Source organism: Eretmochelys imbricata, chromosome 2, assembly GCF_965152235.1.
Source record: "Eretmochelys imbricata isolate rEreImb1 chromosome 2, rEreImb1.hap1, whole genome shotgun sequence".
Classification (NCBI taxonomy): domain Eukaryota; kingdom Metazoa; phylum Chordata; order Testudines; family Cheloniidae; genus Eretmochelys; species Eretmochelys imbricata.
Genome location: NC_135573.1, coordinates 43,221,811 through 43,282,758, shown reverse-complemented (window position 1 = coordinate 43,282,758; position 60,948 = coordinate 43,221,811). Strand labels below are relative to the sequence as shown.

The 60,948-nt window shown below is 43.6% G+C and overlaps 1 protein-coding gene across 1 annotated transcript; it reads left to right on the top strand.

Moving 5' to 3' along the window:
- The first annotated feature begins 1,310 nt into the window (after positions 1-1,310).
- ESRP1 (epithelial splicing regulatory protein 1) lies at positions 1,311-56,973 on the top strand. Its single transcript, XM_077808927.1, has 14 exons — positions 1,311-1,442; positions 1,896-2,024; positions 5,645-5,758; positions 10,267-10,381; positions 18,667-18,765; positions 18,853-18,907; positions 22,530-22,640; positions 22,755-22,887; positions 23,007-23,049; positions 25,432-25,733; positions 27,993-28,211; positions 33,343-33,541; positions 37,168-37,333; positions 56,883-56,973. Exons 1-14 carry the CDS (start codon positions 1,311-1,313, stop codon positions 56,971-56,973), a joined length of 1,908 nt encoding a protein of 635 aa, XP_077665053.1.
- Positions 56,974-60,948: the final 3,975 nt, after the last annotated feature.

The window sequence follows — 60,948 nt, the reverse complement described above, 5'->3', positions numbered from 1 at the left end:
GGGTGGATTTGCCGCGCGCTGGAGTTTCTTCTCCCTCCAGTGGGGTGGGCAGGCGAGCGTGATGTCCCCTGACCCACCCCCTGCAGGACAAATCAGGACAGCCTCCTTTCTCCTCTCGCAGAGCCCCAGGGGAGAGCGGCATTGGGACTCTCGTGATCACCAAGCGGCGTCATCGCTGTTCACCCTTCTTTGGTTTTACACATCACCCGCAGGGAGGGGAAAGGGCCGTTGCAATGACCCTGCAGGGCGAGCGAGGGGCTGGAGGCAACCAGGTCTCAGCTGAGCTCCCTCCTTTGGGCAGGTTCCAGAGTAACAGCCGTGTTAGTCTGTATTCGCAAAAAGAAAAGGAGGACTTGTGGCACCTTAGAGACTAACAAATTGATTTGAGCATAAGCTTTCCTGAGCTACAGCTCACTTCCTCGGATGCATTCAGTGGAAAATAAAAGCTCAGGAAAGCTTATGCTCAAATCAATTTGTTAGTCTCTAAGGTGCCACAAGTCCTCCTTTTCTCCTTTGGGCACTAGGAGACGCACGTGTTGATCTCATAGAGGCAACTGTGTCATTCGCTAGGAAGTGCCTTCCCCTCCTGCCCCATAACCTTCGGGCTGCGGCTGCCTCTTCTCCGAGCTATTGGCTCCCCTGTCTCCTACTGCCTCTCACCCTCGTATCCCCCAGTTTTTGCTACTCCTTCCATCGCCTCCTCTTTCTCCTGGGCCCCCTCTGCTTTTCATCCTTCCTGCCGCTGCCCCCTCAACCCCGGGTTGGTATTCCCGCCTCTTTATCCCCCCCACCCCTTCCTGCTCCTGCCGTTTCACCCTTTTGCTGTTGCTTCCTCCCACTCTGCTAATTGCTACCCCTGCCATCACCTCCCGCTGCTGCGGCTACTACCTACCCCTGGCCGTTGTCTCCTCCCCTCCTGCTGCCACGTCCTTGTTTGAAGGAGCCAATGGGCGGGTTGAGTCAGGTGTCTCTTACCTGCACCACGTGGGGAGGGAGGGTGAGCAGGTAGAGCCACATCCCAAAATAGAGACGCTCGCAGCCATTGCGTGCCTCCTAGGGGCGCAGCCCTCGTTTGTCTTTGAATAGGTTCCCAAGCAGTCAGCTACAAAAGGGGGACGCTGCACGCGCCTCCCTTCCTGAGCAGGTCTCCGGGTAGTGGTGGTGGGTGGGGGAGAGCTAAGTGGCTGCAGGTGTGTGCTGGGGGGGCGGGTTTCTTCCTTTACACTCCAGGGGTGGTGTGTGTGTGTGGCAGGTCTTCTCGGTAAAATTGGGGCAGGAATCTAGTTTCTTGCCCTCCCCCGGCGATCATCATGACTGCGTCTCTTGACTACCTGGTGATCTTGTTCGGGACGACTGCAGGTGCGCAGGGGGCTAAACTGGGATCCGATGAGAAAGAGCTGGTCCAGCTGCTGTGGAAAGTGGTGGATCTGGCCCGCAAGAAGGTATTTCTCGGAGCAGGCCCCCAAAGAGGAGAGGGGAGGGGAGGCTGCTGGCAGGGATTGCCCTTGCGCGTGCAGCTGGGGGCTCCCTGCGCGGGGATTTAACCAGCTGCCAAGTTGGGGCTGGTGTTTGCCAGCGATGAGAAGGCGCCGAGCGGGCTAGGAGAGCAGACGGAGTTAGGCAACAGCCCAGACCACCCCCCCTGTGACAGGGGTTGTGTTCAATCAAACAGCGTCCACCAAGCCCTATGGCGCGCCGGCCCACACAGGCTTTTCCCCCGGGCCTCCAGCTCGCGGGGCAGCCGCCCTACACGCCAAGGGGCGCTGGGCGGGGTAGGTGGGATGCAAAGCCCGGCTTTCCACGAGTCCTGCAGGGGGTTTCTCCCTGGGCGCTGGCTGGGCTTCCTGGGCGCCAAGGCGGGAGCAGAGAGCGCTGACTTCTTTCTCCCTCGGGAGGCGGGGAGCCTGCATGAAGTGCTGGTCAGACCGGAGCACTTGGACCTGACAGAGGAATGCAAAGAAACAACGAAGCTGGAGGTGGAGAGCCTGGCGCGAGCCCCGCAGCTGGAACAAGCCCTGCAACAGGTGAACTCCACCTCTGCTTTCCATGGGGCTTTTCACTCCCCTCTCCAGGGAGTCGAGCCTCCCAGAGAGACACTTCCGACTGCAGGGGGTGTGCGAATAGCCCGCCGGATCCCCGCTCCCCCGGGACAGACAAACTCCTTGGGGGGAGCGGGTAGGATCGGTTGACCAGATTGCAAGAGTAAAATATCAGGACACATGGGGGGCGGGGGCAGGCCCACAGCCTCCACCAGAGCCATGGGAGGGGGGGCACAGCGCCCAGCTCTAGCCCCTGTCCCAAGCTGTGGGGCAGGAGTGCACTACCCTGGCTCCAGCCCCTGCCCCCCATGGGGTCCACCCCTGCTTCATGGGCTCCAGTTCCCCCCACCTCCATGGGCTCTGTCCCTCCTGTGCAGTGCTCCCTATGGGCCCCCTGTTTTCACAGTCTCCAGACCTCTTCATTTATGGACTCCAGTGGCCTCCCCACAGAGCTCCCCCCTTCCTGGGCTCCATTTCCCCCTTGCTGGGCCCCTGGGGATCCCTGCCCTGGTTCAGGGGCTCTCTGCTTTTCACAGGGTCCCCTCTTGGAGCTCTCTTCCCACCCCACCCCACCCCCTTTATTCCTCTTCAATCTATTTCTTCCTTTGGACATAGGCTGGTGTCATTGTGAGGCCAGTGGAGCAGGCTGGGGCTCCCTCCAGGAGCTGTCCATCCTTCCCAGCATGTCAGGGAGAGTGTGTGTGTGTGAGGCAATCAGGTGTGGTGGTCGCTGTGTATACCTCCAGAGAGGTGGTGAATCCGGACCCATACAGAACAGCCTGCCTCCTGCATGGCATGCAGTGAGTGGTGGTTTTGTTTGGTTCCTCTCCGCCCCCTGCCGTGGCCACCCTCCAGTGTAGCTCCAGCTCCGGAAGGTCTCCGATGCCCACCATCTGCGTGGCCCAACCTGCCTCCCCAGAGCCAAACTGCCTGGGACCTGTGCAGAAGTGGGGCAGTCTCCACCAGTGTGGGGGGCTTGGTTGGGCCCTTCCAGGCAACTGGGTCCTGAGGGAGCCTGTCCGGGGCGGACACAGGCTCTGGCCTAGCTGATCGCGCTGCTCCCAAGGGTAGGGTTGCCATTTTTCTAATCCCACAAAACTGAACATTCTAGCCCTGCCTCTTCCCTGAGGCCCCACCCCCCACTTACTATATTCCCCCTCCCTCAGTGGCTCACTCTTCCCCCCCCCCCACACACACACAAACACAAACTCACTTGCCCTGGGCTGGGGCAAGGGGTTGTGGTGTGGGAGGAGGTGAGGGCTCTAACTGGGGTGTGGGCTCCGGGATGGGGCCATGAATAAGGGGTTCAAGGTGCAGGAGGGGGTTCTGGGCTAGGGCAGGGAGTTGGGGTGTGGGAGGGGGTGCAGGCTTTGGAGTGGGGCTGGGGATGAACGGTTCAGGGTGCAGGAGGGGGCCCCGGGCTGGGATTGAGGGGTTCGGCAGGCAGGAGGGGGATCAGGTCTGGAGCAGGGGTTGGGGAGGGGGTGAGGGCTCTGGCTGGGGGTGCAGGCTCTGGAATGGTGCCGTGGATGAGAGGTTCAGGGTGTGGGAGGGGGCTGCCCTGAGGCAGGTGGTATGGGCTCTGGGCTGGGGGGGTGCAGGCTCTGGGGCTGGGCTGGGGATGAGGGGTTTGGGGTGCAGGAGGCTTCTCTGGGCAGGGAGTTAGGACTCGGGGTTGGAGTGTGGGCTTACCTTGGGCGGCTCCCGGTCAGCGGCGCAGTGGGGCTAAGGCAGGGTCCCTGCCTGTTCTGGCTCCACACTGTGCCCTGGAATCGGCCAGCAGGTCCGGCTACTAGGCAAGGGGACCAAGAGGCTCTGCACCCTGCTCTCACCCGCAGGCACAGCCCCCATTGGCTATGGTTCCTGGCCAATGGGAGTGCGGCACCAGTGCTCAGGACGGGGACAGTGTGGAGCCCTGTGGCGGACCCCCACACCTAGGAGCCAGATCTGCTGGTCACTGGGGCACAGCACAGTAGCAGGACAGATAGGGACTAGTCTGCCTTAGTCCTGCAGCACCAGACTGGACTTTTAACGGCCCGGTCAGCAGTGCTGACCGGAGCCGCTAGGGTCACTTTTCAACCAGGCATTCTGGTCGAAAACAAGACACCTGGCAACCTTACCCAAGGGCCTAGAGTGATGCCATGCTGCTGGCTCAGCCCAGCAAACAGACACCTCACCTCCGAGCAGGGCTGGTGAGTGGTGTGGCATGGACTCTTCCCCATCGGGAAGGGTCATGTTGGCAGTACAGAGTCAGGGGGACCAATATGCGTCTGGCCATGCAATGTATGCCACATTACCTCTGGCCAACCCCCAGCCGCTCGCCTCCTCACCTGAGGGCTGGGTCAGGGGGAAGGGGTCCGGGCAGCGTTTACCTCAGGCGACTCCCGGAAAGCAGCCTACAAGTCCCTCTGGCTCCTAGGGTCAGGGGCGGCCAGTGTGCTCTGCCCCCCCTCCCCCAGACTCTATCCCTGCAGCTCCCCTTGGCCACAGTTCCTGGCCAATGGGAGTTGCGGAGCTGGTGCTTATGGTGGGCGCAGCATGCGGAGAGATACCCCACCCCGGCCACCCCTCCACCTAGGGGCCTACGGGTCCCGCCGGTCGCTTCCCAGAGCCAGGTAGGGAGCCTGCCAGCTAGGTTGATCAGTCCAGCCCTACGCCAAATATCGGGACAAGTGGCGTCCTGATTTTATTGGGACGTCTAGTCACCCTAGGGTGGGATACTTGAACCTCTCTTTCTGGGGGGATAGGGAGGGCTTCTCTCTCTATGGGTCTATTGCAGATGGTCTAGATAGGAAGACAAACGTGCAAAGAGGAGCTGGGCTGGTGCGCAGGGTGGCCCTAGCAAGGCCAGCGGCGGCTGAGCACATTGGGAGAGACCAGCACCTCTAGGGGCCTCCTGGGATTCCCTGAACCTGCTGTATTCTCCTCCCCTTTCAGATTATGGTAGCAGAAGGTTAAGTTCAGAATGACCCAGCCATTGCTCTCTCAGGGCCCTTTCATTGAAGGTGTTTGGGTTTTAGTTCTCTCCTTGAATTTCTTTATTAAACTTACTGAAACTTTATTTCTTCTCTGCATGTGAGCCAGGGTAGAGACAGGCTCCAGCACGACAAAGCACAGGGTTGCTCTCTCCTCTTTCCTAATAACCAGGAGGTCCCATAACTCATTGCTGCAATGTTGCTCACCGTACAGTGAAGAGCTGCAGCTCATTAACTTCCCCCAACTCTCGGCAGCTGCCAGGAGCTTCAGTCTAAAGAGTTTAGTGGAAATTTTCAAACTAGGATGCTTAAAGCTAGGCTTGTGATGCCCTGTTGAAGCACCTAAATGCTCTGGGATGACTCTCAAGAGTGTTGGGCATGTGTAAACCCCGTTAACTCTAGTAGGATTTATGATGGCTCAGCAGCTTTGACTTTTAGCCCAAAGTATTTAGGCACCTAAATAAAGCATGGGAATGTGCCCTGGGTCTTATTAAGAGCCTTATATAGAACTGAATATTTCCCTTTTCATGTTCAACAAGTTGTAATGATCTGAAAATTACACTGAACCTTTCATAACAAAGTGTAGCAGTTCATAAATGTGTACTATGTCTATTTTTTTTCAACTTTCAGTTTAACCAGTCTGTGAGCAATGAACTGAATATTGGTGTAGGTACTTCCTTCTGTCTCTGCACTGATGGACAGCTGCACGTCAGACAGCTTCTGCATCCTGAAGCTTCCAAAAAGGTAAGGTGGCTGCACGCATCAGACATTCCTTAAGACTGATCTACTGTGGTGGTGGTTGGGTTTTAATGTAGAATTGATCAGCTTCTTTTTGCTTTATGATGCCCGATAAGAGTCTATTTCAGCATATTCATAACAGAAAAATCTCTCATCCATCAATAAGCTTTTTAGATTCTTGAGGCTTGGCTACACAGGAGAACTTTCCAGTTAAAATGATATAGTTAAACTGCTGTGGTTATACCAGTACAACTCTTCATTATTATGTCAGTTTAATAAGGCCTTTTTCTGGTTTAGTTTATGCAGCTTTGGAAGTGGCTTAAGCTAAAACAGAAAAAGGACCCTTGTACTGGAATAAGTATGTCCACGTCGGTAGTTATATCGGTTTAACTACAGCAGTTTAAATTCACACTCTACCCTATAGTGGTATTTTTCATGTACACAAACCCGTAGGTTGCTATAATGGGTTAATACAGGAATTGATTTGTAGGACTTGTGAAAAATTTACAATTTTAACATTATTGTTGTACATGCTGTTTTGAAACTTTGAAAGTTGACAGATCTAAATATGAGCGTTCAGTCTTTACCGAATATTCAGCTTGCACTCGGATAGTAGTACTTGCCTGTATTTGTAAAGAACCAAACACTGGTCTGATAACATGTCTTTATAGAAAATTTGAGGCAGATGATGAATAATTTGATGTATTTCCAAAATTACCAATCACTAATAGACTTGCAAGTCCCTATCTGACTTCTCTATTGCCAGTAGAATTGCAGTGGTGTAGATGGACCTCAGTTATAACATGGTTGTCCTTGCACAGTTCTGTGTTTCAGTACCATTAGGAGCGAACAATGTTTTAAGAATCATGCTACAGATTTATTCCAGTCTTTTGTTTTCACTGATGGTTTTTGAACCATGCATTTCATTCTTTTCTGTATCTTGTTTCTTTAAATGGTTGAAAGCATGATGCTAGTAAAACAGTAAATCTTACTGCTAATATCAGACTGTGATATCAGATTATTTGTTAATGTAATACTTACTGCTACTATTTCGATTTATCACTCCAAAAAAGTCAGTTTAACAAACAGAGAAAGCTCCTGTATTATGAATCACTTCATACTATCTGATGTGTTCTAAACATGAAAAAATAAACCATATTTTAATAACTCTACTTTTCTCTCCATATGACAGTTATTTCTCTAACTGCTGTACAATTTACCTATTTTATGCGGTTCATCCTCCATGCAATTAGATTAAGTACACAGTGTAAAAAAAAAAAAAAAAGAAAAGAAAAAAAACAAACCCAGAATCTTTGAAAGTTGATTTTCTGTCATCTTAGTTTGTAAGATTTGGGGGGGGCAGCACGAGGGATTGCCTCTTTTCTATGTATTTGTGCAGTGTCTAGAACAATAGACATTCAGCGTTGGCTAGGGTCTTCAGTTGCTATTTCAATACAAATAGCTGGTAATTTGAAATCTGCTCTGTGCTGATTATAGATTAAACCAAACAAACAAGCCTGTGACATTGTGTAGTTTTCTTGTGGATAACAAAATGTTGAGATTAAACCCTAAGTGTAAACTAAAACCAAGACTTGAAAAATCATTAGTGTTTTTGAGGGCCTCAGTTTTGGGTGTCCAATATGAGCTACTTCCAGGCCCTGACTTTGAGTCGTTGTTATGACATAGGCAGGTAAGGTTTACACTAAATGATTAAGAACAGAGGTTGAGGGGACGGGGGACTGAAGTGTCATGAAACCACAACTGGGAAATACCAAAGTTGGACTATCTGCATAAGAATTTGTGGGGGTGGGATGACACTTATGAAATAAAAGTTCAGTTTTTACATTTTAAAATAAGAGAGCCAGAGTAGCAGAAAAGAACCTGCAGTTCGGAACTTCTGTAATAGAGAAAAATGCAGCTACTCTGGCTGTAGAGCTGGGGCTAGGTTTAAGCACACTAAGCAATTGCTTAGGGCCCCGAGCAGCTCAAGGGGGGCCCACTATTCACTTTTTATTATGCATTTTGAGGGGGGTGGAGGGACAGAATATTCCTGCTTAGGGCCCCAGTGGGCTAGTACACACTTTGTCTGGCTGTAGCAGTCAAGTACACATAGAGCAGTGGTTCCCAAACTTGTTCCGCTGCACGTGCAGGGAAAGCCCCTGGCGGGCTGGACTGGTTCGTTTACCTGCTGCTTCCGCAGGTTCGGCTGATCACGGCTCCCAGTGGCCGCGGTTTGCTGCTCCAGGCCAATGGGAGCCGCTGGAAGCGGAGTGGGCCGAGGGACATACTGGCAGCCGCTTCAAGCAGCTCCATTGGCCTGGAGCAGCGAACCGCGGCCACTGGGAGCCGCGATCAGCCGAATCTGCGGACGTGGCAGGTAAACAAACCGGCTCGGCCCGCCAGGGGTTTTCACCACACAAGCGGCAGAACAAGTTTGGGAACCACTGCCATAGATAATAAAAATCATTGATGTGTGGGGCTCTTCCTGCCCTCCCCTGCTGGTGGGGTTGGTACAAGAAAATAACATTCTAACATCTGTGCTGATCTTGCACTTAAATGCAAAATTTCTGAAAATAGATGCAATTTGCATCACTAACATAATACCTATCAATATTCCAAAGCCAAACCCCAACTTCTTAGTGTCTAAAATCCTTCCAACAGCACCTCCCCCCCTGCACACACACATACACCCTCTCATCCCAAAACACAATACCCCAAGACACAAATTGGCCACTAAATTGTGGATGCAAGGATCTTGTTTTGCTGACTTTTGAAAAAGAAACATTATCTCATGAACAGCTGAACTAGACATGGAAGCTTATGACTGTAGGAAATACTGACTTTTCAGCCGGATACAAATAAGGACTTTTACGTGTGGACACCATTCCATACTAATTAACTCAAGACATTTCCTGTTCCAAAACTTAATAGCTTTCAATGAACTTTAAAAAATATATATATATATATATATTTCTTACAAGGAAGTTCCTAAATATCCATCGTCCTCCACAACTCAGACTCTTCACTTCTGTACTTCTGCCAAACACCATATCCATGCAATCACAATCCTCTAGATACATTTGATTTCAGTTAAACTGTAGCAGAGTTAATTTTGTCAGATTTGCAAACAATACCTTGGAACTTTGAATGAATCAAACATCATAGATACATCTTTAGAAAAGCTACTCCTTTATTATCGGATAGTTGTATTGTTTTTTTAAAAAAAGATCACTGCCATTGCACCCCATTCTCTTATTCAGTCTCTCATGTGTTATAGTTTAAATATGTAATTGGTGATGCTATCCACACAATAGTCTTTATCATGTACATGTGACAACCTACTTTTGTTCTGCCTGTTACTAATCAGTCTCCTCTAGGATGACTTCAAACTTTCCAAACCTCTAAGAAAGCTGCCTTTTTTAATCAACCCAATGTATTTTTTTTTTAAAAAAAAAAAGAAAAGCTTCCTCTTTCCCCCAAATGTGAAATTTCTCCATACACAAAAAAAATAAAATAAAATTTGTCTGAAGTAAAAAGAGTAGCAATAATCAGTAATGCACCAGTGACAGGCTTCAGGAATCTGACTTCCCCTTCCCAGGCCACCCCCGTTGCTAACCTTAATAGAATCACACAATTAGGAAAAAGGGTTAGAGTGGAATATACAGCATATACTTCTATTCCTGGAAGATTATGAGATGTTAAACTTTAAAACATGACACTGCTATGTATTAAAAATACATTGTAGGTTATTTTTAGAGGTTATCCCTCATTCATTTTCTTTCCCTTTGTGCAGTTTGGTGCCTGCCTTTACACCTTGTACGACAGGATGAAGAATTAAACAAAACTATTTAAGAGTTTGACTATGTGGCATACGTAGTGTTAGGGTATAATGGCTTTTATTGGCACTTACGTGAGATTAGCTGTATACACTCTTGGCTTTGCTACTCATTAGTAATGCATCCATCACAAGCACATGCTGACAAAACCTTTACACCACATCACACTACACGTTGTCTGTATTACAAAATAGCCAAAACAACTATTTGAAGTGTGATTATACTTTGCAAATAGAATCTGTGACTTCCCTTCATTGAATATGCTGTCTATAAAATTAAAATGTCTTCTGCAAGTTTGTTTGGACTCTGTAAATCGAGCCGTGACCCCTCTGGTTCAATAGGTATAGTGTTGTAATAGTATCCATTTGCTCTCCCACAGTTGTATTGAATCCATAGTATTAGTAGTAATAATAAAAAGCAGCAATAACCTTCCCTTTTGGCAGTAAAGGAAGCAAATATTCTTGACTATACCAAGGGAACAGACTTACTGAGTAAGAAAGATTCATAACAACATTTAAGTCACTGAAAGAAGAGCCTTGTAAAAATATGTGCTATGATATACTCAGGTGAGTGTGGCTATTTTTTACTTGAAAACTGTTTGGTTGCAAAGTATGAAAACTCAAGAGAACATAGACTGGATTCACCTTAGTTTACAGTCACTACTATGTCCTCTTACAGAATATCTTATTGCCTGAATGCTTCTACTCCTTTTTTGACTTGCGGAAAGAGTTCAAGAAATGTTTCCCTGACTCCTCTGATGTTGACAAACTGGACGCTGCTGCCATGACAGAATGTATCCTTTTTTTAAAATCATAACTTGAATTATAATAGCAGACTAGTACTTCTAGAAACACAGCCCAGGAGCATAGGAGTGTTCATAATGCTTGTTTAGAAATATTATAATTTAGTAAATATTATTGAGTCATTAATGGGTTTCCTACTAATGCTTCTGTCTCTGGTAGCTATGCAAAAATTTGTGGGACCTTGCAAAAGCTTTGAACAGTCTATAGAAGATTTTGAAACTGAAGTTTGTCCTTTCTCTCTTCTTTACCTCTGAATTTTGCCATATTAACAATCACTGCCTTAGTTTCTTATTTAATGTCAAGTTTTGGTAAACCTTGACTCCTAGTTACTAAAACACTTGAAGGGAAACACTGAGATAAAATTTGCATGTTGATAGCGTGCATTTAAAATGCTTCCAATTTTCATAGCATTTTTTCAGCCTTGTTTGGCAGATATTAGATCATGGATGTTGTGGGAGCTCAGTTTTAATTTCTGGAACATTTATTTCTGAAGCTATTATGGTATTCAACCTTTGAATAGTACATGGGGTTGCTTTCAATACCTGAGGTATCCAAACACATGATGATGCTTCATGTAAACTCTGCACAGAAAACCTTCTAACATGCAACTAGACTAGGAATCCTGTCTCTTCACTGTATTCTCTCCTTCTCTAGTATGGAGAGGGCATCCAATGGCTAAAAAAGCTTTTCAGAAACTGTTCTCAAGTAGTCAGTAACCCAGTTAAATATGGCTCTTAAAAAAATCTTTGCTGCGTTATTCTCAGTCTGCACTGGAGACAATCCATAGCAACTGAAACTCACCTCCAAAAATGTCTGCTGGCTAGACTCTTCCTCCCGCCTCCCTGATGGCTAGTGTCTTGCCTCTTAGGTCTGCACACATCCCTGTTTTGTAACTCAGAAGTAGAAAACCCTTGACTTCTCAAATGACACCACCAAAGGGAGCCTGCAAAGGCTGGCTGGCCAGGAGGGATATGAATTTAAAATACTCTTCTCAGTTTTCAAAGCTAAAATAAATATTGGTGAGAAACAGTTGGACTGGGTTACACTCCATATGTAAACACCTGTTGTACATGTACAGTGATTACCATTAAAGCTGGCATCTGCCACACAGTGACATCTGAGATAGTAAAGCCTAAATAAAAATAGTAAATAACTGCAGTTTTTTGCATGTGACTATGTAGCAACAGTGCATAAAATAGTTGTTGTGTCAATGTTTTAACAGTGGAATCCAAAGCTTGAAAGTAGCTTCAGATGTCAGAGCAGTGTAACTCCCTTTTCCACTCAGGGAGATGTGCCTTTTTTATCTCACTACCCTAAAATACGTGTGTGTAGATTTGTTAATATAAGGTATCTCTGCCATTTATTAGGCTCTTCTACACAGTCCAGGAGGGGGTAATGGTGTCTTTTTACTACTGTTGTCTGCAAACATGCAATGAACTTCTTAGAAAACATAAGAAAAGTCCCTGCTTCAAAGAGCTTACAGTCTAAAGTTTATCTATCGCAGAATCCCTGAACAATAAACTACTTGTGTTTTGTACAAAGAAATTGAAAGAGACTGCACTGGTGAGAATGTTTTATCCATTCAATGGGAAATGAGGTCTGATGTACCTCTTTCCTCTTATCTCTGGGTAGCAGAGATTCTGACCAACCACAGGAGGGTCAAATGTTCAGTGATTCAAATAGTATAGTACTGACCAATACACAAGGGCATTCTTGGTATTGGGAGGGCAATGATGAATCTTATATTGAGAATTTGACCAGATAATTTCCATGGCCATTGGCCTCTAAATGTCACTTAGACCCACTCTGAGCGGGGTTGGATGGCATGGTGCTTACAACTCCAGTGACTGCCTGAAGCTTAGCTTAGGACTATATGTACCCTACATGCTGTTATGTGCAGATATGTTGCCTGCCCCTTAGCATGGGTATAAATAGCAGTGTAGATGGTAAGGCACTTAAGCAAATAGAGTAAAGAAACATCAGAACCTTAGGGTATATACTCTACATGCCCAAGCAGTGCATCCCCTATCTACACTGCTATTTTTAGCACTGTTGTGTCCCACTGTTGGAGCCTTTCCCTACCACAGTGAAAGGCTCTGGCAGGGGTGAGGCAGTGGGGAAAGGTTCCAGCAATGGGAAGCTGCTGGAGCCTTTCCCTGCTGTCCCCCACCGGAGCCTTTCTCTGGTGCTGCATGTAGCTACGCCACAGTGCAGGTGCAGCCTGCTTTTCACTGCCGCATCTAGTTACACATACCCTACGTGCCACTGCCCGTGTAGACAAGGTCTATATTGTAGCTCCCATTGCTTCTACCACCAATGGCGCTTCAACAAAATACCCTAGTGTAGACCTGAGTTCTGAACTGGATAGACTAGTTAATTGCACACCTCTCTGAAAACATATAATTTTAGTGATTGGTTTTATTTGTGGCTTTTTGTTTTCTTTCTGGTTCCAGATTATTTGACTGATTTGTAGGTCTGTTTACCTTGGTGACTTCTCATTGTAAACCTGTTTGGTTTATGTGAAATGGTTAAAATATTCACTGTCTCTTCTAAGTGTGCTTCATTTGATTGGATAATGGATTTTGTTCTCATGGTGGGTTTTGGTTTGGTTCATGTGGCTTCTTAATTACTGTTACAGCGTGGCTTGTTTCATAGACTGCCAATTTTTGTCAGACTGGGATAGTATTTCTGTATTCTTAAAGTAGTGGTAGAAACTGGTAAAAATGTCAAGCAGATGATCATTTCCTGATGTTGGGTGAAGCACTGTGTAAGTGGCTTGCTTGCTTATGACACCAATATCATTAATTGGTGGTCTGTAACGATGTGCAAAATATTTGCAATAAACTATTAAGCTACTTCTCTGTTCGCATTACCAACTTAAACAGTCCCATTTCACTGGAAAAAAATTACTACATTAGGCACTTTCTTTCAAATATGAGTGAATTTTGTAGTGACGACGGTAGGCAGACTCTGAATGAAAGGTAACTCAAACTTGAAATAGGCATTTAAGGGAAAAGTCAGACCTGCAGAATATGAAGTCACTTGAAAAGAAACTTAAAAATTATTGCATACTCTTGCAGAATTTCAACAGTCCCTCTGCTCTTAAAGCAACTAAGTATCTTCCAAGTCGAGAGGGCACAAGGTCTGAATCTAACGTGAAACAGTGAAACTTCGTGAAAGTCAAATTCTCTGTTGCCTTGTATGCTGACTGCAGAATAGGGAGGCAATATGGCTAATGGATAAACAACTTGCTTGGACTTCAGGAGACCTGGCTTGTATTCCTGGTTCTGCCACTGGCCTGATGGGTGACACTGAGTAAGTCATTTTGCCTTTCTGCACCTCGATTTTCCCATCTGTAAAATGGGGATAATTCTTCTTTGAGAGGAGATTTGACATCTGTGGAAGAAAAAAAAAGTAAGAGTGAAGTAGTATTACTATATAAAATGCTACCAAATCAGAAAGTTAATGTTATGCATTCATTCTCACTAGTGTAAGTGACTGTACAAAGTGCAGGATCATGGACAATCTAGCCGTGTGTGTGTGTGTGTGACCTGTATTGCACATCTGAGCGTGTGTGTGTATTTGTTCTCTTTTCAGCTAACCATAAGTAGCCCCCGGCACAGAATGTTAAATAACAGTATATTATGCTTGATCATGTATTTTGTGCGGGGGGGCAACCTCTTGTAAAAAAGAGTACAGCGTTTTTAAACTGAATTAATAATTGGGTACTTTATTTTGCTTTTAGAGAGGATTTATAACCAATTTCATCAGCTAAAACTACCTCAATCTATGGTAAGAAAGGGATTCTAGTTTCAAGAATTAGTCCATCCTGTCAAAGCACTCTTTCTCCCGCCACTCCTCCAGTGGAAATCATAAGTAGTGTGTTTGGTTTTGTTGTAAAGGCTGCTGGGATGCTAAAGAAGGGAAATAGTGGTCTAAAAGGTGCCACCTCTAATTTAGGGAATTGAGGAAGAACTTATGCTACCTAACTAAGAATCTTCTTTCTGATGAGAGGTCTCCTCTGCTATCTTTGTTATGGAATCAAGCAATTTTCTTTACTGTTTAAGTTTGTGGCAAACCTTGTTTTCTTGGCATGACCTAAGAGTGAAAGTAATGTGAAAGTAACAAGAAAATAATCGCCACAGAAAAGCTACTGGAGAAACAAGTACATTCCTGCTAAGAAAAGAGTTGTGGTTATTCAGGAAATTATGTTCAACTCGTGTGCAAATATACAGAAGGCCAGGGAGTGTTCATTTTGCACCTCTGTACCTCCCTAATTCACAGCACTTCTTGATTTGCAGAGCTTGCTGAGCCAGTTTTCACTGTTGTGAATGCCCTTAGAGTGGAATGAATAAAGCTTGCATGACTATTACTAGATCAGTCTCCAGAAGACTCATCCTCCTTTCCCTCAAGATCAGGCATGCAGAAGCCATTAAATGGAAAGTAAGCAGAGGATATAATTGGAGCAAGAATAGCTGTCTTTCTTCTTTCTGGGCTTAGTCGGAGGAGGACTGTCTTAATGAGGAATATATATTGAAGGGTAAACAGTCTAATACCCTGAAGAAAGTACTCTTGATCTTCTGTTGTTGCTCTGGTGTGTGTGTGTATATACTCCTCCTCCGCCCCCCCCCCCCCATCATGAATTAGAACATGCTGGATAGCAAAATGGCAAAAAATAGTGTCTACCAGGAAGGATGTAAAAAGCATTACACTGAGCACAACTATAACTCAGCACTCAAAGGTTTTCATCTTAACTTAATCCCCTCACCTATGTAAATTATCTATTATTCATATTTATTTTTGTGGTGCCTAGGGATCACCCAAGATTAGGGCCCCATAGTGCTAGTCAGTCTTTTTCATTTGGCTTAAAATGTTAATGTCCACGTCGAGATTGGTGATCCAATTAATTGGTTCAGGTGACATGGAATGGATAGCGGAGACCGTGCCAATTGAAAGAATTTTGGGGTCCTGTGCACTATGGGAATGGAGCTGGGGGCCACCCCCCCACCACCACCCCCTATGATTGGTGGGGCCCCTGGGCTAGTGCCCAGAGAGTACATGTACCTCTGGAAGATGATTGTGTGTGTGACATTGGTAAGTCATTCCATAGTTGGATGTCTGTTTCTGCTGTCACAAATAGTGTCTCAGTCACTGTTCGTGGAGAAGGTCAGTACATCTGCCATGTGATATGCGGGAGAGGTTCAAAGTGGACCATGTTTCTGTGGAAGTGAAAAGGGAGGTGTTGGGGGGTGGGGGTTGTTTGTTTTTTGAAACACGGGCATCCTTCTGCCTTGCTTGCCATTAGTTTTTGGGGAAACCCTAAATCTTCAAGCTCTTGCACTGCAAGCCAAAGAAGTTTTCTGGAAGTTAAGTTAGAATCTTGGTATGTTATTTAGGTCTTTGTGCATTGAAAGATCCTTGTTCCCTCAAATGTAATGGCTTTTTTGAAGAACTCTCATGTTGAGACAAATTTGGGGTGGGTGGATATGTGCCAGGATTGAAAGCCATGGGGGATAAGCTAAGGGAGAAGGGGAATGAGAGGAGGGAGGCCATATGTGGCGAGTGTGGAATGAGACTGGGGGTGGTAGGGAAAGAAACTATCTGTACAAATGGGCCTAAGGTAGAATGCTTGAAGTGACTCTCCCTCAAAGCTACAGAAGGAGTTGGTGTTGGAGCTGGGAAGTAAAATTCAGGAGTTCCAGGCTCCCAGTCTTGTACTTACACAATACAACATCTAAGAATATAAATGTACCTATGGTTGGGTTGTAAATAGATCCTATATCTACACAGGTATTGTTTGTAGGATTTAATTATTTTGGACTTCTTTGTGTCCACAGTGAGAAGTCTTAAAACTTTCTTTAAACTTCCTCTTCCTAATCTATTTCCATAGAAGAGAATATTTCTGTATAACAGTCTGAGAGAAACTAGCCAAATTCACAACATGAAATTATACTCTTGACCTATTCATTTTTTTTATTTTATTTTTTTTTAATTACTGTTTACAAAGTCTTCCCCTGAAAACATTAAAAACTTTTTCTAAAGTAAAAGAAAACAATGCTTGGAAATCACTGCTACATGCAAATAGTCATACACGCTTTTCTGGCTACATCTGAATCTGTTTTTATTCAGAGCAGGGTGGGGTTTTTTGTTTTGTTTTGTTTTTTTGTTTTTTTTAGTTTCCAACAGCCTTTTTAATATGTGCACAGTGATCCATTTCTTTCTTACCCAGGCTTGTAAAAAAACTGCTCTCAGGTAAGAAGGAGCAAAAATGAGAGAGATCCCAATTACTCTCTCTAATGTTGACCACATTTTTCTCTCAACTCCTGCTAATACAAATAAAACGCATAATTTAGCTAAACTGATTCCTTGTGTCTCAACACTTGATGACAAAGGCTGTGTTGGCTCTTGGAATATTTCCTAAAACAATGTTTGCTTCAACTAAAAAAGCCACTTTGAATTTTTTGTGGTTTTCTCCCCCCCCCCACACACACACACACACTGGGGGAGAGTAAAAATGTAAGAATGTGTGTGGGGGGAGGTGGAATTGCTTTGTTCACACTCTCTAAGTGGAAAGAATTATTGATCTTTTTTTTTAATTTTTATTATTTCCCCCCTCTCTGTTTGGGGAGGGATGGTAGTCTAGACGGGAAACAATCCTGAAGTTAGGCCTAGTACTACAAGGTAAAGGTACATGGCACAAAATGAGGTGACATGAGGAATTCTAGAATAAAGAAATAAATATTGGAGATAACTCTCTTAAACTGATTTTTTTTTTAAAAAAAAAAAGCCTTTCCCCAAATAATATAACACTTAATAAATAAACTTCTAAATTGGACACTTGGATAGAAAAAAGTCTAGAAAAATATGTTGAATACAGCTAGCTTGGAAAAAGTGAGTGTATTGAATGAGAATATTAATTAAAAATTTAATGAGAAATACTCTTCATGAGTGTGGATTTTTTATTTTTCTATTTTAACAAATTTCAGTTTCTTTCAAGTTGTAGTGGTCAGGGCCTCACTTAATCAAAGCTATAACTTCAACTGATGTGGAGATATTGAAATGTCTTGTATATTGTTGTATCAGTTTGTAAATCAGACTATGGTCAAGCAACAAAAAACACCCTTAATAGAGTTAAGCCCTGGATTGCTGTGCCAGTTCCACAGCACTTCCTAAGGGATTGTCTTCACTGCAGAGTTCACTCAAGTTGTAACCTGAGTGTCCCTTACTCAAATCCCATCTTCACACACAAACCCTTAATGCAAGAGTGGTGATACGTCCGCCAGCCCAAGTTAACAGCACCAGAGGGTGTAAGCTATAGCCTGAGTGAGCACAACTCAATCGCTAACGCAATAGCTCTGCAGCTGAAGTGTTATTTTGCAGGAGACTTTCTGTCTGCGTAGGATCACCACGTTCCCAAACAAAGGTATTGATGCTGACGGAAGCTTTTTTCCATTAATATAGCTGCACCTACGCCTGAGATTATGTCAGCATAGCTATGTCAGTTAGGGGTGTGTTTTACTTTTGTTTTTGTTTCACGTTCCTGACATATGTAAGTACAGACCTACCTGCCTCTTACCTGAGATGAGAGGCATTCACTTGAGTTAATTCTGCAGTGAAGACATACCTAATCCAATTCTGGTACCTCTCTTGAATGTCTGTGCCTTCCTTTAGATCAGTGGCTCTCAACTGTCCAGACTGCTCTACTGAGTTGTATCCAAGCAGGAAGTGATATGCTAGATCCAAGGAGAGGAGCAAATTGTGAGAGATGCCATGTAATCTATATTAGGAAGTACTTAGCAACCTCTTTTTTTAGTTTTTATGAGCATCTAGTCGTTTTAATTTGCCTTTTCCCTTCCCGCAGAAAGAGAGGTTTTAATCCATGTGGAGCATTTCCTGTGGGGATTACAATCGCTATGGTGAGATTTAAGAGGGGACTCCAATCTATTCTGAATGCAAGAAGGTCTTCGACTTTCATTAAATTCTACCAAATAACTTACACTTGTTGTGGGAGCTCTTTTAGCATCTCTGCTGTGCTGTCATCAAATGCTTCCTAAAGTGATCTGGTGTTCTGGGAGGTGACAGTGGTTGGGGAAGGGTGTTTGAACTGTCAAGATAACTAAATCATGAACAAGAACATAAATGTACTATTTTAAGTGTAAATTGACTGCATCAAGGATACCATGAAAGCTTGTTGGCCCATGTGCAGGGTGGGGAATTCTCTGTTCAGTTATAAATTCATTTACTCCATGACTGTTGACTTAACTTCAATTTACAGATTTAAATCTTGAAAAGAGCAGTCCAGCATGGCATTTTGGAGCATCTCAAGTGGAAGATATGGGGAATATTATTTTAACACTAATTTCTGAAGTATACAGTAAGCAATAGTAGTAAACTTGGGTTTGGATTTTTATTTTATTTCTCCAAAATGTTGGAGAGAAATAATTTCTGCCGTGTTTTGTAGATCACAGATTTGCAGATCCAGAAAGAGTGAACTATAAATTTGAAAGTGGTACCTGGTAAGTGAAGTGTGTGTTTGTTTATTTTTAAGTGCTACAGCTAAAGCGTAAGTCCAAAACCTGACCTACACTTAAAATTTCTGTACTTAGCTACACTTGCAAGTGGTCTTTGTATTTTTTTTAATGTCTTCTATTTTGCTGGGAAGTTGCTTTGAAAAAAAATTTAATAGGTTGCTTAACTGATAGGAGGGGTTGTAAAACGGAAGCATATGCTGAGTATCTATCCTATGCTGGACTTGAACGGTATTGGTTAAGAGCTGCTACTATCTCCTGAGTTGTATTAATAATTATCACTGATGATGGTGAACACACTGTCCTATTAAACAAAGATAAATAAGTTCTTGTTAATAACCCTATTGACTTTTGGCTTTGTTTCAAGTGATGATGGGGGAAAAATATTGGCTCAATGTAACAATGGCATGGAAATGTGTCCAAGACCGTACGAAAAGCCATGTAGAATTTTTCTAATAAATTATAAAGAAGTGTCTTTTAAAATATGTTTAGTAATGACAGCACAGTTTATGCAATTGCCGTGGTACCAATTATGATGCAAACTTCTTAATCTCGCTCATCTCTTTTTAGCATATAAGAAGATTCTTCTCAATGGCATTACTAGATGCTTTCTAAGCAGTGCCTGCAACAGAGATTAGTGTCAGAATTGGTCTTATTTAGAATCTTTGTGAATGATCTGGAAGAGGGAGTAAACAGTGTGGTCACAATAATCACAGGTGCTACTGGTATTTGCAGCTCTTTCTAGCTCAGTAAAGCAAGGGAAATACTATGATCTAAAAAGATCATAAATAATGGCAGAAAATAATAAAATTCATCTAGTAAAATCTATTTAATGGGAGGGAGAAATCTGGGAATGACAGCAGGCAGCAAGTTAGATAGGAGTTTGCAATGGAATACAAGAGTAAAAGAGTTAATGCAATGTTGAGCTATCTGCATAGAGGCATATTCTTTGAAGGGTTAAGCATTTTGTATTCTGAAATATCAAACTTTGTGCTCTTCCTGTAGACTCCTGCTCATCTTCTAGTCTGTAAAATGGAACTTCCTCTATGTGCATCAACTTTAAATGAGTCCAGTAAATGGTTGAAATGGACTCCGCAGATCAAAACAGTCTTTTCACAAAATCAAAATTCTACCTATTTTTTTGAGTCTATAAAATGAGTCTGCCTTGATTGCTGCTGTGTAATGTTTGACTCAGATAGGTGCTTGGATGTGATGCACATGAGTGTTAGTGAATAACAGAGCTATTTCTGGGTCCTAGTCACCTGACGTGGGCCAGAGTTTCAAAAAGATTAATTTAATACCCTGTTGCATGATTCAGATCAGTATTCAATAACTCTGTTATCTATTGAGTTAATAGTTAATCATAGAATATTAGGGTCTGAATGGACCTCAGGAGATCTAGTTCAACCCCCTGCTCAAAGCAGGACCAATACCCAACTAAATCATCCCAGCCAGGGCTTTGTCAAGCCTGACCTTAAAACCCTCCAAGGAAGGAGATTACACCTCCTCCCTAGGTAACCCATTCCAGTGTTTCACCACCCTCCTAATGAAAAAGTTTTTCCTAATATCCAGCCTAAACCTCCCCCACTGCAACTTGAGACCATTACTCTTTGTTCTGTCATTTGGTACCACGGAGAACTATCTAGATCCATCCTCTTTGGAACCCCCTTTCAGGTAGTTGAAAGCAGCTATCAAATCCCCCCTCATTCTTCTCTTCTGCAGACTTAAACAATCCCAGTTCCCTCAGCCTCTCCTCATAAGTCATGTGCTCCAGCCCCCAATCGCTTTTGTTGCCCTCTGCTGGACTCTTTCCAATTTTTCCACATCCTTGTTGTAGTGTGGGGTCCAAAATTGGACACAGTACTCCAGATGAGGCCTCACCAATGCTGATTAGAGGGGAATGATCACGTCCCTCGATCTGCTGGCAATGCTCCTACTTATATAGCCCAAAATGCCATTAGCCTTCTTGGCAACCTTCTGACTCATGTCCAGCTTCTTGTCCACTGTAACCCCAGGTCCTTTTCTGCAGAACTGCTGCCTAGCCGCTCTGGGATGCAGGCTTTGGGAGGGAGTTTGGGTGCTGGAGGGGTTCTGAATTGTGGCAGGGGGTTAAGGCGCGAGAGACGGCTCGGGGTGCAGATCAGGGGGAGATAGGGTGAGAGACAGAAGAGTGACCATGTTCAGAGGCTAATTTCCCATAATGAAACATCTCATCCAAAACTAAGCCACATGATGCAATTCTCAAGCCAGCAGCACAACTGTCCATGACTCCTCCAGGAAGCTAAATTATAGCCATGGCAACTGGATTTTTTTTGTCATGTCCAGTCAAATATAGAGGATAATTGGGGGACTTTATACTCTGTAAATTCACTGCTGTAGAATTTGCTGCAAAATCAGCCCTTTGCTGCAGAACTGTGCTCCAGTAAAATAATCTTTTTTTAACTATACTTTCTCGTCGTTTTGATTACGAGCAAAACTTCCCAACATGAACGGCATGTAAACAATGCAGTGCTGCCTGCCTTAAAGGTGAGAGGACAAGTAAATCTCCAGCCTTAATGCAAAAGTAATCTTAAAAAGGTAAAGAAATGGAAGCCAGTTGATAGGGCTAAAAGTCTCTCACTGACTTATTTTCTGAAAGTCACGTTGATCACATATCCTTAGATTGGCTTTTGCATCTTGTTTTGTGTGGGGCCTTTGGAGGAAGAAGATGACAAATTTATAGCCCTTGACCAATTTATAGCTTCCCTGGGTGTTGCAGACTCCCTGCTGATTACTATCCAGCTGTGTGGGGCTGAGTTAGTCCTGTGCTGAGCCACCATTGTGACCTCTAGCCACAACATGGGTGGTGGCTGAACGACATGTGAGGTAGCATGATAGTGGCCTGAGCAAGGGACTTGAATTCTAAGCTCTTTGGGCAGGAACTGTCTTTGTTCAGTTTGTACAGTGCTGAGCTCAGTGGGGTCCTCTTGGCTCATGACAAGGGTCCCCAGGAGTGACCACAATATAAATAATAATCCCTGTGCAGATACTAACTTCCTCTGTGGTCCTGGACAAGTGGGATATCCTGTTTTTTTTAATTTTCTCATCTGAAAAAATGGGAATAGTACTTCCGCACTGGATGGTGCAATTTAATTTTGTTTGCTCTAGTAGAGAACTGCATAAAAGCAAAGCATTGGGATGGGGTGGAGAGCACCTGGAAAAGACACATACAACTATAATGGAGATGAGACACTGGGGAGCAAAAGAGACAGACCAAGAGAGGGGGAAGTGGGAAAGAGACTGCTTAATTAATCCATGCGTTCTGTGTTTCTGCCAACAAAGAATAGGTGTAAAGGTGAAAGAATGAGAGGAAAAGGGAGGGGGAGTAGAGAATAGTAAACAGAAATAAGGGAAAATGACACTGGGATGGATGGAATGAGCCAGATAAAGGAAAACACGCTTATGACTCTTATATTTGCAATCTTCCCACTTGAGTGAACGTCCTCAATCCTTGTCTGACAAACTTGAACATGAGTTTAAGCTTATGAATAAATTACAGTTATGCTTGCTGTCTGTGTGGTAGATATTGAGGATGGGGAAACTTCAGTGTGTGTTTGTGCTTTATCTGAAGCAGTAAGATGGAACTCGTAGATGATAACACCATAATCAGAGCAAGAGGCTTACCATGGCAGTCATCTGACCAGGACATCGCAAGATTCTTCAAAGGCCTTAATATTGCCAAGTTAGTTACCAGCAATATATACATTTATGGCTTTGCAAGACCGGAAACGGTGCGTGCTCTCCTTCAGTGATTCACTCTTGTACCTCCTTTTTCCTTGTCTTGACTCTTTTTAAGGGGAGGTGCTGCACTTTGTCTCAATGCACAAGGAAGGAGGAATGGGGAAGCTCTCATCAGGTTTGTAAGTGAAGAACATAGGGATTTAGCACTACAAAGACACAAGCACCACATGGGGAATCGGTACATTGAGGTATGCCGTAGCAATGGTTGTTTTTCGTTTTTTTAATCTCTTTGATAGGACTACCATGCCACATATAACTGTGTTCTGTTTTTTTTGTTTTGTTTTGTTTTTCCCCCTTCTTTCCCTAGGTGTACAAGGCAACAGGTGAAGATTTCCTTAAAATTGCAGGAGGTAATCCACTTTTTCTTTTGTGGGTGGAGATGGGATTCTGTTCCAATAAACACCTGTAACTTAGTTTCAAATTACAAAGTGTTTCTATTGAACATGATCTCTGAATTGGCTCATAGAATGCGTAGGTAATGGATGTGCTGAGATTGCTACCTACTCTGCTGATCATTACTGTCTTACAGTTTACGTTCTTCTTTCCTTCACCCCCACCTTTATGCATATCGATGAATTGCAATAAAAACAGTAAGGTCTCTGGTACAGGGACTGTCTTCATTCTGTGTATACAGTGCTTGGCAATGGGGCTCTGATCCCTGAGGAGCTACTGTGACATAAATTCAATGTTCTCTTCCTTACAAGGAGTCAGTCAGTTAAGGATCTTACCAGACTTGTTCCTGAATTTCATTTGGTACATATTTTTTTCTGGGGGCAATGGCTTCCATGTAATCAATTACTGAAAAACATAACTTGAATTCTTTCAGAACAGTGATATAAATCTGTTCTACTTGTTCTCTGTTGTATACAAATCTCTGTGTGAAAGCAAATGAGTTTCAAAATATAAATTGTAATTATTAGGGATGAAACTGGTTTTTATTAAACAACTTAAACTTTTCCTGTATCCTAAAATGATCTTCCTTCCAAGGGAAAGTTGATCACCAAATACTGGAAGGGTGCAAAAGTGTTTTGTAAACCCTCACACCATCTTCTCTCTCAACTCCTCTCTCGCCCACCTGGTCTTAACCGACGGGGTTGGATAAGGCCCAGCAAGCTGCCACCCACATCTGCATTGTTGGGTCTCGTTCTCAGGGGCCAGACAAGCTTGGTATAGGAGTGACCTGCTTCTCTGTTCCCTGCAGGCTTCAGTAACCTAGTACTTAGAAGCAGCAGATACCAATACTCTGAAACTTTAAAGGCGACCTAGAAGGGGAGCGTGTGGCTGAGAGGGTTGGTGATGGAATGTAGTGGTGCCTTTGACTTCTAGGAGTATGGCTAAACTAGAAGAGGTATGGGTGATTGGCATGTGTGTGTCTTCTAAAGTTTGGCTTTAAACATCTTTGTCCTCCCTCCCCACTTTTTTAATCCTGGTCTAAACATAAAGTAGGTCACTAGATGGACCCGATTTACAATCTGTTTCTTGATTGACTCTACTGTCCATTTTCCAGAAAACCACCACTGTGGGCAACTCCAGTAGAGACAAAGGACAGAGTAGGCATGAAAACTGACTCACCTGAACCTTGGTGAGGGTCCCTGGGAGGCAGTGCAGATACACTTGTGCTTATGCTTGCACTTCACTTCTATGGCTATTGAGCTAGGTTGAACTTGGGTCTACATGATGGTCAGTCTGGCATATCTTAAACACACAGGCACACCCATCCCTAAAATTGGATATGTCAGTGGTTTGCTCAGTGGCCCTCTTCTCCCCAGTCCTAGCAGTAGAGGATGGGATTTTCAAAAGTACCTAAATGCATGGGCTGTCAGTGGGGCTTGTGATCCTTAGTCACTTAGGTACTTATGAAAACTCCACCCACAAGGTGTTTGGTTTTTTTTAATAATATTGACAAGCAATGGCAAACAGATGGATCTTGCATTTCACCCTGTGAAAGTGATAAGATTTGTGGCTATCTGTATGTGCAGCAAAGTATTGTACTAGCTGTTCTGAGGTTGACTGGGGGGATATTGCACAATCTATGACTTGATTATTTCATAGCTCACTCTGGAGAGCTGACGTGTCTTGGGAAGAGAGAACCAAGTTTTGGGTTAAGAATACAAATTGACACCCTTCCAACTGGCTGTAGATAGGATGCCTTTGATCACTGTACTGATTTTACTCTGGTATTACATTGGAAACCTAAGCAGTGCTGATAGACTCCCATCTAGTTACTGAAGGCAAAACTGGCAAGCTTCTAAAGGTGACAATTGTATCAAAGTGGAACAGAAATCCTGAACCTTCCTAAATGCACTTTTTTGCTGGTAGTTCCCAGGCCATTGTCTGGGAGAATTGGTGTCTGAAACAACATTTCAGAAATATGTATTTAAAAGTAAGGCTTGGAATGCACCAGAGAAGTCATTCCAGGAGCATCTGTGCTACCATGTGAGAGACTAGTGCTTGCTAACTGGGCATAGACTCAATGTTGTAAATGCAGCCTTCTTTTCCCCTTGGGTGAGGGTGCATCTCTCATTTAAGCAATCAAAGGAGCGGCATTCTAGGCTTCAAAGGGAGGAGTGTCCCATATAATGACATTTCTGGCTTTCCAGGTGGCTTTTGGGTGGGGAGAAGCCATGTGAATTTCAATTCTGCACCCTAGGTGCAAACAATCCATACAGGTAGGGGGTTGCTGTCTTACATATCTGTGGTGTCTCGACTTGGATTTTGTGGTTTTGTTAAAGGTACTTCCAATGAAGCAGCTCAGTTTTTATCGAAAGAAAATCAGGTGATTGTCCGGATGCGAGGTCTTCCTTTCAATGCAACGACAGAAGAAGTGCTGGCATTTTTTGGCCAGCACTGCCCTGTAACAGGAGGAAAGGAAGGAATCCTGTTTGTCACATACCCTGACAACAGGCCAACAGGAGATGCCTTTGTGTTGTTTGCTTGTGAGGAATATGCACAAAATGCACTAAAAAAACATAAGGACTTGCTGGGTAAAAGGTACATTGAACTCTTCAGGAGCACGGCAGCAGAGGTTCAGCAGGTAGAGTGAAAACTTCCAAATGTCTTGGGCTCTTCTAATCAAAAAACCAGTCAGGAGGACACTGGTTGGGGTGTGGTTGGGGTCTTGAGGAATTGCTTTGTATCTTGTCGTGGGAGGAGAGGAGTTTGACCTCTAAGAGTGGTCAAGGTCAGAAAATGTTCCTTGTGAAGCCTTTCATAATCAAGAGTTCTGATCCCTGTTTATATGCATGGTCAATCTGCTCACTCTAGCGACTGTATTTTTATTTAAACTGCTTTTTTTCCTCCTGCTAGCTATGCAGGCAGCATAATTAAAGAATATCAACAGGACCACTTACTAAGTTCTGACCAGTCATACCTGGGCAAGCCTATTGCACATGCAGGGTTTGCACAGGCCCAGTGGAAGGCCTCATTTGGCTTGCAGAACCTCTGCTGGAGGTGATGCAGATGGCGGCGCTCAGGCTGATTTCAGGGGGTTGGCAATTACAATAAGAACATCTAAATTGAGTACACTTGATCTGGAATCACTGGGACACACAAGTAGAGCTTCACAATCCCGCTTCTCATCTTTTGAGTTGACCTGCATTTGAAGATTGTCTCACGAACCGCTAGGTATCTAACAAATCATGTAAAGTATCATCAGAAGGCTGAGATCTTCTGCTTTCCAGTGCTATATAACATTAATTGGTAGTCCTGGTAAATTTAATCTGGAGTTGACTAAATTCTGGAAAACAAACCACCAACAACCAGTAAAACCCCTTGTTTTCTGAGAGTTCAAATTTTCCATCTTAATTGCTTAACATTAGCTTCTGTCTAACGATGACTAACTTGTTAGAGGCCAGGTCACTGTAACTTATTGCAAGTTGCATGGTTCATTTTGGCTTCATAGCAGCATGTCTGTGTCAGCTGCTACCATGCTGCCTAATCATGTTGGTATTAGTACATTCTAGGAAAATCTAGACAACTGTCCTTGGCAGAGCAATCCTTAAAGTAGAGGAAAGAATATTGTGCTTTCTGTTTCCAAAAGTGGTAGAGATTCAGCTCTCCCTCCTGTCCCTGGCTGGGGTAAAAGTAGTTCCACACTGCTCTCCCTCTTTATCTTATACTGTGAGAGCTCCCCCTCTGTTTCAGTCTGCTTTAATCTCTGCAGCGAGACACAGATTGTGAGGACAGCAGTAGAAGGGGGCAATGTACTCTGGGATATCTTGTCACATAAAGACTTGCAAGGAAATAGGACCAGCCAAACCAGTTACAGAAACTGAGAGTCCTCTCCATGCTGCAAACAGTATGTTGAACTGGCTACCAGCAGTCAATCATGTGCCAGTCTTGGTCACAGAGACTTGTTACACTGGACAAATGATGAGGAAACTTTCCACCACTGCACGAATACACATGCTGCTCAGCTGATTGGTACTAACAGTGGAAATGCTAGTATAGCCTGACCCTTTGTCATTTCTGCCCTCTTGTCTCACGCACAAGTTTTGAGCAAACTTGGATTTTTCATAGATCTGGAGTTTGACTCTTTCTATAGAGCCTTGTCAGTGCAAACAGATGAAAACATGCGTAATACTGCTATATGCATAGATGATTTACACAGATGTGATCAAAGGAAATGATTGAATATTCACATGACTCTGGTAGGCAGGGTTCTTACTGTTTAAACTAGAAACAATAAATCTTAAGTGTAACATGATCTTTTTGGCCAAATATAATTACTTTTAGCTGACAGATGGTGTTGCTGCATGGGCTACTTCTGTCATTAAAATAATTAAATAATGGCTTACACTGTACCATAGCATGTGAAACAAAAATCTTCTAGTTTCAGGACTATTCTCTTCCTCCTCCTTGACAGTGTAGTCTTGTGTCTTGGTTAACAGCAGCTGCTTTTGTCATCTAGGCTGGATGCATTTTATTGGAAACAACTCTTCTATGACCATATAAAGTGCTTTGGGATCCTACAGGATGAAAAGCATTATAGAAATGTAACTTACATAATAAGTAAGTTGCTGCTTTGATACATCTCCTGGTACAGAGCACTGCAACTTGCAGTCTGGTCAAAAACAAACCAAGATGACATTTTCAAATAAAGCCACCGAAAGACTTCAGACTTATTCAGAACTTATAAATTCAAGCTGTATTTTATCCTTGATTAAAATCTAGTGCCTAGATGACTTACCTTCTAAGTATTGCACAAGTTGACTATAATTTACAAAAATTCCATCTACATTCAGTTCAGTAGAACAAGCTTGAGGTCTCACCATTTCTTTTTGTTTTTGTGCAGGTGCTGAACAGGTACTCTTCTACACCTCTCGTTCCCCTTGCAGCTCCCCCTATCCTTCCTGTGTTACCTCAGCAATTCATGCCTCCGACCAATGTCAGAGACTGCATACGTCTGCGTGGTCTTCCCTATGCTGCCACTATAGAAGACATTTTGGAATTCTTGGGGGAGTTTTCTGCAGATATTCGGACCCATGGGGTTCACATGGTATTAAATCATCAGGTAGGTAGACAACAGGAGAATACAAGTCATGGTTGCCAGTGTGCTACTCACCACATATATAAACATGATCCCCTGCAGGGTTGATTGCTAGTGGAAAAGCAGGGAAGCAGCCTTGATAAAGCCCCTAAATGCACAAAAGTGAGACTGCTACTGATTCTGTCCTCCAAGAGTGTAATGAAAATAATCAATAGTTTTTCACAGAACCTAGCTGCTTCAAGGCATTATATTTTTTTAATACTGGACCCAGTGTAGCCAACCAATTGCTAACAGGATCAACCAAAAACTTGGTATGGTTATCCGTAAATGTATGTAGAATTATTTCCATTGTCTGTGAATAGGTAATGTTGCACATGGGGTTTTGAAAGCAGGATGTGTTGGGCTGTATATGGTGAAACACACAACACCACCCTAAAAAGATTAAAAACATTTCAGCTCTTTTCCTTGATGATTGTAGGTGAGATAGTGGGGGTGAGGAATCTTTTTGTGGGGTTGTGATTAAAAAACAAACAAATACATTAATGTAGTGTCTCTATCTTGTGGACATAAACACATTATTAAAATATTTAGAATTTACTTGCCGTTTTCTGCATCACATTCAAATAACTAAGTATTTGAAATTTAATCTCTCACAACCTACCAAAATCTCATTTAAAATTATTATAAAGGCAAGTTCATATTTGTAACTTGGTTAAAAAGCATAACTGTCACACGCTCATGTAACATCTTTTAATGGGGCACACGCAAAGGGACAAGCATGTGTGTTGCTATTTATTTGGTGATTCTATTAGGGTATCACATTGTGTACCCTATATATAGGCTTGGCAGAATTCATTTGTTTTTTTAATTTAGATGGATAATATCAATATTAATTTTTAAGCATTATGTCTATCTATTTAAATTTTCACAGTTGTGGGAAATTATGGGTGGTGTCAAAAGTTCAGAGGGTGTCAGATAATTAATGATAGTCGATATTGAGATTCAAAAAGTTAGAGCTTTATAACTGCTAAAACACAATTATCAATGTCATATGTCAAAACATATCAAGTAAATATCCCTAAATCAAATGTTAAATTCTCAAGCAGCATTTTTCTTAATTTGGCGGTCTATAAATTTCTATTGTAATGATGGAAATATTTTTTTTTGGTCTGTTTGTATGTGTATGGTGAAATAAACACTTACCAATAAAAATCTAATACTTCCAAGCCTACAGATATAATTAGAAATCTGCAAAAAATATTTCCTCTCTTCCATGGGATTACAGATTAAACTGTTCCATTTACCCAACCAAAATATACAAATTGATACTTAATTCCGTACTCGTACTTCACAAATCTTTAAACTCGTATCAAAATCCTTAGAAACCTGATAACTGACCACTCTGAACTAGCGATTTTAATCTATCAATTGTTCCCATTCTCCCATGGCTTTTGATATGGGTATGGTTAAAATTTTGTCATGATTGCTTTTAGTAAAAGTCACAAATGCATTGTGGACAATAAACGAAAATTCATGGAAGCCCAAGACCTGTCTAACTTTTACTAAAAATAATGAGGGGGGACTGATTGCAGGGGAGGGAGGGGGAATGACTGAAGCCAGAGGGGAGGGGAGGATATGAACCTGGGCCCTGCTGAGGAAGGTGGGGAGGGTTCCCACTGCCTCAGCAGCTGACAGCTCTATGGCTCCGGCTTCAGAGTTCCAGGTCTCTCTCTCTCTCCTCCCCCCCGCACCCCCATCACCTGCAGCAGCTTGGCACTTCAGGAGGGGGCCCCAGCCCCACGGCTGAAGTGGAAAATGTCACAGAGGTCTCTGAAAGTCACAGAATCCGTGACCTCCATGACATAATTTTATCCTTTGATATGGGGTTAATGATATGTTTGACTTAATCCATGAAGGCCTGGTCTACTCTAGACAATTAAGTCAATTTAAATCCATACTCTTTGAGCAGCATAGTTAAGCCAACCTAACCCCACCAGTGTTGACAGCCCTAGGTCAACAGAACAATTCTTCTGTTGGCCTACTTACCACTTTTCGGGAAGGTGGATTATCTACACCAATGGGACAACCCCTCCCATTGGTGTAGATAGTGTCTACACTGAAGTGCTGCAACGGCGCAGCTGTGCCATGTAGCATTTAAAGTTCAGACAGTCTCTAAGTAAAAAAGGTGATATTCAACAACATGAGTTTCATCTGAAGCTTGTCCCTTCAATCTGTCTCACGTGTTCAAACTGTGTGTCTGATGTCTTGTAAATTACTCTGGACATGAACCATAATCTGTTATGACGACAACACATACACTATCCATGCTCAAATTATCTTGGACTGGTGTTTTGCCTTGCTTGTCCCATTCTCTTTGGTTTTCTTCCTGGCCTGTGACATTCTTAAAACTCACTACACTGCGTGCTCTACTAACAAGAAGAAGACAGTCATTGCACCAAGACTCTTGCAGTCCACTTCAGACACTGACAGTACAGTCTAGATATGTGAGACACATGTTCCAAACTTGGACCACTTGCTCTATGGTGAGTGGCTGAGAGGTGTCACAAAAGTGTGGGGTTTTTAAGGAAGGAGGCAATTGTGCAAATGCAGCCATTTCTTCAGGGACTTTAAACCTGAGACTTTTATCACTCCAGTACAGACCTCTACCACTTGGGCTCAAGGATTAACTAAATTGGCTGGACTGCCAATTCAAAGACTGATTTTAAATGTCCAGAGACGGTCCAGGAATAAATTAAATGCATAATTTGTCAACACAGCGTGAGTGCCTATGGGGAAAATTTGGTGAAGAGATGTGCTGTCTTGCCATCTGTTGCTCTCCTTGCGTCCAACGCAGCATGTAGTGGTAGACAGGAATCCTGCCACAACTGCAGTGTGGGAGCAGAGCTCCTGCTCCAGTGTAAGGATTTGTCTGTACATTGTCTATTCAGGAATACTCTAGATTTAGACAAGAGCTTGAGTGGGCTTAGCTGCCCTAGTGACCCCTTCTGCAGGGGAAGGAGAAAGTTCTTTATTGCAGTACAGCCTGTGGTTATGACCATGGTTCATCTCCACTCTTCCTACATATCACAGAGATAAGCTCTGCGTAGGGCCTGAATTCCCTCCTGTTCAACCTCCCCAAATCCTAGCCCCTGCATAACTGAGCTGCACCAGTTCATTACATGTTGGGCTCTCTACACCTGGTAGGCAGGGTTGGTATTTTCCTCTTGCAGAACCTTCCAATTGAGGAGTTGAGCTTCACCAATGCTGGTGAATTCAACTGCACAATACCCATGTTCAGGGTTGCTGATCACCCTGATTATACCGATGGGGGTATTGAATGTGACAGAGGAGATTAAACTTCTTTTCCAAAGTCACTGGTAGTGTCCATCTCTTGGTATGCTCATATGTTGTGAAGGTCCATGTCTTGTAAGCTTGGCAATTTGCAATTTAAAAGCAGCAGTAGCTTGCAAAGGCACATATATACTTGCTTCTGCCTCAATAAGTAACAGACACTGGCTATGTTGGGAAAAGCTTTCTATGATTGCAACCTGATGTAGATTAATGGGTTTTTTTGCAGTGTTGTAGCCTTGTTAGTCCCAGGATATTAGAGAGAGAGAAGTTGGTCCAATAAAAGATATTACCTCACCCACCTCGTTTCTCTGATAGATTAAAGGCATCATTCAAAACTGCTGCCACAGTGCACATGAGAGAGGTTAAAGTTTTTTGTTGTGCTTGAATTGTATGGGGGCCTTGTGAAATAATGTTCGCATTTAAATGGTCAAGCTAAGCACTGAAATTAATCAATGCCTCACCAACTTGAATACAATCACACCTTTGCTGTCGTCATTGCTTTTTGTCTCCAGGACACTGTTCGTCTTTATATAGGGAAATGTGCTCTCTGAACAGAGGACTAAAGTTCTTAGGCCTTATCTACTCTGGAAAGGTGGTTTTTTTTATGTGTTTTTTCTTTCAGTGTAACCTAAGACATGCGTTTAAACCAGTAATTCTACAACTATAAACCATCCCATGCTGTACCCTCCTCCCCATTAGGGCACTCTTCTGGTATAAGAGTGGCTTTTTTGGGGTTCAGCTTAGGTCCCTTCCCAAGCAACATAAGCATAAACGGGGAAAAAAAGGTCTTCTAAATTCTTATTTTTACCAAAGCTATACTTGGAGCTAACATGGCATTTTTATTCTCTATTCTGAGCCATAAAAATAGTCAGGCTATACTGTAGATAAGCTTTACCTAAATATTCAAAACAAATAACAGTAGAAGGCTGACAAACATTGATGTAATGGACAATGGGCAGATCAGCATTGAGTCAGCAGTGTGCCCTTGCTGCCAAGAAGGCCAATGGCATTTTGGGATGTATAAGTAGGGGCATAGCGAGCAGATCGAGGGACGTGATCGTTCCCCTCTATTAGACATTGGTGAGGCCTCATCTGGAGTACTGTGTCCAGTTTTGGGCCCCACACTACAAGAAGGATGTGGATAAATTGGAGAGAGTCCAGCGAAGGGCAACAAAAATGATTAGGGGTCTGGAACACATGACTTACGAGGAGAGGATGAGGGAACTGGGATTGTTTAGTCTGCAGAAGAGAAGAATGAGGGGGGATTTGATAGCTGCTTTCAACTGCCTGAGAGGTGGTTCCAGAGAGGATGGTTCTAGACTATTCTCAGTGGTAGAAGATGACAGGACAAGGAGTAATGGTCTCAAGTTGCAGTGGGGGAGGTTTAGGTTGGATATTAGGAAAAAACTTTTTCACTAAGAGGGTGGTGAAACGCTGGAATGCGTTACCTAGGGAGGTGGTAGAATCTCCTTCCTTAGAAGTTTTTAAGGTCCAGCTTGACAAAGCCCTGGCTGGGATGATTTAATTGGGGATTGGTCCTGCTTTGAGCAGGGGGTTGGACTAGATGACCTCCTGAGGTCCCTTCCAACCCTGATATTCTATGATTCTATGATCATGGGCCCAGGCAGTAGTGAGAATGTACGTGTATTAGAACCGTTGATTGGTGCAGGAGTTGGGGTGGTAATGGCCAAATAGTCTTTGTAAAAGATGCTGCTAACATTGCAAGTGACTCCTGTTTTGGCACCACATGAGTATTTGTATTGGAACTATAGATTTGCTCTTGTTCCTTTTCTTGGTTTTTCAGGGCCGTCCATCAGGAGATGCCTTTATCCAGATGAAATCTGCAGACCGAGCATTTCTGGCTGCACAGAAGTGTCATAAGAAGACCATGAAGGACAGATACATTGAAGTCTTTCAGTGTTCTGCAGAGGAGATGAACTTTGTATTAATGGGGGGCACTTTAAATCGAAATGGCTTGTCCCCACCACCATGTAAGTTACCATGTAAGTTTTGCATGGTTCGTGGCACTACTCTGCGCTGTGCGCTGGTAGGTGTTGGAGCTTCTCTCTCTCTTCCCAGTTCTTTGTAAGGTATATTAAATGGGGGTGGTAATGCAAGTCTTTTCCATCTGAAATCAGCAGTAGCCTGTGATCGTTTTTCTTTTGGTTGTGGATTACTATGACTGAAGAATTACTTTCAAATTATAGTCTTGCTTTTCCACAGAAGAACTTGTTTTCTGCAACTTAACTTGCTCTGGACAAGCAATGACTCTGAAAAGAAACTTTGCCACCTAGAGCCGAATAAAAAATTAAATATGAATTAGTTTATCACTGTCTGTGGACTCCATGCCCCTCCCTCTCTTTTAAAGGCTAATTCTTGCAACCACTGGTAATGCTTTTTTCTGAGTCTAAACACAAATATTCTACCTGTTGAACAGCTGCTAACCCCTGGACTCTTCCCTGGACATCCAAAATGCACGGTGTTAAGGCTGCTGGTGTGTGAGTGAAATATGTATTTAGACATGCAGCTGAGCTAGCCAAATAGCTTGGTGGATCAGAAAACAGTGCTTTTGCTTCAAGCTGTGCTCCTTACTGGCTATGAGTCATTTGGAAAAATGGGATTTTATCTAATATTTGGGAGAAAACAGTTTAAAGGCGCAGGGGTTGACTTAATCTGTTTAAAGTAAAATGACTTTGAACCCATGGGAAAATAATACTTTGCTTCAAAGATCAGAGATGGCAGGATAATTGAGGTACGATCCTCCTATTTATTCAGAAGAAATGAAATATTCTAAATCCAGCCAGGTTGGTTATGACCAGTGCTGTTTGTTTACCTGTTGGCTCCTTGGTAGCCCATAGAGCAGGGGTCGGCAACCTATGGCACTGTGGGCCAGTGGCCGGGACCCTGGCAGATAGCAACTGGGCCAGTGGCCGGGACCCCGGCAGGCAACAGCGTGCCATTAAAAATCCTGGCAGCCCTGGCCCGCTCTTCTCCGCCCCTCTTCCCCCTCCCCCCACCCTGCCACTGGGGCAGGGTGAAGAAGTTTGGTCTTGCCAGCTGCTGCTGCAGGGCAGGCAAGGTCCCCCCATCTCTTCCGCGGGCGTGCTGGGTTCCTGCCCCTCCTCCTCTCCCTCCCTGCCACCGATCAGCTGATGGCCCTTGCGAGGGAGGGGGAGAAGTGGAGCCGCAGCGCGCTCGCTGCTCCGGGGAGGGGGTAGAGAAGAGGTGGGGATGGGGCCTTGAGAAAGGGGGGGTGGAATAAGGGCATATCCTCTCCAGCCCCCCACTGTGAGCCGCCCTGGACAGGGGGCTGGGAGCAACCCCAGGACCCTAGCCCACACCCCCAGCCCTCTGCCCTGACCCCTGCACACCCCACATTCCAACCCCCTCCATGAGCACCAAATGGGAGCTCCTGTGCGCGCACACTCCCAGCTGCACTCCTTGCATCAAATGGGAGCTGCCCAGGTAAGCGCTCCACACCCAAACCTCCTGCCCCAACCCTGAGCCCCCTCCCTCATTCTAGCTCCTGGCAAGACCCTGCGCCCCAACCCCCAGCCTGATCCTTCACCCCCAGCCTTGTGCTCAGTGCAGAGAGAGGAAGAGAATGGGCTAGAACCAGGGAGAAGGTAGTTACCCACTCTATGCGGGAAGGGCCGGGATCCCAGACCAGCAGCGGGCTGAGTGGGGCTGGCAGCCAGGACCCTGGCTGGCAGGAGCCAGCGGACGGAACCCCAGACCATCAGTGGGCCGGCCCCGCTCAGCCCGCTGCCGGTCTGGGGTCCCGGCCGCCGGCCCCGCTCAGCCCGCTGCCGGTCTGGGGTCCCGGCCGCCGGCCCCGCTCAGCCCGCTGCCGGTCTGGGGTCCCGGCCGCCGGCCCCGCTCAGCCCGCTGCCGGTCTGGGGTCCCGGCCGCCGGCCCCGCTCAGCCCGCTGCCGGTCTGGGGTCCCGGCCGCCGGCCCCGCTCAGCCCGCTGCCGGTCTGGGGTCCCGGCCGCCGGCCCCGCTCAGCCTGCTGCCAGCCTAGGTGAATAGAACCCCAGACTGGCAGTGGGCTGAGCGGGCCAATGGCATAAGATCAGCATTTTAATTTCATTTAAAATTAAGCTTCTTAAACATTTTGAAAACCTTGTTTACTTTACATATGACAATAGTTTAGTTATATAATATATAGACTTATAGAGAGACCTTCTAAAAAACGTTAATGTATTACTGGCACGCAAAACCTTAAATTAAAGTGAATAAATGAAGACTCAGCGCACACTTCTGAAAGGTTGCTGACCCCTGCCATAGAGAGTTGGTCCCAGTCTAGTTTCTAGTGGACAAATACTTGTATCAGAGAAACTACCACCATCATAATAGGTCCCCTTGTCAGCAGAAAGGCAAAGGCCTGAATGGGAATGAGGGATAGACAGGTCACTCTCCCCCAGAAATGGGGCAAGTATACTCTGATTCTTGTTCAGAGACTTCTTTTGTGAAGGTTCCCAGAGTAAACTAATGAACTCTGCTGAAATCACGGAAAGTTTTTGGATTCCTGAGTTTCACCTTCTTACAGCTATGAGCACAGGTGACTAAAAGTTCAAACAGGCCATGTCCCCTTATCTGCTTGTGATGGGGGAAGGGAGGAGTTGAGTCATCAGATGGTCTCTTCACAACTGCTGGTCCTTTTTTTAAAGTGTGATCAGTTTTGCCATTCCTGGACATTTCTAGTCTGTCTAGATTCATCAGAATATGGTGTTGAAAAAAGGAGAGAGAGACTACTCTCAAGGGCTTTGGGGAATAGTCCTCCCCTTCCCCCTCCCTCCTTCCCGGTTCTTGTATGTGTGCAATTTGTAGAAACACCCTTTGTTTTTAATTTGCATTATCCTGTTAAATGAGGTGGTGACATGGTGGGAAGTATCAAGGAATAATAAATATAATGGGCTAGTTAGGAATGGAGATCTCTTAAATTGAAGGAATGCCCTGTATAATGGGGAAGATTGGACCGATGTTATATCGGATGTTGTCAAGCTTTGCTCTTGTCTTTTGAAGAGAGGAGACTTAACTGATAACTGAAACTAGGCCAGTAAACCAACTCATCTCTTTGGAAAGAGAATTTGTTCCCACAAATCAAAGAATCCTAGAAATGTAGGGCAGGAACGGACTTTGGTAGGTCATCTCGTTGAATCCCCTGCACTGAAGCAGGACTAACTATTACCTAGACATCCCTGATCAGTGTTTGTCTAACCTGTTCTTAACCGCCACTGACTGAGATTCCACACCCTCCCTAGGCAATTTGTTCAAGTGCTTAACTGTACTGATAGTTACGAAGTTTTTCCTGAAGTCTAATCTAAATCTACCTTGCTGCAATTTTATGCCCATTACTACGTGACCTGTAGTCTGTGATTAGAGACCAATTTGTCATGTTTCTCCCTATAATAACCTTGAGAGCAAGAGGTGGCTTCTGTATACTGTCACATACCTTTTTTGTTGTTGTTGTTTTGTGATTTCTACACAGATAACTTTATGTAAATTAAAATGTGAGGAAGCTTTTTTCCAGGTTGGAAAGACTCTAGATTTACTTTGAGGCTGTCTTGCTGAATATGCTGGAATTTGGTGAACCACGTTAATCTATCCTCCTTCGGTTCCTTTAGGTCTTTCTCCTCCATCCTACTCACTTCCAGCTCCCGCAGCAATTATTCCAACAGAAGCTGCTCTTTATCAGCCCTCCGTGCTTTTGAATCCACGAACGCTGCAGCCCTCTACAGCATACTATCCAGCAGGCGCTCAGCTCTTCATGAACTACACATACTATCCCAGGTAAGGCAATAAGGAAATGAGGCAGGAACAAAAGTCCTTTTACAGCAAATGCACGAAGCTCTCAAGAGTATTGGCTGCCATGCTGAAGGCTTGTGCTAGAGGGAACAGCCTGCTCAGTATTTGAGCAGGGTAATTATTTCGGAATCCACAGGTGGGGTTCTAGTTTTGGAATGTCTCAGGTGGCAAATTTTAATGTATGTGTAAAATATTGGGCACTTTTCAAAAGTCACATGCTAGTCAAATGACCAAGTGACTTAGAAGCACACTTGTTGTTGCCTCTCCATGGGAATTGTCCTTTTTTCATTAAGGGGCTTTGTGTCAGGTAAAAATCACATAGTTTGCTTCTTAAAATCAGAGGTTTGCACTAATGTCTTTTACCAGAATTTTGCCTCTTCTGACTAATGCCCTCCATCCTCGAGGTAACTGCTTTTCAGTGGCTCTGTACAGTTAAAGTATTTTGTAAACTTTGATTGGGAAAGGTGCTATATAAATATTCCCACGTGCTTCAGTGCAAGTTGATTGACTAATGTTCTTTTCCCCCCTTTCTCTCCTCTGAGGGCTTTTAGCTTTTCCTGGTTAAAGGAAACAAACACCAGTCTCTTGTGGGTGGGGTATAGTGAGTTTAATGTATACTTCAGTCGGAAGGTAACAATCTGTTCTGATTGGAATGCAAAGTACTTCATACTGTCAAGATTGTATGAGGCCTGGTCTACGCTACAAAGTTAGGTCAACGTAAGCCATCTTGTGTCAACCTAGTTGTGCATGTGTCTACATTTAAACTTGTCTCCCACTGATATAAGCACCACATTACAGCGACACAGTAATGCCATCCCCCGTTGAGCCAGGGTCAATGTACTGAGGTCAATGCAGCACGAGTGTAAATGCTGTTGCCTATGTCAACCGTAACAGTCCTCCAGCAGCTGTCCCACAATGCCTGACACTGATAACTCTGCTCACAATGGTAAATGCCCAGCGGTTACAGAAACCGAACGGCCTCCCTTCCCATTAAAGCCTCATGCGTTTTTTGAATGACTTTTCCTGATCGTCCAGCTTGACAAGCACATCTAGCAGCAGTCCATTGTTGTGTACAACTGCCCAGCTGACCATGCAGGCTACGTGCTCCAGAGGCGCTCTGGGATGGAGTAGACAGGAGATATTGCATCTCCTGGGCCAGTGAGGAGAAGAGGCTGTATAGGCCCAGCTATAGATCCGCCAAAGAAAGGTGGACATCTGTGAGCAGATTGCATGGGAGATGCAGGCAAAAGGTATGACGGAGACTGGCACCAGTGCCATATGAAAGCAAAGGAACTGCGTCCCGCTAACGGAAGGCCGGCAGTTGATCTGGTGCCGAGCTGTAGACCTGCCACTCTTACAAAGAGTTGAACGCTGTACTTGGCGGAGACCCCACCCCCACTCCACAGACCATTGTGGATACCACCAAGACACCCAAGTCTCAGGCCCCTGGCAAGGATGAGGAAGAGGTGGAGGAGGATGTGGGAGTGGGAGGTCCAGCTACACAGTGAGCCAGAACCTGTTTGAGACTCCACCGCAGTCCAGTCAGTCCTGGCAGTTGAGCACAAGCGAGCCTGATGCAGAGGAAGCAACCTTGGATAAGTGTGTAAATGTATTTCCCATTACAGTGATGGCACCCTCAACTTACCAGGACACAGCTGTTGACGCTTCATTAATTTACTTGTAGTAGAAGAGGTAGTGTTACAACAAAAAGAGGTAAAATTTTAGGGGAGCAAGGGAAGGGAGTTCTGAATCTTCACTTTCACTTTCCATTGGAACTATTCTGACAATGGTACCTCTGTGTTTTTATTTGCATCTGCTGCCATTGCAGCCTTGAGGGGTTCCACCTCCACACCTGTGGAATGCCCAAGCCAGATAACGAGAAAGAAGAGGACTCAGGATGACACATGCAACACTGTCTTGCAGGATCTTGCTAAATCAGACGGTGAACAAGGGGCCTGGAGGGTGAACACAGCAGGTAGCCTGTAGAAAGGCCCAGGAATCTCAAAAGGGAAAATGGAGTCAGATGCACCAGGACATAACAGGGCTTCTCTGGCAGCAAACAGACGCTGATGACTGTTGTGGAACTACAGGTTCAACAATCATGGGCTTGCCACCCTTTGCAGTTCATGGAGAACTCCATTACAGCATCTCCTTACACACCGTGATCAACATTCCACATGGTATCAGGAGGCCGCATCCCTACTCCTACCACTTCACCCCAAAGAACATTAAGGACAACCACACTTCTCATACACTGACCTGAGACAGCCATGGTTGCTGTATGTGTAAGTAAAATGGACATGAATGTTCTTTCCCTTGAAGTTCTGTTCCATTAATTTAAGTTTTCAATGCATTTCCATTTAAATTGCACAGACTTCTTCTTGGACTGACTTTATTACTGAATAAAATTCTATTTGGAAAAATCGTCTTTATTAGTTCACAACATAAACTGCAGAGAGCTTAGCAGTTCTGAAAGGACCTACTTCTTGCTGTACAGTGTGACAGCACATATGATTATTACACTGTGTCACTGATCCTACATGTACAGCAAAAGCTGCAAAATTAATAGGTGTATTGACTGTTCTGTTCAGATGTACACCATGCATCACACAATTCCTAACAGACCCCAAAACAGCAGGACCAGATAGAGCACAATCCACCACAGTGCATTACTGTGGCTCACTGTTAAAGTGCTCTTTCAAAGCTTCTCTTAGCTATATAGCTCAGGGCTGAGCTCTTCTAATAGGATATGCATGCCACCTATTGCTCCACAGCCGTTTGGGAACCGCATTGCTGTAAATCCATCCACTACATCCTGCACATTGCTCAGAGTCACAATCCTGCATAGCAGGAGGCAATTAATGGCCCTGCACACTTTCATGACAATGGGGCCCCACAGTGGATTTTCCATCGCCAGAATGATTTCCCACTGATTGGTAGCAATCCAGCTCTGCAAGTTTCCACAAGGCGATTGCCACTCACTACTCCACTGTAAATGCAGCTCTCATTTTGGTGCCCTCGCACTGGAGGGCTGGGGCAAGCTCAGCACACAGATCCAGAAATATGGCCTTGCACATCCAAAAGTTTTGCAGCCACTGCTTGTCATCCCAAGCCTGCATTATGATGTCATCCTGCCAGTCAGAGCTCGTTTCTCGGGCCCCGCAGCTGCTCTCCACCATCTGCAGCTGCTCTGTGAACACCACCACCAACGTTAGAATTGATTCACAATATATCTCACAGCTATCTGTCCTCCAATAAATCATCGTATTCCCCACTGATTCAGTTCTTCTTACAACTCTGCAAATATCGGAGGAACGTGCATTCTGTGCTTGCAACACTTATGATAATAGTGCAGAACTGTGCAGGCTCTGTGCTTTTGTCAGAGATGGTGGACAGTAAGGAGGGCCATGTGGAGTTGGTTTTTTTTTGTTTTGTTTTTTTAAAAAAAAAGGTGCAAAAATTATGAGATCTAGATAGTTGCATGCTGAGAAGTTGAACCCTTGCTCCCAGTCCCCCATGTGCAACTCGTTTCTGCCTCACCAGGCATTGTTGAAACTTCCCCAGAAGACACTGTGCTGGGTGGTGGTGGGTTGGACACTGGGATACCTACCCATGGTGCACTGCACCGTGCATCAACACAAGTGCTCCTGGTGAGTATCTGCAGTGCCAATATGAGGAGCTAAGTATGCATGTACACAAGCAATGTATGAACTGTGGTAGCTTTGTTACTTAACTTGCATCAACCAAAGTTTATAGAGTAAATATGGCCTTAGTAAGTGGAATATCAGATGGCTAATCGAAACCTCTTGTGGTAATCTACTGTTGGTTCCCTGAAAGCCATCTATAGTCTTTTACAGCAGTGCTTCTCAAGCTATGTGATGTGGGGGACTGGCAAATTTTTTTTCCCAGAGCGTGCGCAGACCAGCAGCCGATGGCTCGCGGACCGGCACCGGTCCGCAGACCACCACTTTGAGTAGCACTGTTTTACAGCATGAAGTATCCTTTCAGGGACATGCTGTGCATATCCGCCATTGTTTGCTGGAAGCCCAGGGCATACTTTAACAACATATCATGCTGAAACATTCAACCTCCCTAAAAATATCTAAAGGCAAGTTCTCATTAAACCACTCTTCATTTCTATCTGTACTAAACAAACTGTGTTGCGTTCCCTTCATCACCAGCTACCAACAATTTAAGTTTCAGAGTAGCAGCTGTGATAGTCTGTATTCGCAAAAAGAAAAAGGAGGACTTGTGGCACCTTAGAGACTAACAAATTTATTTAAGCATGAGCTTTCGTGAGCTACAGCTCATGCTCAGATAAATTTGTTAGTCTCTAAGGTGCCACAAGTCCTCCTTTTTCTTTTTGTGGATACAGACTAACACGGCTGCTACTCTGAAACCTTTGAAGAGATGGTGCCATAGGTGCACTCACCGCTGGTGGTGCCTCCTCCTGGCTGTCCTGGGGATTAGATCTCCCCGGTGCAGGGTCTGTCCTGTCATCCTGTGGATCCCTCTCGCTCCAAGAACCACAGCCTCCTCTTCATGACTCAGCCCTCTAGCTGGGGTCACTATGTAGTTTCCCCTTCCAGGGGGGTAACAAAGTCTTTCCAGAACAACTTCTCCTAGGTAGTCCACTGCCATGTCCCCAGTGGCTGGTAGAGGAACCTGGCCTCACCCTCTACTCTCTGTTCTAACTTGGGTCCTCCAGTCAGCAGCCAAGGCCTGGACCATCTTATCTTGCTGTTTTCCCCTTCTGTTGCCAGCTTTCTGGCTTATATAGAACCCTTCAGATGAGTCTTCTTCAAATCAATTCCCTGTTCCTCTTCCAGGTGCAGCCTGTGGAGTTAATTGGCCCACCTGGCCAGATTAACCCCTTCCAGTCCTGTGTGGGGTTGGCACTCAAGCACGGATAAGTTATGTTTTACTGAACCAAGATGGACAGCTCACATTTATCTGCAAAGGGGGGAAAAAATGTAAAAGTTTTTAGATTTGGAACTTCCCTATCTTGAAACTTAGGCAAGTGTAGCAAACTTAACTATCATGTCACTTACCAAACTCAACCACTTAATGTAAAAGCAAGGAAATGAATAGGTAAGCACGTAATAAAACTTGCACAGGCCACATAAAACAAATAATCCTTCTCAATAAGATATGCAACCTTAATTCTGACCTAAATTACTATTCTTTCTTTGAGTCCATAATATATACACAAGAAACAACCCTTTTGGGGAAAAAACAAGAACTGTGACCCTGTAAAACCATTCATGCAGGCATAAGGATCTACCTGTGCAGAGCCCCTACACTGCAGTCAAAGGGTCCTACTGCAAGCTGCTCAGGACAGGGCCTGTAGATACACAACAATTTCATATATTGATCAGCCTCAGAAGCAAGTCCAAATATGCCCATAAAGTTACCTTTAATTGACAGTTGTACACTATTCCTAAGAAACTAAATGTGTGATACTATTCCAAAGAAAATCAACTAGAACTTACTTTATCTCAAAATTCTACTTTCTTAATACATCAGCTGACTTCTTCCATTTGATAGTCTTATTGCAACTAAACAAGCCACAGACTTTATTAAATAAATAAATTAAGACTTTTCCTAAATATTAGAAGATATTTAGTTAGTGCCCTAACAGAAACTACCCTATGGAAAGATATGAATTTATCTGAGGGGTATAAGGACTTACTCCCTTGGGTTTTGGAAATGAAGTATTTTTTTTGGTCTTTGAGTAATCTTAACCTTTTTTTATGAAGTTTTCTATAACAGAAAATAATCCAGCAAATGTGAAGTAAGTGCAAGGGGAAGGAGTGGGTCTCCTCCGTGCTAAATTATATGTTTAAATGCATGTACATGGAAAAGCAATAAGGAGTCAGTAGCTAATGACCAAACATTGGCCCATAAATCTAGTAAGTGAGCATTTATGGAAATAAGGAAAGCCTCTTTGACCTACTACCAAAATGTTCAACAGCTTGTGTTGACAAGGTCAAGGATTTCTATAATGGCTGATTCTATCGTTGACAGTGCTCTACTCCTTTTTTTTTCTTTTCTCTGTACCGCCCCCACCTTCCAAGTTTTCTTGTGCTGATCACAAGCCCCTCAGGGAGACAGTTTCAACTATCTGTCTTCCCCTGTACTAGTGCAGGGGTCGACAACCTTTGGCACGCGGCCCATCAGTATAAGCTGCTGGCAGGCTGCAAGACATTTTGTTTACGTTGACCGTCCGCAGGCACGGCCCCCTGCAGCTCCAGTGGCTGGGAATGGCGAACCGCAGCCACTGGGAGCTGCGGGGGGCTGTGCCTGTGGGCGGTCAACGTAAACAAAATGTCTCACGGCCCGCCAGCAGAATATGCTGATGGGCCATGCGCCGAAGGTTGCTGACCCCTGTACTAGTGCTATAGTTTTTAATAAAAAAAGCTTGTCACTGTAAAGGAATGCAGATGTGATATATAAGAAAATCATGTAAGAGTTGAGTTGATTTGTTACATTGATCATAAACTGCTGTAATTACATGGCTTGTGCATGTCCACACAACACACCTTGTGTCAGCAGAACGCATCCACAGTTGGTGCTTTAGCACCGACAGAGAGCAGTGCACTGTGGATAGCTATCCCCCTATGCAAATCATCACCTTGTCCCACTCGGAGTTCTGGGAATGGATTGCAATGCATCATGAGGAAGGATCACTGCCCCCATGATGCAGTTTCCTCCATTCCATAATTCCAAGGGCTTCCAATGGCATTTCATGCCATTTTTCAGTTGTACCTGTACACTTTGCACCCACCCTCTCTGCCTGAAAGCATGGATCCTGCACTGCTCACCAGTCTTGTGATAAATGTTTTGAACCCAATATGTCTGATCATACAGTATTTCATGAGCTGCGAATCTGAACAGGAATCCGTTCTGCCTGTCCTGCTGTGTGCCATGGAAAGAAACCATTCAAGATTGTCATTCGCAGAGAGCTGCACACGGTGGACCGTCACTATTGGGGTTGGGAAATGAGCACTGAGTGGTGGAATCGGATTGCGATGCAGGTATGGGATGATGAGCAGTGGCTGCAGAACTTCTGTAAGCGTAAAGCCACCTTTCTTGAACTGTGGCTGAGCTTTCCCCTGCCCTGTGGCACAAGAACACCAAAATGAGGGCCGCCGTAAGGGTGGAAAAGCAAGTGGTGATCACTGTGAAGAAGCTGGCAATTCCAGACTGCTACTGGTCAGTTGCAAATCAGTTTGGAGTTGTGAAGTCCACCGTGAAGATTGTGGTGATGCAAGTATGCAGGGTCATTAATCATCTCCTGCTACGAAGGACTGTGTCTCTGGGCAATGTGCATGAAATAGTGGATGACTTTGCGACGATCGGTTTCTCTAACTGTGGTGGGGCAGTAGATGGGCGCGCACATCCCAAATTTGGCCCCAGACCATCTTGCGATGGAGTACATCAAGAGAAAAAGGCAACCTCTTTATGGTATTGCAGGCACTGGTGGATCACTGGGGTCATTTCACTGACATCAACACAGGGTGGTCAGGGAAGGTGCATGATGCATGCATCTTCAGGAACACTGGCTTGTATAGAAAGCTGCATTCAGGGTCTCTATTTCCAGACCAGAAGATTCCAATAGGGGATGTGGAAATGCCCAAAGTGATCCTGGGAGACCCTGTGGCTCATGAAGCCTTACAATGGAAACCTTAACAGCAGTAAGGAACACTTCAACAACAGACTCAGCAGGTGCAGAATAATCATAGAATGTGCATTTGGCAGATGAAAGCGTTGTTGGCGCTGTTCTTTTGGCAGGTTAGACCTCCGTAAGGAAAATATTCCCATGATCATAGCAGCCTGATGTGTTCTGCATAACGTTTGTGAAGCCAAGGGGGAAAAGCTTCCCCAGGGGTGGAAGGTTGAGGTGGATCACCTGACAGCTGATTTTGAACAGCCAGATATCAGGACAATTAGAGGGACACAGCAGGTGCTATTCAAATCAGGGAGGCTTGGAAGCATCATTTTGACAATGAGCACCAGGAGTGTGTCTTTCTATAATGAATTGAGCCAAGCATTGTTTACTTGCCATCTTGAATGACTCTTGTAATGATTCCTGCCTATTAACTGTACTCTGCAAATGTGGCGATTTACCACAGTATTTGAATGTCTGTTGCAGCCACACTGTAGGTCACAAATAAAGAATCACTGTCTTTGTAAGTCTACATTTTCTACTGAACAGCAATACACAGATCAACATTTCTTACAGGGACATGACAATTAGCAGCACTCGCTGAAGAAAGGATCTCACAGCTGTGTGCAAGTCCAGCTGTCATTATGGAAAATGTCCCTGGGGAGAAGTGCAAAGGGTAATGCAATGGGCAGCGAACATGAGAGGAATGTATAGGCAGAGTTTGGGGAGGGCAAGGAATGCAGTTCTCTGTGGGCTGTGTGGGGGGTCGAGCGTGCATGTGTTCTGCCTGCAGTGCAATCAGGGACAACAGCATCTCTGGTTGGTCCTCCATGAGCTTTATTATCCACTCCTGACCCTGTCTTCTCTCTTGCCTGTCCAGTTGTAGTTTCTCCCTCCATGGTCTGTGCTCACTTTCTGCCTGATCTGACAATTGCAGCAATTCCTAAAACCTGTCCTCCTTACTCCTACTCCTCCTCGTTCATCTCCTTATCTGATGGAGGCGCTCTGCCAGTGTGCAGGAGCTGGCCCTCAAAGGCAGAAGCAAAAGAAACAATACACAGTCAGTATTGTGTGCACTCAATATTGAATCATAAAAGTTACATACACCTGTTTCTCACTTGGCAAACATGCAGCATGGCCAGAACATTAACCATGGTGAGTTTGGGCTGTGAGGAAAGAGCGTGCAAGACAAGACAGGGTCTGGGTGGTTTCAGAGGGGCATCAATACAGGCACCTACCAATACTATTCTGAATAGTGGCACAGTTTTACACAGGCAGAGGTGATCAAAGCTGAATCGCACACTGGTGAGGGTAAACAAAGATGCAAGGGTGCATCTCCTGCATGTGTGCACCTTCAGAATAGGTATGTGTGCTGCATTTGTTCCTCCAGAAGTAATCGGCGCTGCAAAGTTTCCTACAGCAGGGGAAGAAACAAAACAGCTCTACCAAGAAACCTTCAGCAGAGGATGGCAGAGTATCTACAGAAAAGCTTCCTAGAGATCTCTGTGGAAGATTCCTGGGAGATTTCAGTGTGTATTAACCAACTTTTCCGCAGGTCTCCCACTGCGTAGCTGCACGGGGGAATGCAAATCAGAATCAAACGGTATCTAGTGGTGTTAATTTCGATCCCTTCTCTCCTGTGCATCATGTCACAAAATAAAGGACACCTCTGCCTTATGTAACCGTGCTCTTTCAAAGAAAAATGAGTACGTACTGGAGCTCCCCTCTTCTCCTTGACGCATGCCAGACCTGGACTGTTGGGACTGGCTAGATCCCTCCAGAGTCAAAAAGATGTCCTGGCTCTCCACACCACTGGACAAGCCTATTGCCTGTCCCACATCTTCCTCCAAATCAATGTCCTTGTCCACCACTTCATCCTCAGGATTGACTCCACTGGTCGCTACCACCAATCCAACTGAAATATCCACAGGGCTCTTGGTGGTGGAAGTGGAGTTGCCACCAAGGATGGCATGCAGTTCCTTGTTTTCAGCGCCGCAACTGAGCTATGGTTGGCCTCCCTTGCCTTCTGGTACACCTGCCTCAGCTTCTTGATCTTAGTGTGGCACTGCTGTGCATCCCTTTCATGCCCCTGCTCATCTCTGGCAGGAGCAAAGTTCCTATGGCTGGATCAGAGCTGTGACTGCACAGCCTCCTCTCCCTACAGACTCAACAGATTCAGCAGCTCCGGAGCACTCCACATGTACTCATCTTAATCAGACCTACATTTTAAACACAATTCACTTCTCACACAGTGAGAATAGCTTCTTGCCTTGTAAATTCTTGTGCCACTGACCAAAATAAGAGCAAGTATACCTAGTTGTTTATAACCCATCATTTCCTGAGTTTAAAATAAATCCCTTTCAAAAAGCTGGATGATGCTTGTAAACTTAGATCTTTTTTCAAATTAGTATAACACAATCATCCAAGGGCTGTGGTTACTTATTTATGAGCATGCTTAATACACTGTTCTGGACAGCATGATGTCTCTCTAGTGGTTGGCATCAGAGAGGATAAGAGCCTGTTTTTGTTACTGGAGTTTTCCTTTAAATCAAATGCTAGGTGATGAAAGGCTAATATTCAGAGACTGACAAGTCATCAGGAAGGTAGAAGTCATGAGTTTGAGTTAAACTTCTACTGTCACAATTGGTGTCTTCAGCTGAAAGTCAGGTTTGCTCTTGGTACTTGTAGATCAGGAAACTGGAATTCGTCACAGAATTTCCTGTTAAAGCAGAGTGTGGAAAAAGTATCGTAGCCATGGTGCTTCCTCACTATTGCACTCCTCAGAAGGAGAAACAAATTTATGGGAAGAACTATAGTAGTTAAATGGTTTTGAAGATTATCAGCATCTTAAACTAATACCTTGCAGACCATATCTTATGTTCATATAGCAGCCAGCATGTTGAGACCCTGATCTCAGTTAGTCTGCACACTAGCAAAGCATTAATGATAAAGAACAGCTGTACTTCCAATAGCTAATCATGGAGGAAGGATGCCCTTGTTCTTAAGGAGAGACCCAAGGTTTGCCACTGACTTCTTGTGCGACTTGGGGGTAAATCAATCTCTGCCAATTTTGCTAATCTCTAGAACGTGGCTAATACTAGACTGACTTTGAGGTGTAAAGTCTGTAACACTCCCTGAGATCCTTGAAAGTTGCTGTAAGTGCAAAGCATATTTATGTTCATCTAAAGGGCATCAGAACCAATCCTCACTTCTGAATATTCAATGGAGAAAAATGACTTGTGAGGAAGATGATAGCGGCTATCTAAATTGCATCATTCAGCATGAGACGGTGGCTGGTTTTGGTTTTTAAAATAGATGCTGCATCTGTCACTTTGTGTGATGTGGTTCCGTAAGAGTGTGAAACTTCCCAACATCTTGCAGCATAACACTAAATGTTACATAGCAATGATGACAACATAAAAGCACTTATGACTGATATTGGTCGTGGTGTTCATGAAGTTAGACTTAGAAGTTTCTACAATTTTGTACTCATTGGTTTTTTTGCAAGGTTCAGTTTGAAGATGGCTCTTCCTTCTGCTCTTCTATAGAAACACCTGCACATCCACCAATGTGATATATGCCATCATGTGCCAGCAATGCCCCTCTGCCATGTACATTGGTCAAACTGGACAGTCTCTACGTAAAAGAATAAATGGACACAAATCAGATGTCAAGAATTATAACATTCATAAACCAGTCGGAGAACACTTCAATCTCTCTGGTCACGCAATCACAGACATGAAGGTCGCTATCTTAAAACAAAAAAAACTTCAAATCCAGACTCCAGCGAGAAACTGCTGAATTGGAATTCATTTGCAAATTGGATACTTTTAATTTAGGCTTAGAGACTGGGAGTGGCTAAGTCATTATGCAAGGTAGCCTATTTCCTCTTGTTTTTTCCTCCCCCCCCCCCCCCCGCCCCCAGATGTTCTGGTTTAACTTGGATTTAAACTTGGAGAGTGGTCAGTTTGGATGAGCTATTACCAGCAGGAGAGTGAGTTTGTGTGTGTATGGGGGTGGGTTTTTGGAGGGGGGTGAGGGAGTGAGAGAACCTGGATTTGTGCAGGAAATGGCCCAACTTGATTATCATGCACATTGTGTAAAGAGTTGTCACTTTGGATGGGCTATCACCAGCAGGAGAGTGAATTTGTGTGGGGGGGTGGAGGGTGAGAAAACCTGGATTTGTGCTGGAAATGGCCTAACCCGATGATCACTTTAGATAAGCTATTACCAGCAGGACAGTGGGGTGGGAGGAGGTATTGTTTCATATTCTCTGTGTATATATAAAGTCTGCTGCAGTTTCCACGGTATGCATCCGATGAAGTGAGCTGTAGCTCACGAAAGCTCATGCTCAAATAAATTGGTTAGTCTCTAAGGTGCCACAAGTACTCCTTTTCTTTTTGTGAATACAGACTAACACGGCTGTTACTCTGAAACCATTCACATATTGTTAGTGAAGAGGAGTTAAGTGAAGATTCCATGTTCCAATGTGTGATCTCCAGTCTGTTTTTTCTGATATATTAAGAGAACTCTTATAGTTGGGGGCATGAGGGGGGAAGAGTGCTGTAACTGGGGGCTAGAAACCCCTCCTGCAGGTTACATGCTTATTGACGTATTTTAGTCTCTAGAGAATGAGACTTTTTTTCTCAATCACAGTCGGATGTACCTTTCAAGAAGCACCCAGCAATACTCACTCTTCCCTAAATATTCCCCAGTGGCAGGCTGCTAGAGTTCCAAAAATTATTCAAATCAGAGCATTCCCACAATACAGGCAGAGAAGTACTACTGGCTCCATTCCTGTCACTTTTTGTTTTCCAATTCTGTTTATCCTATACAGAGGGATGGTAGTTACACACTAAGCAATAGTGGGAGATGCAGTGTCTATTAGATATGCCATGACATTTCATTAACTAGAAAATGTTTATAACCAATTTGGATGGTGCATCAGTTCCTAATGACATCTCAGTGTTTCGGAAGGGCAGTTGGTCTGATCTCAAAATATGGGTTGGTAAGCTAGTGTCAAAAAACATAGAAAGAGGGGCAGCTGTTGTGAAGAATAATTTTGTGTAGGTATCCATGTTTAAAAGGCAGATATGGAAGTCCAGATAGATGGCTGTACAATTTATTGGAAAGAGCTTGATTCCAAAAGCATCACTAGCTCCTGCTCTAGAACTAAATAGCTTTCAAAATCCCTTTGTTACATTATTTCTGGTCTATATTGAGGGCAAATCTCTAAGAAATGGTGGCCTAGTATGGCTTGTCGTCTTGTGTTGCAGGTAAAACACTAAACTAGATGGTCAACTAATATAGACACTAATGTCTGGCCCAATTCTGAAAGTGTTAAATAGCCTGCTTGCAAAGCTGGAGTAATTGTAAAAGGCTTCACAGGGCCATCTTAATCACTGTTCAAAGTAGTCTGTACCGTTTCCTATTAAGTCAGCCACCCTTCTGAAATATTGATATAAATGTTCCTGTTTGGATATGGAGAAATATATAGTTCTATTCTCTTCTGGTCATTTAAAGATCTTAGGGCAGGTTTTGTAGGAGTGTAGAGTGCTACCACAAGTGATCCAGCCAAATGTTAACTTCAGCAATTTCATTATGCCTATATGAAATTCACTCTGTGTTCTAAGCTGGAAGTGGTGTACTACTGTGCCCCACAAACTGTTGATACAGTTTTGTATGCTTAAAACTGTTTTCCTGCTATTGAACTGCATTTCGGTACTGAGTGCTTACAGACACTGCACTTTGTTTATGCTGCAAGCCAGACGTGCACACGTTGCCATTGATGCTGTGATATGACAAAACAGTCTGTCCTTGTGTCAACCCAAAGGGTAGTTCAAAACCTTTTAGTCCTCTGAAAGCTAGACTTGTCGGTGTTGGAACCCTCTCAAGGAGGTGACTGTTCGAAATTGAAGGAACCTTGGTAACCCTAAATGGTGTATGTAGCTTGAGCTATGTAGCTTGAGCTTTGGGGATCGTTGAAGATGGAATGTTCTGTTATATGTTTGTTAATAATTGAACTGAGCTGGATGCAAAGCCCTGAGGTAAGTGGGGAAGTGGGATAACAGGAGGAAGCACGAGCAGGAGAGCGCAAGAGGGGAGGACTCCTGCTTCATACTGAGAAAGCAGGACAATCAGCGAGTTATCTTAAGTGCCTGTACCCAAAAGCAAGAAGCCTGGGAAACAAGCAGGGAGAACTGGAAGTCCTGGCACACACAAGGAATTATGATGTGATTGGAATAACAGAGACTTGGTGGGATAACTCACATGACTGGAGTACTGTCATAGATGGATATAAACTGTTCAGGAAGGACAGGCAAGGCAGAAAAGGTCAGGGAGTTGAACTGTACATAAGAGAGCAGTATGATTGCTGTATGAAACTGCAGAAAAACCTGAGTCTCTGGATTAAGTTTAGAAGTGGTGAGCAACAAGGGTGATGTCGTGGTGGGAGTCTGTTATAGACCACCAGACCAGGGGGATAAAGTGGATGAGGCTTTCTTCAGGCAACTAACAAGTTACTGGATCGCAGGCCCTGGTTCTCATGGGGGACTTCAATCATCCCATATCTGCTGGGAGAGCAATACAGCCGTGCACAGACAATCCAGGAAGTTTTTGGAAAATGTAGGGGACAATTTCCTGATGCAAGTGCTGAGGAACCAAACTAGGGGCAGAGCTCTTCTTGACCTGCTGCTCGCAAACAGGGAAGAATTAGTAGAGGACACAGAACTGGATGGGAACCTGGGAGGCAGTGACCATGAGGTGGTTGAGTTCCAGATCCTGACACAAGGAAGAAAGGAAAGCAGCAGAATACGGACCCTGGACTTCAGAAAAGCAGACTTTGACTCCCTCAGGGAACTGATGGGCAGGGTCTTATGGGAGAATAACATGCGGGGGGAAAGGAGTCCAGGAGAGCTGGCTGTATTTTAAAGAATGCTTATTGAGGTTGCAGGAACAAACCATCCTGATGTGTAGAAAGAATAGTAAATTATGGCAGGCGACCAGCTTGGCTTAACAGTGAAATCCTTGGTGATCTTAAACACAAAAAAGAAGCTTACAAGAAGTGGAAGATTGGACAAATGACCAGGGAAGAGTATAAAAATATTGCTCAGGCATGCAGGAGTGAAATCAGGATGGCCAAATCACACTTGGAGTTACAGCTAGCAAGAGATGTTAAGAGTAACAAGAAGGGTTTCTTCAGGTATGTTAGCAACAAGAGAGTGGTCAAGGAAAGTGTGGGCCCCTTACTGAATGGGGGAGGCAACCTAGTGACAGAGGATGTGGAAAAAGCTAATGAACTCGATGCTTTTTTTGCCTGTCTTCACGAACAAGGTCAGCTCCCAGTGGGCAGCACAGTGTGGGGAGGAAGTGACCAGCCCTCTGTGGAGAAAGAAGTGGTTCAGGAGTATTTAGGAAAGCTGGACAAGCACAAGTCCATGGGGCCGGATGTGGTGCATCCGAGGGTGCTAAAGGAGTTGGCGGATGTGATTGCAGAGCCATTGTCCATTATCTTTGAAAACTCATGGCAATTGGGGGAGGTCCCGGATGACTGGAAAAAGTCTAGTGTAGTGCCCATCTTTTAAAAAGGGAAGGAGGAGGATCTGGGGAACTACAGGCCAGTCAGCCTCACATCAATCCCTAGAAAAATCATGGAGCAGGTCCTCAAGGAATCAATTCTGAAGCACTTAGAGGAGAGGAAAGTGATCAGGAACAGTCAGCATGGATTCACCAAGGGCAAGTCATGCCTGACTAACCTAATTGCCTTCTATGACAAGATAACTGGCTCTGTGGATGAGCAGAAAGCAGTGAACGTGTTGTTCCTTGACTTGAGCAAAGCTTTTGATATGGTCTCCCACAGTATTCTTGCCAGCAAGTTAAAGAAGTATGGGCTGGATGAATGGACTAAAAAGTGGATAGAAAGCTGGCTAGATCGTTGGGCTCAACGGGCAGTGATCAATAGCTCCATGTCTAGTTGGCAGCAAATTTGGTAGACCAGCAATTTCCCTCTTTGTCCACAGAGCATTATCTGGAGGTCTGCAGAGAGCTGGTTGATCAAATGATGTTGACTGCTCCCTGTTTCCACATGTTAAACTACATTCAAAGACAACTGCAATTATAATAAATACTTTCCTAATCATCTTTCCATGTAAGCAATTCTGTAGTTGCTAATGGGAGAGGAGGTGGTCTCCGATTAAAATATTTCTATATAAGGAAAATCCACTTGATGAAAGTTGGGGAAACCCTTCAGGTATTATCTACCTGATTTGGGCAGGTAAATGCTGTCTGCATAGTAAAATCCAGTTTGGGGGCATGTAAAAACTTGGATGTTAACACTTCAGAAATTGCCTCTTAAAAAGGAATCCTGTTTTGTTTTGGGAATCCTTGTAGACTACTGCAATTTCCAAAACACTGCTGGAAAAGGCTAGTTTAGACACTATTGATTAGAGCCAAGGTGAATGACCTACTCTCACAAGAAAGGATCTGCAGTGGAGATGGTATCCTCTACTCTTCAATTCTATTACTCACCTGAAAAGCATCTTTCTGTTTAAATCAGATTTTTGTGCAAACCTTTAGGAAGATCTCTGTATTGCAGCTTAGTTGATAAGGCGCCTCCTCTCTTACGGCCAAAAGCTAGTCTTAAAATTATATTCTGCAAGAAGGTTTTATGTATATGTCAAGAGTTGCGGTGTTCCTGCATAACCTTCCTGCCTCCACATAAAACATGCAAGTGCTTGTTCCTCCTGGATGCTGGTACTGTTACATCAGAGGAGAGAATTCATCCTGACTCGTCTTCAGCATGAGAGCACTGAGATTCTTTAAGACGAAGCTGTTTTGCCTAGGAAATGGTCAACTTTAGGTCCAGCTGAGCTGGCGGTGTGCAGTTAAAACTATTATGTTTAGGGCTGACTAAGGACATGTCTGGATGGGAAAATTATACTTTTTTGTTGAGGTGTGCGTGCAGGGAGCTGTACTGGTATAAAACTGTTTTAACTGGTAAAACTTTCCCATGTAGACAAGACCTAAACCTGAGCTAAGGTCTTACCTTTCATCCACTGTAAGGCTGTAGATATTTCAACCTAACCCCTGGTATAGGTCTAGCTAGGTTGACAGAAGAATGCTTCCACTGAAGCAGCTACTGCCGCTTGGGTAGGTGGTGGTGAGAGAGCTATCTCGTTTTAAAATCCTAGTGGAGACAAACCATAGTTAGTTTTTACATTGCCATAACTAGTCAAGATAAAACTATCTGTCCTTTGTCCCCAGTAGGATTAGGAATAGAGCTCTTGATGTAAAAAAGCACACCTCTTTTGCAGCAAAACCATAGCTCAAGGTTTAGTTGTTCTGGTTCCTCCCTGAACTGAACTAGAAAATCTATCATGCTATATGCTATTTTCTGTGAAATCTTAAAACGGAGAGGAGGAGATGACAGTGTTCTGTTTGTATGCAAATTCTGCAAGGGTGAACGGAATCCTATAGCATAAATCTTGTATTACTCCCTTTTTGTGCATTTAAGATAATTTTACAGTTCAGAATAGCAAAAGATTTCACACATTCTCGTAGTTCTTGACCACTCTGGCTAAAGGGATAATGTTAATCAAGGTAGTGCCACTAAGCTATTCAGTTAATAGTTTATGGGAGAAACCCCTTCACTCCATGAGACAATGAGTGTAACCTAATCCGCATAAATCAATAGTGTGCACATGAATGTACCCTGGAATTTCATACATAATATCAGCTACTTTAGTGCATAAAGAATACTGTAGGAATTGCCAAATCAGAACTCAAAGATCTGTCAAATGAAATATCCTGTGTCATTAATGGCTCATGCTAAATGCTGCAGAGGAAAGCATAAAGCCACATGATTCTGAAATGTTTTGGTGGAAGGAAGGCAGGATTTCTCTTTACTCCCAGATAAATAGCTTAACTAGGAATCCTGGTTTTAAACTTTTCTCTGTTTAAATAACATTATTCCATCTAAGGTATATAATACTCCTTGAAAGCAACACCTGACTCCTTGAGCTCCCTTCTTGCTCCCATAAGTTTATTGTGACAACATGGAGTGATCCAGCTTGGAGTACTCCACTGAAGCAGGAAACAATAGCTGTGATTTACACAGCATCATACACACTAGGGGGGAAAAGGTTTTATCTGCTGAATACCCTGGTTAATCTGATTATTCTTAACCCCCTCCAGCACACCTCTGTAAAACTAAACACTCACTTTTTGAGAACTGGATTACAAACGAATGTAGGTGATATATAAAGTATCATTTATTGGTAGATCTGAACAGTAATACGGCTACTATTTATGTAGAATGTGATCTTAAACTGAAATAATTGACCACCTTTATATAGCTCTTGTACTGGATTACTAGAACAAAATCATTCAGATACCTTCTCAGCTGAACTGTTCAGTCAATAGCTCTTTCACTGGACATCAATAACCTGGAAATGGGCTACATCAGAAGGTAGAAGTGCTAAGACACACAAACGCTGTGCTGAAGAGCTACCAGCTTTCCAGACATGAAGCCGTGATATGAATAATTTTTGCAAAAAGCACATTAATCCCTTGGTCATGAGATTAACCTACTTCTCACTATTCATCTTCCAGTCCCTGTATGTTTAATACTTTGAGTTTAACTTCTATTGGTAGATTGCTTGGTGAAACCTCTTGAAGATCCCTCTCCCATAGTGTGACCCTGTACGTACATTCTGTATTGCTTTATGGATCTTTCCTGCTGTTTCAATAATGGTTTAAGTGCCATCCCTGCTGAATAATTCACTTTTAGTGCTACATAGACAAGATGATCAGGTGCCCCTAAAGTAAGAAAAGATTCAAGCAGGTAAAACACTCTGAAGGAATGGGGAAAGAAGGGTAACAATGAGGGAAGTACATGGCTCCATAGACAAGCTTGTGTCTATAATTTGTAGGCTTTGAGTCATGTGTTTCGTTTATATACACTTTAAAAAAAATGATTGATAATCCCTGCCAGTAGCTTTACTGTAGGCATCTTGGTAAAAATGAATCTTCAGGAGAGATTTTTGATGGCGGTCCTGGCAGGTTTTGTGAATTAGTTTGAGGAGGATGCCTTTGCAATAGGAGTAGTGGAAGAAAGTGTGAAGGTACTTGTGGACCTGGCAAAGTGGACAAACTGATGTGAAGTGTTGCTGGCGGAACAGATGAGTGTGGTTGACTTGATGAGACACAAGCAGATATATAGGGAGGACATTATTGTAAGGTTTTTTCTCTTCGAATTTACATATAGTTTTTCCCTAGAGGAGGGAGGTGGGACAAGAAGGTGGTATCTTTAGTTTCACTCAATATAAAGATTTGTTAATGCATGCTACAATAAATTATGGTGGTGAACTGTCTGTAAGGCTCCACCTAGCGGCCAAGTTCTCAACTTTTCCTTTCAGAGAATGTTGCAAACACGTGTACATTGCTGAATCACATATCTGATAACCTGGTGGTGGCTATCCCCTTGTTACATTTGCATTGCATTTGTTGATAGGTAAATGGCTTTCCTAGACAGTCTGTCTTTATTTTCTGAAGATGTTCTCTTGAGATAGTCAAAGCCTTTATTTGAGACAGGTCCCAGCTGACCAACCTTGTTTGACAACCGTTCTGTTTGTTTACCAGTCCTTTAGGTTATTAGATGAAGCTGATTCTTCAGCATCACTGCTGTTGCTGAGTTGTTTTTTGCACTCTGATACCATGGTGACAGGGAGCATTACAAATACTTAGATTTGTAAATCTGTAGTCTGAAACATGCCCTGAGCTTTAACAAAAATTATGGCTGCCTTTTCCTGTTTCAGTTGAAAATTTGTGCCCTGCTTCTGATCTTGTACATCTTGACTTGCATTCTAGCATGCAGCAGAGGATGGACTTGTACACACAAATGGCACGGCAAGGACAATGCCCAAAAAATGGATTTTCATTTAAAGGTCCCAGCAGTTAGACTTCCTTAGAAGAGACGGTAAGGATAAAGAACACTAGGATATTCCTTGGATGTCCGATTACTATTACAGTTAACTGCCTTTAACTCATTTGTATTGGCACCTTGCCAGCTGTCAATACATTCTCCTCCTTTGAAAACTGTACTCATTCTGTAATCTTCACAGAACGCTTAATGTCACTTACTGACTTAAAATGGTCTCTTGGTTCCCTGACAGCACTTGCCTATCTAAGGCACTTTTACCCACAACTGGTACTTGCTGTGTAGGCAGTCTACATCCCAGTTCTTCTAAAACTGCAGTGCATTGCCTGTGGTGCTGGAGTAAGTAGTCTTCGGAAGAAAGTGAGGGGTGAAGACTTAGGGGAAAGAACCTCTTTAGAGTAAAGAATCTTATTCATGTTTTATCCCAAGATGCAACTTTGGGAATTTGGCAACGCTAGTCTCAGATGCCAAGTGGGATTTGGGTTTTAAAACTAGATATAGAATCAGGGGGAAGTGATTATGTTCCATCCCCAACAAATGCAGTTTTTGATCAGCCCTTTCCATTTGCAAAAAGGCGGGATATCCCCTGGGCATAATTACCTTCTACATGCAAAGCTACAGCAGGTGAAGATTTACTGCTATAGCATCCGGGTAACTTTTCTCCTTGCATCTAGCGCAGAATCCACCACAGCCATTTTAAACCAGATGAAACATTTCAGCTAGTTAAGGGTTACCCATACAGATTCATTAGTTGGGTTGCTAAAGCCCAACATGATGGTCTGATAACTTAAGGATTGTGCTTTGTTGAATAAACTAGGATTCATATTTTAATGAAATGTGTCCCTCCCTTTTCTAGTGGGGGAAAAAAAAAGCTATAGTGTTTGTAAAGTAGTAAATTTGCATGATACGGAGGCTTCCAAAAATTCAGTTTTCACTGTTCGTTACTATTCACTTTATTGAAAGAAATGATAGACTTCATGTTAAGGAAACAATGAATGAGAGCAGAGCGAAACCTATGTTCATAAATAACATTCAAATTCATTGTGTATTTCATGCAGATTTCTCCTAGCTTTCTGATGTTTGTGAACAACTACAGCCAGACAACTGGAGATCGTTTGATTACATTTCTAGTCCTTCTTTTGGTCAAGCCAGTTGTTCATAAGAAAAATTCACCAGAATCTTGGAAATCATCATATTGACCTGTATCTATTTTTTTAAAAATGAAATACACAATCTCCACAGAGACTTTCCTACACATATTGTCACTGGAAGCACTGAGCCCTTCTCTGAGAGAGCACAAGTTCAGAGATCACGAGTCCTGATTTTTTTTTGTCTATACAGAAAGTATTAAAATGCTTTTCACGTGAATAGAATTATAGTTTAGATTAAACTTTCTAGATTCAGGACATTATCTTAATATACAAAAGTATGTTTGAAACCTCCAGTAAGCCCAAGTTTTTTATCTAATTTGTACACAGTTTAACGCTTTTAAATATACAAGGACCTTTAATTATGCATTCAACATTTTTATAAAACATTGTTTTCTTGTCTTGTACATATTTGATTGTTCTGTGCAAAAAAACCCTCTGTATACTTTGACAGATTCTAGCCAGGATTACTTTACACAGTGCAGAAATGGTTATGAATGTAAAATGATTACCTGAAAATTACTGTAACTTTGTAAAATACATGAAGTGTGAAGCGTTAAATGCTTTCTCTCCAACTCTTTCATCTTGTGCATTGCTTACATGTATAATGTATATTTAAGTGAATTTTACATAGAGCATAATGGGAAATATTCTCAAATCAGCCTGAAATAGGAATTAAAGGATGGATGCAATTAGCCTCAACTGACAGAAGCTAACTGCATCAATCCCATTTCTGATCTCCCCATCCTACCACCTACCAGATTCTTTGCATGGCAAGTGTTAAATGGCTTTCTGTCCAAGAGAAGTTCTCATGATCCAATTCAAGACTCCACTTCAGAGGAGTACTAAAATCAATCTGAGAGGCCTGGCTGGCTTAAACTGGCAATGGAAGATGGAAACTCTCTCCTCTAAGTTACCTGTTCTTATCTAGCTCACATAGGTAGTAACTGAAAGGTGAATATGTTCATGCTCTCTGAACAGGTGTCCGTTGGCCAGAAATCACCAACACAACTCGCAGTCCTTGCAGGGAGGTCAAGGTTTGAATACATAGATTGAACTATTCTTAATCTCACTTAAATGGTTGATGTCCTTCTGGAACAGACTTGTGGTCTATTAGCAAGACTGTATAGCAAGACTTCACTCTCCCTCTGTCTGTGCTGCACCTACCTACTTCACTTCTAGTTCTGTCAGACTAACTTATTCCATGAGCTTTAAACTATTTTTTTTTTTTTTTTAAAAAAAAGCAAGGAGAAAAAATCCAATTTTGAATGTGACTAAAAGTGAAAAATATGTTGGACAGTGAGATTTTTGGTGCAATAGAGAGGTCTGTTAGAAGGCATAGATGGGACATCTCCTTTACACCCTGTTCAAAATATTATCAAAGCCCTGGATTTCAAACTGACCTGTACAGCAGTAAACATCTCAAAACTTAAGTGACCCTTGTGAAAATTAACAACATAAAATTTCTTCTGGCTTACAAAATCACTGCCAGACAAGATAAAACAGATGATAAATTGATCTGTCCCATTGGAAAAATCTGTTTGGCTATAATTGTAGAGCCTGATGTTGAAACACATTTATCCTCCTGGAATCTTGTTTGCTCAACTTACATTAGAAAATAGATGTATTCAACATGTAAAAGTTTCTGAGGGGAGGGGTGTGGAGGAAATGGGAAGCTAAAAATACTCTTATCTGACTGAGACAGCTTGTTTTGGGCAAAGGGAATATTTGGTAAGGAAGAGTCAATTCAAGACCTATAAGAATCAAAAGCTACAATGTAATATTTCCCCCAGCAGTATTTACACTAATGGAGTCAGTGTTGTTTTTAAATATTAATTTGATTTTATTTTTAACTTCTTGTAAAGACTTGAAATATAGTGAGTAAAGTAGGCAGGATTTTTCACTGTAGCTGATCAAATTAATGCAAAGTAGAAATTGAAAATATAGTTTGTTCTATATCTATGAAGGTGCTCTGCCTTCAGTCATAAAAACAATGAAAAATGTTACTAATGTTTTGCAGTTAAAACTAATTTGTTCACTTATTAAAGCAACACTTAGTACTGCTATAGTTAAATGTTACAGCACTTTCTTCCTTGATCCCTGTTTTCCAGGATTTATAAATAAGATGACCTGAATCTTGATTTAAGTGACCTGTAAGTGTTTGCTTCTGTTTTTTTTTTTTAAACGAATATCATACTGTGCAGGAAAAGGGGGAGAATTATTCACCTTCTGGAAACTCCAAGAGTTCAGAAGTGAGCTCCATACTTTCCTTTCCAAGAAACCAGTCTTGAACTGAAATTTCAGTTCAAGCCATTACAATCAAGGTTTAGTTCTGGTTTGATCTAGGTCTGCCTGAGTGAACCAATACTATATTGCTGTCAAAAGGCTGTGCGTTTTAGAAACCAAACATACTAACAATGGTGGGCTGTTGCTATAACTAGACACATTTGCATTACGCTGTGCTCACTTTTTCCAAGGCAAATTGGAGGCCCGGTCTTGCTCCCCTGGATATCAAGGGCAAAACTCAGTAACCTTTGTGGGAGCAGGATCTGGTCCTAATCATTCATGTTATCAGGCAATTTTGAGACTCAGTCATGACACAGGTGGAAGTACCATTGAAGAACCAATTCTTTTAATGTTAAGATTGTGGGTGGAGTCTGAAAATGTGACTCTGTGGCTTGTAGACAGACATGTAACTGCTCTGAAGGGAATTGTTTGAAATTGATCATCTGGACAGGAACTGTAGAAGGAGCTCTGTTAAGTGCTACAATTTCTTGCCATTCACTCTTTCAAAACTTTATTCCTAGCAAAATCCTAACATTTAATCTGGCAAATTATTTAGATTTAA

Excerpts from the sequence above, each read along its gene's own strand:
- ESRP1 (XM_077808927.1), top strand. The coding sequence starts at position 1,311 with ATGACTGCGTCTCTTGACTACCTGGTGATCTTGTTCGGGACGACTGCA. Across the intron at positions 18,766-18,852 it reads ACTAATTTCTGAAGTATACA|ATCACAGATTTGCAGATCCA; the intron begins GTAAGCAATAGT and ends CGTGTTTTGTAG. Across the intron at positions 18,908-22,529 it reads AAATTTGAAAGTGGTACCTG|CAGTAAGATGGAACTCGTAG; the intron begins GTAAGTGAAGTG and ends CTTTATCTGAAG.